At 46.8% G+C, this 71333-nt stretch overlaps 2 protein-coding genes across 3 annotated transcripts; both read right to left on the reverse strand.

Moving 5' to 3' along the window:
• Positions 1 to 3434: 3434 nt before the first annotated feature.
• Rab7b (RAB7B, member RAS oncogene family) lies at positions 3435 to 23924 on the reverse strand. 2 transcript variants are annotated; one of them, XM_040738510.1, is made up of 7 exons: positions 23782 to 23918; positions 16681 to 16771; positions 16309 to 16376; positions 15521 to 15647; positions 14720 to 14935; positions 7961 to 8086; positions 3435 to 5138 (listed from the first exon to the last, which is right to left on the reverse strand). In XM_040738510.1, the coding sequence occupies exons 3-7, from the start codon at positions 16359 to 16361 to the stop codon at positions 5061 to 5063; spliced, it is 600 nt and encodes a 199-aa protein (XP_040594444.1). In that variant the 5' UTR covers positions 16362 to 16376; positions 16681 to 16771; positions 23782 to 23918; the 3' UTR covers positions 3435 to 5060. The 2 variants fall into 2 exon arrangements, with proteins under 2 accessions (XP_040594444.1, XP_040594445.1); XM_040738511.1 differs by lacking the exon at positions 16681 to 16771 and having other exon boundaries at positions 23782 to 23924.
• A 6957-nt stretch (positions 23925 to 30881) lies between these two features.
• On the reverse strand, positions 30882 to 48120 carry Ctse (cathepsin E). Its single transcript, XM_040738619.1, has 9 exons — positions 47952 to 48120; positions 46871 to 47027; positions 46156 to 46273; positions 45115 to 45233; positions 36723 to 36922; positions 35271 to 35387; positions 33990 to 34131; positions 33794 to 33892; positions 30882 to 31551 (listed from the first exon to the last, which is right to left on the reverse strand). Exons 1-9 carry the CDS (start codon positions 48017 to 48019, stop codon positions 31387 to 31389), a joined length of 1185 nt encoding a protein of 394 aa, XP_040594553.1. The 5' UTR covers positions 48020 to 48120; the 3' UTR covers positions 30882 to 31386.
• Positions 48121 to 71333: the final 23213 nt, after the last annotated feature.

Genomic DNA, 71333 nt, shown 5'->3' on the forward strand with positions numbered 1-71333 from the left:
GAGAAACTTGACTTCTGCTTCGACATAGGAGAACCAAGAAAGACTGAGGTGACTTTGCTCAGCCGGTAGCTTGGCGTTGCGCCCCGGCATGTGGACTTGGAGAAGTTTATTCTTGTGCCCTTCTTTCTAATTAGAATTCAGTTCGTCGGCCTTGGCATCAAGGCCATGGCTAAGTCAGATGGATCCCGATCTCTCCTCTCTCGTTCTTTTCCCTCCGCTCTCCCACCAATAGTTATTTTTCCTTCCTTTTAATTTATGGTTGAGTAATACATTCAAAGAATTGGAAATTCAAAACGAAGGCCTGTACTTTGGAAAGACTCGATCCTACTTGCCCAGACTCTCCTATGGAAGGTAACCCACTTTTATTGATTTCTCACCTATCCTCCTAGAATTCTCTTTATGTAAAAGCTATTACGCAGAGTTTCTATGACAGAATAATAAGGAGTTACATACTTGATTCTGACACAGAATTTTCAGGTATCAACACACCATGGGTTAAGATTAGCTATGTAAACAGTTGTGATTGCATGCTCAAGACCGAGCCAGCCAACATCCCCTCGAGAATGGGGCGGGGCGGGGCGGGGCTCCTAAAACCCCATCACTGTTGGCAGTTGGTGACTGCTGAGGGGCGGGGTGGGGATGCAGCTCTTGGGAGGCTGCCTGTGCTCCAGGGGATGCTTCCACAGGGCAGCACAGACTCAGAGGGTTTTAAAAAGAAAGCACGTCAAGTTCTAAGGAGGGAGTGGAAAGGGAGGGAGTGGAGAGTGGGTTTGATCACAACACATTATGTGAGTGCATGAAATTCTCAAACCAAAAAAAAAAGAAACCCAAAAAACAAAAAACAAAAAACAAAAAAACAAAACAACCCAGAAACGGTGGGAAGAAAAAGAGTAATGAGTTTTTGGTCTTAATCAAAATTATTTATGCATTCAATTAAGAAATAGCTATGTAATAGTCCATTGTCTTTCACTAATCTAACATTCAATTATCCCCTACTGTCCACCTATCTATAAAAATGAGTACTAAGGGGAGAATTTAAAATGAGGCATCAAAACACCCCTTCCCTATGGTCTGGGAGCCTGAGGTAGAAAATATCAAGTTCAAAGCTATGTATCAATAACAACAACAAAAGACAAAACTCACCCTCCTCCAACAACAAAAATACCACCCCCACACAAGAACAAAAGCAGGCTCTGCCCTCAAGAGACTCCCGAGGAGGCATAGCAATAGATAGCAATAGTAGCAGGTGCTGTTCACGCCAGAGCTACTTATGGGGTGCCAATGGCTCCCCCACATTGCTCTGGGAGATGAGCCATGAAAGTCCCCTTTGGGGCTCTTCTGTCCTAGTGGAGCTGACATTGGTCACCGCAGTGAGACAGTATAGGGAGGCTGCTATGGCCTCTTCCAGACTTGGGCTATAAACAAGGCTGCCCTGTGGGGGCTAGAGACAGGTGTCTGACGGCAGGTGGAGCCTGAGAACTTGCTGGTGGCCCAGGGATAGAGAGGCCACCAACTAGGCAGAGCTCTGTATGTGGGAGCAAACGGCAGGAAAAATGGGCATCTTCCCAAGTCCTATTGGGCAGTCTGGGGCCTAGCGTCCAAGCCTCGTTTGTTTGATGATAAGATTTGGCTTTGTTTCTTCCCAAGCCCCAAGGGTATATGGCACAGGAGTCCTGGCCCGGCCTCTCACCCTTCAGCAGCTGCCCAGCGGTGCTCTGCTGAGCAAGGCTGTGGTGAACAGGGTCAATAGGATCAATAGGAAAAAGACTCAGGTCTTTTCCTTGAAGGGATGGTTATGCAGAGGGCCAGGGCCTCCAGTGGGTGCCACTGTGGTAGGCCAAAGTCCCTATGCCTGCTGATATGGGTACTAAGGGGCCAGGCTCAAACTCGAGTCATGGTGGGCTGCAGAGGCTCACAGGGAGCCCTCGCTTGGATCTGCTCCTCAGCTCAGTTCACTCTGCCCTGAGGATCAGGGTCAGTACATCTCCCGGATGTAATAGGATAGATGTGAGTCTCTAGGCCCACAGGTTCCCCACTCCAATTTGGATTCTGAAGAGATTCTAAAAAGCACGCCAAAGGCTCTGTGCTGCTGTCATAGACTCTTCCCAGTGTGTTCAGCAGGGCCAGGCTGAAGCTCTGTCATTCCAGCTGAGAGTTCATCGAGTCCTCAGGACTATTTCATGGTGGGGTGACCTGTCCATAGGAGAGCTCACACTGATGGTGGTGCTGTTGTTGCTGTACTGAAATTCTTAATTTTTGAATAAGCTCATTTCATTACAGGGCCATGAAAATGATGTAGTTTTTATTTTACTGCCTATACTTATCATGATACCTTTTTTCTTTCTTAATCTTTATTTATTTATTTTTTTTGAAACAGTGCTTCTCTGTAACTCTGGCTGTCCTGGAATTCACTCTGGGCCATGAACTCAGAAATCCACCTGAGTCTTCCTCCCACATGCTGGGATTAAAGGCTTGGGCCACCATGGCCAACTCTTTTTTTTTTTTTAAATTAAAAACATGAACACTATAGTTTCTCCTTATCCAAGGAAGTACTCCTGTGACCCACCACAGATGCTTAAAGTCACAACCCACACACGCCTATGATCAAGTTTAATGAATAAATTAGGTACAGCAAGAGATGAGCAATAATTGATAACGAAATAAATGTTTACGAGACTGTACAGTAATAAAAATGATATAGGCATATGTTTCAAAAATATTGTACTATTCTCAACCTTATAACGTGAGGTGAGTGGCAGGCATTGTGACGTAACTTTAGGCTACTATTAGCAGAGGCATTGGGAATGACAGTTGCTATGGCAGCGTAGACAGCTACAAAGTGACTGGTGGGTGGAGGCACACACACTGTAGATACACTAAACAGGGGGATGGCTGCCCGGGGAGGGTGGCACAGATGTTCACCACAGGGCATGCGACTTGAAAGTTGTAAGTTACTGTTTCTGAAATTCACGATTTAACATTCCTAGTCCCCAGTTCACCGAGACTGCCACCACAGACCGAAAAGGACTATTGCTCCACAAAGGATAAAAACAAAGGACCTGCTTATTAGTTACGGTCCGTATGCTCACTGTGATGCTAATGCGGATGCACACCCTCACACACACCACACATTCCTTCACAGTCTGACTCCCAGGATAGTCTCGTGTGTGTGTGTGTGTGTGTGTGTGTGTGGTGTGTGTGGTGTGTGCGCGTGTGTGTGTGTATGTATGTGTGTGTGTGTCTGTGTGTGTGTGGTGTGTGTGTGTCTGTGTGTGGTGTGTGTGTATGTGTGTGTGTCTGTGTGTGTGTGTGTGTGGTGTGTGTGTGTGTGTGGTGTGTGTGTGTGTATGTGGTGTGTGTGTCTGTGTGTGTGGTGTGTGTGTGTCTGTGTGTGGTGTGTGTGTATGTGTGTGTGTCTGTGTGTGTGTGTGTGGTGTGTGTGTGTGTGGTGTGTGTCTGTGTGTCTGTGTGTGTGTGGTGTGTGTGGTGTGTCTGTGTGTGTGGTGTGTGTGTGAGGGAGAGATGGGGGATAACGTTCATCTCTGGAGGATACACATGGTGGTGTGCTTGGGGTGCACTCTGCTCCTGTGACTGCTGCCCATGGTGGTCTGCTTTCTACTCCAGAGCTAGGCAGGCGCAGACTGGGCCCTTGAGTCCCCTGGTTAGTGTCACCTGCCTCTCAGTGAGTCTTTGGAGTCAAGCAGTTCTTCCTACAGTTTCAGACTGACACCTCAGACCTGCCTAGGACTCAGGAGACAGGAAATGTCTGTGGTAGGCATAAGTCATGAACTGACCATGGAAGACCCTGAAAGCTCATCCTGTCCACCTCCTTCAGACTGGGCCACCCTATCTGTGCTGTGTGACATCAGAAGAAAAGGCAGGTCATAGCCTTGAAAAGTACGGGACACAGAATCCATGTGTTCTTCAGGTACCTCAGTCTGGGGTTTGTCTCTGATTTTGATTTGTTGCCTAAATCAAGGATCCTGAAGTTTTTACCCAGGAAATTTGAAGTCTTACCCAACAAACCCAGGTTTGACTCTCCCAGAACCTGGGAGTGAGCATCAACAGTCCACTTGACAGAAACAACCATCTTTACAAGTGACCTCAGAGCAAACGCAGCAGCCTGGAGGCAGAGGACACTTCTGCCCCCTGGTGGCCAGTCACTAAACAATCACGGTGCCCTCCCGGGACCGGATTTCCCAGGCCTTTCCCATAGGACAGCAGCTTTGAGGCCTCAGGTAAAGAGCTTTCATGTGGGACATAGCATGCTGTCCATCGCCTCAGGCCTGGCCTCGCTGCCCCCTCTCCTGACACGATCTTCTGTAGCTCATAATGTAGCTGTCAGTCGAATTGTCACCTCCACAGGAAAGCCCTCAGGGACCCTTTGTCTAAAACAGCACCTCATTGCTGTGTCTGTCTCTTTCTCCAGATGTGCCATTGGGAGATCAGGACTCCTGTCTGTTGGTGTGTTACCAGTCCTCAGTGCAATGTACGTAGAAGGCATCAAAAATACTCGCTGAAGGCGTAAACGTGTGTGCCCACAGCAGTAGCAAGTGTGACTTAAACGGATCTTCTGGTCCTCAGACCTCAGTGGGACTGCTCATCTGCCAGGCGGGCACACTGAGCCTGGTCAGTTATGGGAGCTGTTCGAGAACCCAGGAGGCAGGAGCAACAACTTTTGTCTTGTGTCCTCAGTTCTTCCTGGAAGAAGCCGAGGGAAATCTCAGGCCCGTTGGCTTCTGCCTGTCAGGAGTAGTTCACGTCCTGGCTCCTCAGCCTGGCCACTGAGGGAGGCAGAGCTGCACCGCCTCCAAAGCTATAGGCCCACAGGGCTCACAGGAGCAGCCTGTCTGCAGAGGTGAGCAGGACTGTGTCAGGGGAGAGGAGGCAGAAGAGCTGGAGCCGTGGAGACCCCCGTGCTTTCTCTCGGGCCAGGATTTGCCTCTGGCATGCTCTCCTGCTGCAGCCTCCTAGCTCGGCAGGGGCATGCAGGGGTCTGGTGGGGTTGAGTTTGGAATGAGCGGCCTGCACAGCTGCCGGCGAGGGTCAGAGTCCAGGAGTCAGCAGCATCTGCTCTTTGGCTGTCCAGGTGAGAGCTTGATGGATTCCACAAGGTGATTCTCCACGGTGCCTTGGTACTGGGGAGGAAAGGGAAGTCAGTATTCACAGCCTGAGGTCTAAAGAGCCCCGGTACTCGGCTCCTCAGTGGGCCCCGGGAGTTGGTCATTCTGTCTTCTCTCTGTGATATTGTTGGGAAACCGAGGACCGGAGGGGAAGCCTGTGCCTTCCTCCCTTCTCCCTCCCCCTCTTTGTCCTGCCTCTTCCCAGGAGTCCAGAGTATTTCACGGAAGGATTACAGGAGCTCAGGCTCCTGACTCCAACCAGGTGTCATAACTCTCCATTTCCCAGAAGGGACAACTGAGGTGACATTTGGGCTTAGGCAGAGACGGACAGCTAACCCCTCATCTCTGATGAGTACTCATCCCCACATTTCAATACCCCCAATATCCTCCGCACCCAGGATTCTTCCTGTCTCTCCTGGACATCTGGGTGAGCCCAGCTGGCCCTCAGGCCCCATCCCAGGTGCAGGGAGACTGTCCTACCACTCAGTGTCTCCACACCCCCTTTCTTCCTCTCTGCCAACTATCCAAACTCCTGTCCCAACAAACACCCAGAGAAGGCCCCTGTCCACCTAACAAGTCCCTCGGTGCCCACCCGGCTCCCTTTCTAAGAACCTCCATCCCTTGGTTCCTTTTTTCAAGACAGGGTCTCCTTATGGTTGGAATCTCAACCCTACTGGGTGTTAGGGTTACAGGCTCCAAGGCCACGGGTCACACACACAGAAAAGGGAGCTGTTGCTGCTTCTGCATCTATTTTTATTTTTAATTATGTGTATCAGCGTGAGTCTACAAGTGGGTATGTACTCTTGAGTGATGGATCTCAAAGGGGGCAGAGGCCAGGTGTCAGATCCACGGGAGCGAGAGCTGTAGATGCTTGTGGTCCACCTGCCATGGGTACTAGGAATAAACTTGGGTTTGCTGGACAAGCAGAGAGTGCTGTTGACCACTCCTGGTTCACTCTGTTTCCCTCGGGAGTCACACTTCTCAGCCTGAGTGCCGTGAAGCCCCATCGTGAACCCTCGAGTGACAGCTCAGGAAATGTTTACGGGATAGGACACATTTTATACGCGGGGAAACAGGCTCAGATCAGTCATATGCTTTGACAGGCATGCATGTGAAGTTCCTAGGACAGGACTCTATCCAGGTCGGTCTGACTGCAGACACCACGCCTATGATCTCCAGGCCCCGGCTCAATCTCCTGCATAAATGTCAGGAACTGTGGAGAGTTGCCGAGCTCTTCTTTAGCAAGGAAACAAGTAGAAGAAGCACTGCGAATTGTCTCATGTGGTGGAAGTGACATCATAGGAAGGATAAACTTTAGCTCCAACTTAATGGGAAGGGAAGGACACTCTCTCCCCTGAAAGGACAGATGATGGCCACATATATACAGTAGCAGTGGGCTGGGGAAGATTCCTTGTGACCCGAGTGCTTGGCAATAATCGCACCCCATAACCCTGATAAATTGTGATGAGCTGTCCTGGCTAATGGTACAGGCATGTCACTGGCATATTAGCAGCCTGCTTTTCTGTCTATGGCAAAGCTACACTTACAGACCACGCACTATGATGGGCTGGAGGCTGACCTGAGCCTCTGGGCCATGTGCACAGAGAAAGCTCTTAACTTTCTTTGTGCAGCTGCTGGAGGCAAATGATGCCTGTCCCTACCAACAGGCTCTTAAGGACTTCTCTTCAGGACAACATGGGTCATGCAAGTCAGTCAGTCACTCATGAGTAAGTCTGGATGATGCCAGCCACCTCCACGGGGGGGGGGGGGGGGGGGGCTGCCTCCCAAGCTCCTAACCACTCCTTGATCATTCCGGCCATTTAAAATCATTGCTCTGACAATGATTACCTTTTGTTTGTTTGAGACAGAGTCTCTCTATGTAGCCTGGCTCCCCTGGAACTCACCATGTAGACCAGGCTGGACTCAAACTCACAAAGATCTGACTGCTTCTGCTTCCCAAGTACCAATATTAAGGGTATGTGACACTATGCCTGTCCCCTTCTCTTAAGAAACCTCTCTTAATTCAAGGTGGCAGAACAAGGTGACCAGATGAGCCCCAAGTGTGCCAAATGTTCAAACTCCACATTGTAACATTAAAGTTCTGCCGTTAGCTGGACATGGTGGCTTACACTTGTAACCCCAGCACTGTAGAGGTGGAGGCAGGAGGACTGTGAATCAGAGCTTAGTCTGGGCTGCAGACCTTGTCTCAAAAAAAATCAAAACACACAAAGAAAAACCCACAATTGCTTCTAGGCAGCCTTCAGCGACCACCCTCATCACATGGACTGTCACTATGCCCCTTGCCTAGACTCCTTCACCAAAGTGCTCTGCCATGCAAAAGTATTGCAATCACTCATGTTCTCTGTCTCCCTCTTGAGTCTGATGATCCCCTGCTGCCTGCACAGTGTCCGGCACACATGTCACACTCAACACATGCTGTTTAAGCCATCACATCAAAGCATCTGGGCCTATTTATCTTTCTGATTGGAAGCTGTCAGCAGCTCCTATAGGCTGGAAATTCCACTTGACTGAATACAAGCTTGGCTCCATGAGACTTCTACCCCACAATGAGGATTGGTCTAGAGACCACTTCTCAAATTCTCCCTGAATTAGGATGCCCAGGCTCCATGTACAGGACTGACATTTTGAACACTCCACAAGGGATTGTGGTAGCTGTCCAGACTGCGAGACCAACTCCTTACACCCTGGTACTTTATGCCTCTGGCATCCATGGCACAAGAATTGAGAAGTCCATTCAATACTAAATAATTAAAAAGATGAATGCTCCAATCCCCTCTGAGGATCCTGAGGACCCCTGCCTAACTGGTTTCACTCACCCTCAACAGAGCCCGGCTGGCCAGAACCTCAAAGGCCTGTACCACATTGATGTCATTCTTGGCACTAACTTCAAAGTAAGGCATGTCCTTCTCTTTACACCATCCACGGACCACCTCCTGGGGGACCTGAGGGAGAGAAATGATCACTGATTCTGTGTTGCTGTTGCCACAGCCACCGCCACTGTTGCTTCTGTGGCTTCAGTGTGGCTTGTTCCCTCCAGAACCCATGTTGGAATTGATTCCCAACTATGACGATGCTGAGAACAAAGGAGGTGAGACCTCAAAGGGAGATTAGGTCATTATGAAGACCTAATATGGCAGTAGGAAGATGGCATTCCCTGCCCAAGAATGAGGACCTGAGTTAAAATCCCTGGTAACCCCATAAATCTGGATATGATCGTAGATGTCTGAAACCCCAGTACTGTGGGTCAGAGACAGGGGGATCCTGAGAGGTCACTGTCCGGTCAGCCTCAGAACCATGGCAAGCTTCTGGTGCAGTGAGAGAATCTGTAGGAAATAAGGAGGTTCATGACACAGAAAGACAGCCGATGGCCTCCTTGGCCTCTGGCCGTCCATGGGCATATACTCCTTCCTCAACAGACACACATGCACAAATGTACTCATGCCTGCCCCTATACATGCATATAAATTTTAAGTGGGCTTCATAGGCAGGAGCAGAGGCTCGGGGCTGTTTAGACTCACAAAGCTCAGGGGAGGGAGGCACAGCATGGTTGCAGGCCCAGTCAGCGTCCCTGGCATCTGAATCGCCTCTGCGGACTCTTCGAAAGAACCTTGCTTTTCTTCACTGCTGCCCCACGAGACTCAGGTCCCCTCAGTGCAGGCTCAGCACCTTTCTATTCTCAGCCCACATGTGTGACCCCGCTGAGGCAGGACATGGCTTCTAAGTGCAAGCAGCTAGACGCAGTTGGGGACCCCACACGCCCCATTCTGAATTACGTGGAGGGGAAATTGCCATATATCTTACACTTGCTGTGGCTGGTACTTTAACATTATTTACGTTTACTTAAGGGAATCAAGCTATTTGTTCCAGAGAAAGGACCATTTGTGCCTTTTCCTAGAACACAGGGAAGGCGGGGTGATGAAAGCCCCACCCATCACACTGTCTCCCATCGCTTGCAGGTTCTGGGAACTCCTCTCTTTCTGCGATTATGAGGTACCATTGTTGTCCACTGTCCTCTGGTTCTTGCCCTCCTGGTCTCAGGACTGGCAAGAATGGCCAGTGGACATGTCTTCTTTACACCGTGCCTCTGCTGACCACCAGCATGGCTCTGGCATTGTGAGGTTTGCAACTTAAGACTGTGGTCAGCTAAGCAAGAACGTCCAGGCCTCAGTCTTGGCCTCTGATGCCTAAGCTTTTCCCACTTTGGGAAAAGGGGAGGAATGCTCCCTCCCGTGGGACAGATGGCCAAGATCCTGTAAGCCGCCAAGACTCCTCCTAGACTGCAGTAAATCCTAGACGGTTAGAGGAAGACTTGGGATGTCTGTACAAGTAACATGCAGGTAAATAATCACTGGATATTAACACCTTAAGTCTGGATGGCATCTTAAAATAGATAGTAACACCTTATACACTGGTGGCATCCTGCATACTTGAAGTGTTTTGGATCTTTCAAAGTCTTTGAGGGCCAAGACTAGACTTACACTTCTCTATGCCCCGCCCCCTCCAACTCCCATCTCCCCAGATGCTGAGTGCTTAACTGCAACCATTAGCTGGTGCTCAGGAGCGAAGTGGGAGCAATGGGACTGTGTCCCTAAGCTGTGGTCACAGGGGACACTGTTTTATATCAATGCATAACAAGCAGGAGCCTAGGGCTGTGTCCAGGCTGATCACTCACTGACATCACTGTGTCATGGCTTGGGAGACAGCTGCAGTGACAGTCAGCTCTGCTGTCCCTTCCCTTGAAGCAGCGGAGAGTGATGTCGATGTCTGCAGGTAAGATCCGCGTCATTGTATCTGATGGGTCTGGAAAACGACTGAGCAGAATTTCCAGGGCATCAGTTGAGACTATGCTACAGCTGCTTCTTTCTGGGTCTCCAGTCCCTCCCACTGCAGAGAGCTGACCTGGGAAGAAGCCATCAGACAGCACTTACAGCTTTCTCCAATTCCAGCTATGATTTCATGACTTTGAAGATCATCTTGTCTTTTGTTTATGAAGCATAGTAATTTTTTTAGAACTTAAGCTCAGAGGACTCTAAAAGTAAATCCAAGACGTGGTCCTGAAGACTACTGTCACTTTCACAGGTTTTCCTTTTGCTTACAATGGGATGTTAACATATTGGTTCTGCCCATTCATTGGGAACCAGTGTCTGATAAAAACTAGACCAGCTTGCAGAAAAATTATTACTATTACTTATTTTACAGTATGTATATGTATGTGTGTGTGTGTGTGTGTGTGTGTGCATGTTAAACACATGTGTGGACATCAGAGACAAGTTGTAGGAGTCAGTTCTCTCCTTCCATTATGTCTGTCCCAGGCATCAAATTCAGATCATCAGGCTCTTTACTGCTGAGCTGCCATGTTGGCTCCAGTTTGTATAATTTTGGTTTTGATGCTTTCTCATCATTTATATACTGAAAATGATTGCCATATAAATTTAAAATTAGCATGTTTGGGGCCTGGAGAGGTGGTTCAGCAGTTAAGAATCTTTGCTGCTCTAACAGAGGACCTGGGCGTGGTCCCCAGCACCATATGGCAGCTCAGTTACTGACTATAATTCCAGTTCCAGGGGATCTGATGCCACATTTCCGGCCTCTGCAGATACTGCATGTGTGTGGTACACATACATGCATGTAAGCAACATACTCATATTAGTTAGTAAATCTCCAAGAATAACTATTGTAGACTATTGTAGGACACACCATCCCAGATCCATTGGTGGTAGGTCAGAAATTATGCTGGGACATGGAATAGAGTATTAGAACTCTTGTGAATGAATTCCCTGTAGCTCAGACATTAGAGCCCCTTTCTCATGAACCAAGGTTTTCTCGCTGTTGTCTTCAGTGGAAGGGTTTTTAATAAAGATAAGCCAGTAGTTTCTTTCCAATCATTCTGGCTGTATGCATATTTGCACATATATGGGTGTATTTATTGTAGTAAGATATACCCCACATACTGATCAAGACCCCCTGAATGTGGGTGTCAGTAAGGAGGCCTAGGTAATTTATTGAGCCTTGGGCAGTAGATCAGTATTCATCCCGAGTATACACACGGACTTTGGACTCCCATCCAACAATGTGAGATGCACTCTCACCCTGAACTCTTGGGGGGAAGGGTCTAGGCCCTGCCCTGGATGAAATGACAGACTATGGACACCCCCATGGAGGGCCTCACCCTCCCTGGGGAAATTGAGGGGACAATGGGGGGGGGTTGGGGGAAGGGCACGGGAGGAGGGGAGGGAAAGGGAGAAGGACCTGGAACTGACTTGTGAAGCAACCTTGTTTCTAATCTAAATTTAAACTTAAAACTCTGCAAGTTTGAGGCCAGCCTGGTCTACAGAGTAAGTTCCAGGGCAGTCAGGACTATACAGAGAAACCCTGTCTCAAAAAGCAACAACCACAACAAAAAGTGGGAAAAACTACGTTTCAAGACCTGTCCCTAAGGAGGATACAATTACAACATTTCCCTTAACCGTCAAATAATGTAGGGAAGTCCATCTTCTGGTTTTCATGGCAGAGAAGAGGTCGGAGTGGACCCAGGGCAAACAGGGAGCATGGCAGACCACTAAGAGATGGTGCCTACCCCCTCAGCCTTGTGCCAGTGAGCGCAAGCCTCCCTCGCTGTAGTCACTTGGCTAGTTGCCATTTTCCTCATCCCAAACAGGCGCTGATAAACTCTTTGCTAAGTCAGCATCAGAGATGTGAGGACTGGAGCTGCTCCTCCTTAGTTCTTGGTCCCAACACTATGGGGTCTTTGTGGAAAATCTCTCTGCTTTCTCTTCCCACTTCCCCTCCCTGCTTCCCTGAACTCATTTCCTTGTTGTTCAGTACCTCTTAGCTCTGGTTCCCACTCGGCCACCTCCCCCCAGACCCCTTCTCTGGGCCACCTTGCTGACAGACAAACTGCCTTCGTCTTCCCCAAATCATCCTTTATCCACCGCAGTTGGCTGGCCCTGGCTCCTCCTCGGGTCTCCCTCCCTCCCTGTCACTGTCTCCACTGAGGTCATTCCCGTATCTGCCTTTCCATAGATGATGGGGGGTTCGGCCTGCCTGGTGCCTTGTTGCTTCTGTCACCCCCTTCTTCTCTAAAGCAAAGCCCCCCTGCTGGGCTCAGACCATTTGTCTCATGAGCCATCACCTGCCCTTCACCCAGCCAAGCACCCCGTTCATTGGACAGTTCATTGCAATCTGCTTCCTTTCTCCATCGACACAAGGCTACCACTACTCAAAGTAGCCAGAATTCCTTTTCCACCAACAATCTCTGCACATCTCCATCTTCTTCACAGAATCAGAGCCAAAGACAAAACTAGCCTTCCTTTCTGTGACCACAGCTTGCTCTCTTTTCAAGTTCTGAACACCCATCCTATCCTCTTCTCTAATATCTGATGCTCCAGCTACCCGGCCGCCTTCCTCCAGGTCTCCTCGGAGCCCTCCAAACCCCACCCGCTGATTCTCTTGCTTGGAGAAGTTGCAGTCTCAGGTCCTCTGTTCCTAGCATTTGCTCTAGCAGGGCTGTTGAACACACTCACTGATGCTGCTTGAAGCTCACAGCCTCCTCCTTTAGCTGAGCCCTACGTCCTTGTCCTTCCTCCATCAGCTTTAATGAAGTAATCAGAATCCTGTATTAATTAATAAACTGTATTAATTTGGAGTCTATGGAGTTTAGAGCGATTCTAAATGGCCAGCCTTTACCGTGACTGTTAAGCCTCCTTTTTGGCTTCCTTCCTCACTGGAGGGTGATACCTCTTACTTCAATGAGAAAGCTCTGGCCTCCTTTTCCTGAACTCCCTCAACTTGACCTTTGGATGTGTGAACGATGTTCAAGTGGATGTTTGGATGTCAGCATTGTAATGGGATAGACTCCAGTGTGCAGTGGGATGGACTTGGGACCATGCATGTCTCCAAGAGTTTATGATGAAGAATCTCTTAGATGATACTAATACCCGCCACATGGACAAACAAGGCTTGGAAGGAAGGATTGGATAGTGTTCCTTTAGAGTAAATAAAGTTACTCCTGCCTCCCATAGGAGTCAGAAGCCGACCTTGAAGTTGGTTGTAACATATGGCCTCTGACGCCTGGCAGCAGTGATAGACTGGGGTCTAGCATGTACCTGAAGGTTACAAGGTGAAAGGTCATGAGTGGGGAGAAAACTGGCTCCTTCCTTAGGACATGGCCAGAATGCCTGAGTACGCATAGGTGTGGGTTCCATAGAGGGACAGCCAGGTTGGAGCTACTAAGAAGTCTGATTGAAGCAGAGAGTAGGGGCAGGAGATTGCATGACACTTGTTTCTCTCAGGCACCATGGAATGTCACCCACTCAGGGGGTCAGAAGGACCCGAAGGAATGATTCATAGAAGAGGGCCTTACCACACCTGCCAGCCAGAGCACACAAAGCCACACCACAAGACAAGACTTGTTCTGCTCCATGACCACTTCTCATTCTTCCTGCTTCACTCCAGACAGGACTAGACCCCAGAGCTCCTATCTGACTTAAGTGGGTGGGGCCTGCGGGCTTGTAGAGCTGATGGAGAAGTTCCTGATGCGATGCAGCTAGCCCCGCGTGGGAAGACAGGGATGACTGTCTGAGACAGGATGTCTGACTGACACTGAGTTTCCGACCTGAAGTGGGCACACGGAGCTGGAGACTCAGTTCCAGCTCACGCTTCTCCCCTGAAGTTTTGTTCTTAGGTATCCCAAAGCTTGCCAGTTCCGCAGCTGCTTCTCAGATTCTGGTCACCCAGATCAAATGTCTTCCTCTCTGGACAGGAGCCTTCCTCTGTGCAGGTGGGTGCAGCTGGAAGCGCCCCTGCTGCCTCTCTCCCTCCTCCTGCCCACCCTTTGTGGTACTAAGTTTTGGTTCATTTCTCCTGCGGTTTTCTGTTTGAACCATTGTGAAAACCGAGTTCCAGCACAATGACTCAGTTCCCCATCAACACTTTTCCATTAGAAATACCGAGAGAACATGGTTTTAACTAACAGCTCCTTTGGGTGTTATTTGGGCTTCAGTTGGCACAAAATACCTTTGTCTCAGTTTTTACAAATTAAGACAGCCTTTTGTTGGTAGAACTTTCCATTCAATAGCCCTGTGACAGCTACTACCCATATCGGTGGGGCCACTGCAGTCATGGGGTAGACCAGTTGTCAACTATTCTGGAAAATCTACAGATCCATAAACTGGTACCTTCAGATCCCTCTGTAACTCTAGGCAGAGATACTGTCCTAAGATTGAATTGGATCCCACCGAGACCTGACTCTTGACTCCTCTGAGGCTCTAACTCTCCTACTCCTGTTACTCGTGTCTCAGTTCCCATAATCCTGTTTTTTTAGTTTAGGACCCACTTCCTCTGAGAAGCTAGCACCCTATTCTGGATTAGACATCCTTTGTTCTCATCTCCAAATCTTCAAAGTGTCTAACTATAGTTGCTTTTGCCACATTGTACCATAATTTTCACTATTAGACTGTGAATCCTTGAAGGGAGGACTCTGTCAGCACCATGTGTGAGACCTAACACAGCATCTAGTATGCAGTTGTTATATACTGTTTGTTGAATGAATGAATGAATGAATGAATGAACAGTACCTTCCTGTCTTCCAGATCGATTTTGTTCCCAAGCACCACCATGGGATACGACTGCTCCATGGGGATGATCTTTGCCAGGACGTCATCCCTCCAGATACCCAGGGCTTCAAAGGACTCTGGATCCGTGACATCGAATGCCAGGATACAGCCATCAGAACCTTTGTAGAATGTTGACACCATGGAGCGGAACCGCTCTTGGCCGCCTGTGTCCCAGATCTGGAGAGGAAGAGCAATGCCCCACAGGCTCTGATGAGTGAGTAGCTGAAGGGAAACCCAGGACGGCTAGATCACGCCAAAAGCTTCACTACTGGATGGGGAAAGCCCGAGTGCAAGTGTGCATGGCACACCCAGGGAGCAGCCTCCCATGCATGGCACTCCCACACCCAGGGAGCAGCCTCCCATGCATGGCACTCCCACACTCACGGTGCAGCCTCCCACCCACCCACACCACCACAGCTCTGACTTTTTCTCTAGGTTACCAGGGCAGTGGTTGTTACCCCAGCCTCCAACAGTATGTGTCTTCTGGCTTTGTAGGTCACCTGTCTCTGCCACATTATTCACCTCTGCTGCAGTAGGTAAACAGGTGTGTGTGTGTGTGTGTCTGTGTGTGTGTGTCTGTGTGTGTGTGTGTCTGTGTGTGTGTGTCTGTGTGTGTGTGTGCCCCAGCGAAGAGGCTGGAGTTAGCCCATGATTTGTACTACACTGATCTCACACCAGGTCCTCCAAGCTCCCAGTACACTGTGCTGTGTAAGCGGGTGACTTTCAGGTGTGTGTATTACAGAAGTGGAGGGGACTGCTCACCTGGAGCTTCAAAGTGGTGTCGTCCAGGATGATAATTTTGGAGAGGATGCTGGCCCCCAGTGTGGTCTGGTATTCTTCAAAAAATGTTTTGTGTACATATTGATGAAGGAGAGAGGTCTTCCCCACACTGAGGGAAAAATTCCACAAATGTGTAAATGTACACCTATAAACACACACACACACAGAGCTATGCCATTCTCAGGACATTACTATGCCCTTTGCACTGCAGTCCTTCCTTGAGTCTTTGAATTAATTTCTTTTTCTTTTTTTTTCTGAACCAAAGTTGGATTTAAGAACAGGTTTTGATATATGAGTGACTTTCTGTGGGGGAGCCACAGAAAGACAATAGTCACACCCTAGGATGGGCTCAAGTGTCTCGAGAGGGTTACTGGGATTCTTAATTTCCAGTAGCAATGCCCTAGAGACTAGCCTTTGGGAGCAAAGCACTGGGAATAGTTTCTAGAAGCAGAAATCAATCCAGATGAGCACTTTTGGATAAGGTTGGGTGTCCCACACGGTGCTCAGACTTGTGTTGGGTGTGGCAGGTCACCGGAGGACCCAGAGATACTGAATGGCTGCATAGGCCGTTACATAGATCTTTGCCCAAGGCAAGAACTTCTTGCTAGCTTCTTTCTCACAGCTAAGCTCCCAGACTTGAAGTGGGATGCACTTCGCTGCCACTCTGACTCAGAAAGGGTCCCCTGGAGGTGGGAGCACAGCCTGGAGGTGTTGCTGCTCCCAGCTAAAGCTGTTTCCTAGCAAACACACAGCAGCAGGGCTTGGCTTACCCGAGTGCGCCAACGATGATAAGTTTCAAGTCCACTTTCTTCCGGGGATTCATGAGTGGCTTCAGAGTCTGTGGGCAAACAGAGGTCACGTTCACACTAGAGTGTGGCCATGGTCACTGGGGCCGACCGTCCCACACCCAGTCACTGCTGTCCTCCCACGTGTCCTCCACTACACCTTCCAAGTAGTGTTTAGCATCCTGTGACTCCTTTCACGTCTGAGCTCTGTTTTCCTCCGGGCTATCAGGATCTCTGTCCTTGGCTAAGGACTGCAGTGAGGGCCATCCTCCCGAAGGACGCACATGACTCAGCACCTTGTACATACCCTCCCCTAACTTTGCTTTGCCAAAGTTACAAGACTGACAGCTCACTCACCCTTCAGCTCTTCAGAGTCGGGCTCTGAGAGGTAGCCCGGAGTGCCAAACAGCAAGACGGATCTGCACAGAGACCTCGCACACAGCACAGCCTAGAGCCGGGAATGGAGACCAGTGTGGGAAGAGGGGATGGGGTGGGCAGGACAAGGGGTCCATTGTCAGGACTGCCTGGAGGCTTTGGATGGATGAGCCCCTCCCCCAGCCAAAGTGCGCTGCCCTTGCAGAATCACAAGGCTCTTTGCAGAAGCTGGAAAGGGTGAAATGGGCACATGTTTCTGGAAAGCTACTTGGCAGCACGTGTGGCAAACTTCAAAATAGTTCGGACCTCTACTTCTAGGAATTTTTCTTACAGAGATCACCAGAAACTCCAGCAAAGACTTCAAGACCATCCTTCCAGTGTTACTTATAAACACTCAACAGTAAAGAAGTAGTTAGGCCAGGACACATGACAAATTGCTTAGTAGTCATCAGAATGGAGTATTTGAAATATTTTATTATATGTGGGAAAATATCCATGCTGTATAATGTAAGTGTAAGTTATGTGTGCAATATCAACTGATATAACAATTCCATTAATTTTTTTCAGTGTTGGGGATTGAAGCCAAGGCTTTGTGAATGCTGGGTAAGCAGTGCATACACAGCTCCCATGAAATACAGAATATATACATTCAAAAGTAGTTAAGTGCAATTAATACATGCACTACTGAATATAAACAGATGTACCCCTTCCTTTCCTGTGAAGAGAACACATGCAAGCCCTGAACTAGGATGAAACACTAGGACCTGCTCCAGGAAGCATCAGGGAAGAAAGAACAGGGATTGAGGGACACTAGAAACTGCTTCCCAGACACAGAAAAGGGATGGTGCTGACAGCATGCTGGGCCTAAAGCAGTGAGGCATATGGTGTGTGTGGAGAAGAGAATGAAATAAGAAAATTCTGGGGATGGAGAATAGAAAAGGTGATTGATTTGCCTCAGGGGAGCAAGATTGAGGTTGACAATCCCCATCCATCTATCCATCCATCCATCCATCCATCCATCCACCCATCCATCCACCCATCCATCCATCCATCCACCCACCCACCCATCCATCCATCCATCCATCCATCCATCCATCCATCCACCCATCCATCCACCCATCCATCCACCCATCCATCCATCCATCCACCCATCCATCCATCCATCCACCCATCCATCCATCCATCCATCCACCCATCCATCCACCCATCCATCCATCCATCCATCCACCCATCCATCCACCCATCCATCCATCCATCCACCCATCCATCCACCCACCCACCCATCCATCCACCCACCCACCCATCCATCCATCCATCCATCCATCCACCCATCCATCCATCCATCCATCCATCCACCCATCCATCCACCCATCCATCCATCCATCCATATTATTCTAGTTAGCTTAGCAAAAATTCCCCATCTCCTAGGGATGTAGATGTAGAGGCAGGGAACTAACGACACTAACCAGGGCTGACATACAGCAACAATGTTGCTGCTTGCAAAGGTGAGCCACAGAGACGAAGCTGAGAAGTCTTTGGAAGGGGGGGCCGGGTGACTCTGAACACCAGTTATCTCTTTTCAAGGGGTCCGAGAACAACGAAGTGCTCTTTCCTAACACGTCAGCACAGTGTGTTAACTTATCTTAAAAGACCAACACAATATCTTAAAAGGACTTAAGAGTTTCAAAACGGAGGCAGAAAATGGAAAAGCTCCAGCAACTGCTGAGCACCTACAGTGGTACCCACCCTTCGTGCAGCTGGCTCTCCTCACCGTAGCCTTCAGGTGAGTGCAAACAGGGCTCAAAGAAGGGTCACTCCACTGGGGATATGGCTCAGTGCTACTACATTGCTGGCTTAACTTGAACAAGGCTTCCATCCCTAACATGCGAGGTGTATGTATGATGGGGGAAGGGGCAAGTCACTCATGACTCACATAACCCCACTGTAGCAAGTGGATGAGCCAGTGCTTGGATAGAAGGCCACAGAAAGCTCTTCTGTGCCATGGAGGCTCCAGATCACCAGAATTCAAAGCCTTGGATCTGTGTGCCTGAACATATGGGGCGCTGGGCTCAGATCTGTTGTGCTCAACAAAACCCTGGGAGTAGTAGGAAAAGGCAGCCAGAGGGGTGAAGAGGCTCCATCAGAGCAAGGGACCTGGGGTTGCTGAACAGGACTGTGTGTAAGTGCACACGCATCATGTGGAGGTTGGGGGAACGGCCCGAGCACTTTGCCACAGTAGGTCACAATCTGTGTGTGCTGAGGACCTTGAAAATACACAAATAAGTAACAGCACATTACGTGGGTTAAATGAATTAGTGTGTTATTGTGTTTGATGTGTTGTGATACATTTACTGGCACAAATTGAGGTTTTTTAAAGAGTGTTAAGATCTTAAAGTGTTAGCTATTTTAATGCACACAAAAGATCTGTGGGGTTGGCACTATTATTATCTCTGTTTTACTGAGAACTAGATGTTTCCAGAAGCTGATTTAGGAGTTTCTCACAAAACACACCCTGTAGTGGGGGAACCCAGTGTGGAGCTGAGATTTGGATCCAGGCCCAGCTCTAGAGACTGCCTGAAAAGGTTGATGTGGATCACCAGTTTGGGAGGATCCAGCATCACCTGGGAAACACACTTCTTGGCACATCTGTGAGAGAGTTTCTAGACAGAGTTAATTGAGGTGTGAAAATAAACCCTAAATATAGATGCACAATTCCATGGTTTAGGATCCCAGAATAAATTAGTATGCATAGTGAATACACACACACACACACACACACACACACACACTCACACGGACTTTCACCTCTCTGCTTCCTGGCTGCAGATGCAGTGAGCAGCTGCCCCGTGCTCCTGCTGTCATGCCTTCCCTAGCCAAGATGGATTGCTCTCTCAAGCTTGTAAGCCTAAATAAGCCCTGATTTCCTCATATTGATTTATTTTAGGCATTTTGTCACAACATGAGATGTACAATGAATGAATCTGGGGTACCAATACACTAGACTTTTATTTATTTTTTAATAATAGAGAAAGTACTGGAGCCTGCTAGCAAATACTCTGGTGTAGAGTCCCACTCTCACACTTTTTCAAAGTGGAGTCTCATGTCATTGCCCAGATTGCCCTAAACCAGCAATCTCCTGCCTCAGACCTCCAAGTATCTAGGATTGTAAAAGTGTACTACCTGTGTCAGGAGACTTTCCCTTAAGTGGAGATGAATGAGACTAACACAGTTTGGCCTTAAAGACCCTGTCAGAGCACATATTTACTTGTTTTCCACCAACGATATGCTTTCTTCTTTAAAAATTAAACTAATTTAAAAACTTCATATGTGTGTACTGTATTTACACCATTTCTGCCTACCCTGCGCCTTCCTTCCAACCCTTCCCATGCTTCCAACCCTGTCTCATTCCCTCTCAAATTCATGGCTTCTTTTTTTTTTCTTTAAAGATTTATTTATTATGTATACAGTGTTCTGTCTGCAGGCCAGAAGAGGGCACCAGATCTCATTATAGATGGCTGTGAGCCACCATGTGGTTACTGGGAATTGAACTCAGGACCTCTGGAAGAGCAGTCAATACTCTTAACCACTGAGCCATCTCTCCAGCCCCTCATGGCTTCTTTTAATAGATTTTCTACACAAATACCAATTCATATATATTTCAAAAAATAAGGTCATTTTAAAAAGGATGAAAAGGATGAAGTGATGATGCGCAAACACACACACATATACACACACGCATACACACACTCACTCATACACACATACACACTCACACACATACACACTTACACACACACATATATATATATGTACACACACACACACATACACGATAATTTAAGTAAAAAAGAAAAGGAAATCTGAACGTTTGACGAGTGTGATTGACCCGGATGGTCAGGAATAAGCCCCAGAGTGTCTCTGTGTTTAGTCTTACACATGTGTGTCCCGGAAACACACGGATAGAAACGTGCCATCTAGGGAGAGATGGGAAAGAAGGCAGAAGAGCTATCAGTTTCCATTCTTTCTTAAGAGTCCATATTTTTAACAATTATTCTGCAGTCTTGGTTTCTGTAATTTAAAAATATCAGAAAAAGACTTAACCTCTCCTTTTTCCCCAATCCCACTCTGACTTAACCTCTCTTTATACAGCATATGTGACAGGGTGACTGCGCACAGTCATCTGAGTGTGATTTCCTATTTGGATGACTCACTACGACTGGGGGGGGTAAGGGGAGGCTGCCTCACACCAGGCAATGACTGTGACTTTTGGGGTCAGAGAGCCCTCTCTCTTCCCTAATCTATCCATCTGTGACCTTGAACCTTGAACATTGCTAACCTAGGAGTCTCTATTCCTTCCTGGACAAAGTGAACAATGACTTATGGCTGTGACTTCTTCTGCAGATAGCATGAGTGTGTCATGTTACGATTGCGTAAGAGGATCCCAAAGTTAGGGAAGATCCAGATAACAGTTTACACCTTTGTGGGGTGGGGGTCGGGAGAGGAGGTCCTGAGATCTAATGTGCAGCAGTTGCATTTTTGATAATGTAAACATGTCCACTGTGACTGCTTTCAAACTATAAGTATGGAGCATCTATAGTACTAGAAGAACCTCAGTGATCTGGTACTGGGCAGTGCTAGGCTCATGGGAAATAGCCAGACAGACCCTGAGTGCTCGTTCCTCTCACCAACCGTGGGTTTCTTCACCCATAAAATGCTCAGTTTCTCTGCAATGCCAGGAGCTGGCAGGGGTGGTGTTACGAGGGTTGACGTCTTTGGGTCTCACTCGCCTCTTCTGATCCTTGTAACTTCTCCACCCCTTCCACAGTCCCGATCCTCTTCCTAGATGTGCCCTGGAACTATGCTGCCACCAGACTCCTGTACCCTGGTCCCACAAAAGGTGAACATTTTATGAGTCTGACTTCTAAAAATAGCCTTGGCCTTTGGCTCAGAGAGTGGCCCAGTCTGGCCCAGTGTTGTGGTTGGAGGAGTTGGTTTGAGGGCAGGGGGCAGCGGGGGTCTTTTGACTACTTCCAGGTTTCAGATGGTAGCTGAGGTCCCTTCCCATGTCCTTTACCCCCGGCTGGACTGTAGCCACGATGTCCTCTTCAGCCTCTTTCCACTCCCAGGGGGACTGAGAGCATCAAAGAGGGAAGCAGGGCATCTCCCTAGCAGCACGAGGATGAGTCATCTTCACTGCTACTTCACAGTGAGTAGCAGGCTTGGAATGCGGGACCAGCCCAGCCAGCTCAGCCCACACAGAGCAGGACTCCAGAGGGCCCACCTCTTCCCCAGAGCTTGCCCTGCAGCACATCCCAGCCAAAGCTGGGCCCTGCCCATTTGCCAAAGTTTCTCTGCACAGCCTGGAAGACTTCAGTTGCTGTGGAGCACTTGGACCTGAGACTAGTCTGCAAGGACTCTCGAGGGTTTCAGTCTTCACCTTTCCACGTCCTTTCCCTCCCTATCCCGCTGCTCCAGCGGGGACCCAGCACAGTCTCTTGCTTTACTTGTCCTGGGTGAGGCCCCGTACAAGTTGTCAGGGAGACCAGAGAGCAGGGGCAGCTGAGAATTCTGTAGCAAGCCCAATTCCCTGCCCAGTATACAATCTTCCCCTGCTTCTTGTTTTACCCCATAGCTTTTCTTTTCCCTCTGGCACCCCGTACTATGATCAGTCTAAAAACAAACAAACAAACAAAAACAGTGGGACTCACAAGTTGAGTGTAAAGGCTTCTGTTTAGTGAGATTTCTGCAGAGCAGGAAGCCTTGTTGCCTGCCAGGATCACCTGAGTCTGCCTCACCCACCCAAATCCTTGCAGGTCTAAACCTGCTTCCTCCACAAAGTAACACCCACAGTGCTGGTTTAGAAGGCTCAACATTCTCTTTCTTTAAGTTCTTTGGGGAGGTGTTTGTCCTGACTCCCCAAGTAGACTGCCTATACCGTAGACAGCACCTTGTATCTCTGTGTATCCCTGTCCCCAGTGTGGTGACTGAAGCTGGGAATATAGAAACTTCTGAATAATGATGCACCCATCCATGTATTATCCATCCATGCATGCATTAATTCATCCATACATGCATCTGTCCACCCACACACCCGTGTAGTACATGCCTGCTATGCAATAGCACACTGTGTGTCTAAGAATACTCAGAAACTAGTGTCTCTGTAGGTTCTTTGTAGTGATGGATTTACCAATAAGCCCAAAGCAATCATTTTTATCAATACACAATGCCTAGAAATTATAGAACACTTGCCTTTTACAAAAACGTTATTTTAGCTCAGTGGATTAAAAAATGAGTTGGTAGCTGTCAAGATGGCTCAGCAGGTAAAGGTACTTGTCATGCAAGCTTGATGACCTGAGTTTTATCTTCAGAATCCATTTAAAGGTGCAAGGAGGGAACCCACTCCACAAAGTTGTCCTCTGACTTCCACACATATGCTGTGGTTAAACAGGCACACCCATCATGTATACAAAACACACACACACACACACACACACACACAACAACAACAACAACAACAACAACAACAAACTAGACTAGCAGCCAGCTTAGAGTAGAACCCAGTCCGCCCTACTCAGTTCATTGACTCATGCATTACAGCTCTTTGCCAGAAGAAATGCTTAAGGGATAGAACAAGGGGGATGTTCTCCTACTTTCTCTGATCGTCCCCACATCAACATCCCAGAAGGCACTCTGTTCATGTGCCAAGGAGAGGCCAGATGCTGCGGGACCCAGCCCCCTTGGAAGGCTCCCGTTTCTGGCAAGCCCTGCAGGTCTAGGGGCATAGTGCCATCCTCCTGAGACTGAGCTACTGGGTCCTGTCTGGCACTGCCACAGATCCCCGAGCAGGGCCCCAGCTCCCTGTGACTGGGAGGGAAGGGCTTTCTCCACCACTCCCAGGAACTTTCTGAGGGCAGGGGTCTTTGGACTGCATTTAAACCCTGCACCTGCCCCATTCTTAACCTCATCCCTGCACCGTTGTTTCCAGTCCTCTTCACCAACACCCAGACAGTTCAGGAGCTGCGGGGCACGTGGAAGGACAGACAGGCTGCCAGGACACTCACAGCCAGGCTGCGCGGCACTTACCTCACACAGGAGGGAGTTCTGGGCCTGGGCGCCTCTTCCCCGGAGTGGCAGTTTCACGCTGGCCAGTACTGAGAACGTAAAAGGGTTTGGTAAGAGGCCACTTCCCTCTGAGTTTTCCTCCTTTCTCTGCACAGACTTGGGAAAGTTGCAAAAGAGGCTGGGCCTGGGTGACCTCAGCTGTGTGGGTGGAGGAGGTGGAGTGGACTGGAAGAGCCAGGCTTCAGAGCTGCCTGGATTTAGGGCACCAGGAATATTACTTCCAAAGGGTTCTGGTCTCAGGACGTGGAAGGCTTGAGTTGAGGGACTTTTGGACAGAGGGCCTGCAAGGCGACATGTTCAATTTAAGGGCTTGTAGGAACAGCTGCCTCTGCTCATGGGAGTCCCAGTAAAGAAGCCCTTGGTTTGCTGTCTTCAGGGAGCAGAATTGGTCCAGCCACCAGAGCACGAGTAAGATCGGAAGAAATTCTGATCTTAGTTAGGCCTTGCTCTCACCCTGCACGCTCTGCACACACACAGACATGCCATGCAGAATATCCACATTTCCCACACCTTGCCACACTACTCATGCATAACACACACACACACACACACATTTTGTATACACCCCCACATCCCTTGTGCCACACTCCTTATATACACACTACACACACCCCATTCCCCATCACACACAACCCTGTACAACCCACACGCCCCACTCCACTCACATAGAGTAAACTCGCCACATACATCCCACACTGCATCAGAGGTAAGGCATGTCCTGGCACCCCAAAACCTCACCTACGGTCCCTCCACTTAGGCTGTGTGGCCCAACCTGAAGCACCTAGAAGGCGACAGTAAATTAAAATGCTGCTAGCACACAGTAAATTTTGGCATCTCGTTTCACTGTTATGTAACATGCCTTGGATAAGCCTACTTGGCAGATTAAAGGCAGATGGAGTGAGTGTAGACATGACCTTCCAGATCTCCAGGGGTCCCCTTAAGAGTGTATTGATGCACTCCACATTCCTCACACGTTAGGACTCCGTCTCCTTGTAGACCCATTCCTTTGTTTGATTACTATCCTGTCACAAAGGTCTTCCTGGTTCCAGTTGCCCCCTTTGACGGGGCTTTCCAGCCACCACCGTGTGTCTAAACCAGCCATAGAATTTTGCATTTGGAAAGAACAGCGAGTAGTCTTGGATCCCACACTTGGCCAATGGGGCCGCCACTATGGACCCTATGAAGGAGTTTTTGGTGGAACAAAAATTGAAGCAAAGACTCTTGGAAGTAGGGACCTAATGATTTCCACTCTGGAAGTAGAGGGAGATTCTAAAGGCTGTTTGCACAAGTGAAGGATTTTGGTTGCTCAGGAAGCCAAGGCTGAGTGCCGAGAGCCGCTGGTTTGTGCAGGCTGCTGGGCTCTTGGATTGTCGTCCTTTGGAAGCTCCCGGAGTCTATACCTCCCTGAATGCATCCAATCTCATAAACTACGCAGAGTTGGCCTGGTTAGAGCGTAGATGGGAGAAGCTTCTCCAATGTTATTCTACTTTTTTTTCCCGAGACTAGCTTTTAAATGAAACGTTCGCCTGTGTAGTTGTGTGTATGTGTGTTGTGTGACCGTTACTGGAGAGACATGAACAAAAGTGTCTCCTCAGACAGGGAACCAAGCACGGATACCAACTTACTTGGTGACCCACTGAGTTTTATCAGGGATGCTTACTGGAGTGTGGGTGAGGGGTCACTTACACGAGCAGAAATGACTCGAAGACAGCTGCATCACCAAAGCTCTCCCAGCATGGGTGACAGCTCAAGAAAGCTGGGCACACTGCACAAAATGCAAATGACTCAGCAGGCTGGAAGGCGACTCTTCCAGGCAGCTCAGGTGGCCTCACCTCATCGACGCAGCTTGGTTGGTCGCTACGGGCAGTGCAGCAGTCCTCACTACTTATTTATGCTTGAGGAGGAAGGGGTCAGGTATACCTGGTCAGTTTCAGGAACTTCCTGTGTAGGGAAAACGGTCCAGTCAAAGAAACACACCCTGAGCGGAGCCAAAGAAACACTTTGGCCCTGCAACCAGAACTAAAGAAATGTACCCTGACCCTGAAATCAGTGCCAAAAGAATACACTTTGTCCCTGGAATCAAAGTCAGTGAAAGAAATGCACCCTGGCCCTAAAATTGGAGCCAAAAGGCTAAAAAGGACCAGAGAAAGAAACACACATCCTGTGCAGAAAACTAACCAATCCCTGAGCAGAGCTCTAGCCAATCTGAGCTCAGCACTAAAATCTGACCAATCCCCACCCTGAAAGCCCTATATAAACCCTGTGTCTGTTCAGCTTGTGGCTTTTCATGCTACCACGCTGTCCTCTGCCACTCTGGCAGAGGGCAGCCACTCTCCTGGATTCTTCCCTCCCAATAAACCCCTTCAATGAGCTTTGGGTGAAGATCGACGGAGCAGAGGCGACCCTGGGCAGAGCAGGGCTGTAACACTTGCCCGGGGAAACCTTCTCTTGGCCGCTCCCGGCTCTCCAGAAGCAGAGCTGAGCTGTAGCAACTTCGCCCAAGAAACCTCCTGCCAAGCAAAACTGCTACACTGGGCGAGCATCCCCAGCTGGAAGACCCTGTTCTGCCGGAGCAGAGCAGATACACTGGGGAAGCCTTTCCATGAGGCTGGGCTGTAAGCAGCTAAGTTTACTGCAACCTGTGGTGGTCCTTGGCTCCCGAGCTCCAGGATACCTTTCCATCTGAGCTGTGTAACACTCAGTATTCTGTGACTCCCAAGTGCCAGAATACCTGACCCACTCCTGTCCCATCCCCATCCAGCCGGAAATGCCTACATCCTGAAGCCTCTGGGTTGTTTATTTCCTGAGCTCAAAGAAAGCATCCCTGAAGAACGGAATGTCTCACCTCCCTCTGTTTCTCTCTAAGGCAGAATTAGGTCAGAAGAAATGACTACGCAGAAATGAGATGGCTGTGGGACTTTTACTCTAGTGATGCAGTGGCACGTGGACTTGCAGATGTCACAAGGTCTACTCTGCTGGGGACCCTTGGGGGTATGGGAAGTGCCCTGTCTGCAGATGGATCTCACAGCTTCTGAAATTGCTTCTTCTAGGCGCTGTTTGCAGAACTGTTTCCAGTGTTTTTTGGAAACTAAGACACCAGCTACCAGGCTCCAGCGCCCACTTCCTCCATCCACGTGAACCAGAAGTCAGTAGGTTCCCTTTCCCTTTCTGCCATGCCGCACTGGAGAAGACTGCTCAGTTTGCACCCCGCCACACCCTCTGCGTTCATTCAGTAGTCTGAGCAGGTCAGAGCCTCCAGGGAGACACAAACGGATCCTGGAGTTTAACAGTGGAAATATGGCAGAGACTAAGTAGAAGCATAAGGGCTCAGGGGAGGAAGACGGTGGACCTAGATAAGGTGTTCCGAGGGGGAAGAAGGAATTTGGGCTGGAGTTGGAAGGACTGGCAGGCTGAGTGAAAGAGGCGAGCAGGCTCAGTGTGAGGGAAGTGACGTGGGAGCAGGCAGAGGAGCCGCTGACCTTCTGATAGCAGAAGAGAGCTGGCACTGGGAAGGCACCCAGCCCAGGGCAACGCCTTGGCTGTGCGTAGTCTGTGCGGGGAAAGTTCCCTCTCAGTTTCGCTTGTTTGTTTAGAGATGGGTGAGGGGTGGCTGCAATGGTGTGTTACTATGTATCCGACACTGGCCTTGCACCTCCTGCCTCTCTACCTTTTGAGTCCTGGGATTGCAGGTGTGGGACATCTCTTCTGTGGCCCTTCAGGACCAGGTCACTCTGCAGAGTAACCGGCTCCCCTGGTGGAAAGGTTGGAAGGGCCCCGAGAGCAGAATGTGCAAGTGAGGACCTGGGGAATGTTCCACGTGCTTCAGTGGCTCATATTCATGGAGGAGGGGGTTAAACAGAGGCATGGTCCCGGGCAGTCCTGGAAATCCTCCCTGCTTGGGTGTCTTTTGGTACCCGGGGGGATGACAGGGAAGTGGGAACAAGAGAAGGATGGGATTCTCATGACTTTCAGAAATATTCACCAGTCGGGCAGTGGTGTGATGTGAGCACAGTGGTGTGATGTGGACACAGGCAGTGGTGTGATGTGAGCACAGTGGTGTGATGTGAGCACAGTGGTGTGATGTGGACACAGTGGTGTGATGTGGACACAGTGGTGTGATGTGGACACAGTGATATGATGTGAGCACAGTGGTGTGATCTGGACACAGTGGTGTGATGTGGACACAGTGGTGTGATGTGAACACAGTGGTGTGATGTGAGCACAGTGGTGTGATGTCAGCACAGGCAGTGGTGTGATGTGGACACAGTAGGATGTTTCTGAAATGCCCTTAGTGATCAGAAGGATGGGACAAAGGCCAGTTGGGGGCAGCACTTTTGTGACAGAGCTAGAGGGACTGCTGTGAAGACAGAGTCACCATGTCATTTGGTCATTTGTCAGAGGCAATGTGTGGCTATGCATCATGTCCACCCTCAGGACTTCTGTTCCTCTCAGCCTGCTGGACATGCAGCCCCAGGGTCATCGCATTCTAGGGAACTCTTGGGCTGAAATGACCCCAAGGAGAGCACCTGCAGGGATGCGGTTCCCAAGCTGGTCCCCACATGGCTCTTGGGGTGTTTTGACTCAGAGAGTAAGTTATGAAGTCTTGTGTCTCAAGGACCTCTGCTTTTTTTTGAGAGTCTCCCTGATGGGTGAAGGCCTGTACCCTAAGGACCAAGGCCTGCAAGCTAGCTGTTTCTATGTGCCAAAGGGCACTGTCTTAGTTACCCTTCTTTTGCTGTGACAAAATCCCATGACCAAGGAACTTAAGGAAGAAAGAGTTTATTGGGGGCTTTCAGTTTCAGAGAGTTAGAGTCCATGACTGTCATGATGAGGAGCTTACCTCTGATCTATAAGCATATGAGAGAGAGAGAGAGAGAGAGAGAGACAGAGAGACAGAGAGAGAGACAGAGAGAGAGAGAGAGAGACTCAGCTCAGTGGTCAACCTCCTCCAACAAGGCCACACCTTTCAATCCTTCCCAAACAGTTTCATCAAAAGGGGACCAAAATATTCAATTATGTGCGTCTATGGGGGCCATTCTCATTCAAACCTCCACAGGCACGGTGTCCTCGCATGACCTCATGAAGCACTTCCTATTGCCATGACCATTACACAGATGAGCAGACAGGTGTGGGGGTGTGGTAGTGGGAATCCAGTCTCGGCTTATCCAGCTAAGAACTCACATATTAACCTGCCTACTCTCACGCTTTGGTAGTTTGTTTAGAACAACAAGCTGTTCTGAGTAAACTGCAAAGGCAGTAAGCTAATAAAACAAGTGAATAAAATCTGTAAAGCAAAACAAAAAGCGTGTGCACAACCATGAAGAAGGGTGGAATGCAAGCGTGAATCCAGGTTAACTACCTTCAGCGTGGAGTGTGTTCCTTGTCTCCTCCTGCCTATAAATGACAGAGTGGGCCCGTCCTAGTGACTTGCAGGTCTTAAAGTACCATGTTGTGTGGCTGACATATACCAAGCATCTATTGTTTTGGGTTGATTCAAACTCCAGAGAACCAAATGAGCAGGAGAGAAGATGGGATAAATAGGCAACAGTAGATGTTAGAATAGTGAATTATCCGCAGTGTAAGAACCCCCACACTTTCTTTTAAGCAATGTCTGGATGTGTAGTGCATCCTGGCCTTGAACTCACTGGCTTCCTGCCCGAGCTTCTGTGTTTTGAAAGGAAAGTGGCAATTTAGAGAATATGTGGGCCATGATTTCTTTTGGGTAGAAAGAAAAACATTGCATACCAGTAACTCTCCATGTTAATACAGCTAGAGGAAAAATTATTTATTGATCTATCTATCTATCTATCTATCGTGTGTGTGTGTGTGTGTGTGTGTGTGCGTGTGCAGGCACAGGGCAAGAATATGAATGTAAGAGGACAACTCAAAGGAGCAGTGTCTCCTTCTACCATGTGGGTTCCTGGAATTGAACTGGGGTCATCAGACTTGGGAGTGAGCATCTTTGTCCACTGAACCATTTTGCTGGCACTTTCTTGGTTAAAAAGGGTTCTTACCAACACCTTGCATGCATCTTATAATAAGAACGAGACTGAAGATTCCATTTTAAAAGGAGCAAGAAGGAAAGGGAGGAGGAGGAAAACAAGTGCCCCCTCCCAGAATGAAGATGGGTTCAGTCCAGTTTCCCCCTGGGAAATCCCTCAGGCAGACTTTGGGAGTGTCCTTACCCCTCTTCTGTTTGGCAGCCTACCACATTTTCATTTACCGTAAACTCATAGGCACGCTCGAGGAACTCTTTGGGACAATGATTGGGGCTGCCTGATAGGGTGGAGGTGTGTAAGATGGGCTGGGGAAATTTACAGGAAGTAACTTAAAGGGTCGTTGAAAGTTGAATATTGAAAGTAAATGTAGTATGTTAGAACGGGTAGATTTAAATCCATTACCCTCTGCTATAGCATCCTCTCTTTATTTTGACAACTGGTAGGTGACGTGGGGAGGGGAAGCCTCAGGCAGTGTGGTCTTCTTTTGTATGGGAGGTGTACTTCACAGCGAGCAGAAAGGAATGCTGGAAGGTGATGTTTATGGGAAAAAAATAGAATTGGGGAAACCCTGACCATCATGAGAGGTTCAATGATGACCATCGGTGCCCGCTGAAAGACAGGGTTTGTATTAGATGATGTAGGCTGACAGCCATAAATTCACTCATTCTACTTAACATGACTAGTTAAAAGACACCCAGCATTATCTGCCTCCTGATGAGATGTACCCAGTGCTTTCTGTGTAACAGTTCTGCCATGAATCAAGGCCTCCACATCTAACTGCCATCTCATAGGCAGGGTGGGCACAGAGACCCATGTCAAACAATGCCTCAGATTCTAACTAGTCAACATCTTTTTCTTGGTCTTTTTATGAGACCAAGTCTTGTCATATGGTCCTGGCTGGCCTGAAACTTGCTATGTAGCCCAGGATGCCTTGAACTTGAAGTGATCCCCTTACCTCAGCGTCCAGAGAGCTGAGTTATAGGCACATACCACCATACCTGGTTGCAGTTAGCAAAATTCTGAACATGGAAAATTCTATAAAGAAAAGAGACTTGAGAGATATTTCAAACTAATGCAATTTATGTTTTTTCCCCAGTTAGGGATGTGGTTTGAATCCTGATACAAATAAACCAACTGTAAAAAAAAAGTTACACATTCATGACTTTTAAGGATATTAGACATTAGATAAAATAATATATGGTGCTTAGAATTTGCTTCTGAATTTAGATGTGTGGAGCCAGATGGAGAGAGGACAGAGGGGCCTGACCACATGTGGATGGGTTGTGAATTGGGTTAGAGGTGCACAGAGATTTATCTTGCCATCACATCTACTTGCATATGTGTTTGGAGAGTTCAATAATAGAAAGCCGACACAAAACATTTAAGACTATAGAAAGAACCTCATTCTTCCATCATGATGGTGGTGGAGTGGTGTGTGTGTGATCTTATGTTTACTCTGAATACTCTGGGATGGCTGCATCCTATGAGAAATGACTTTTGGATAGGTATAAAGAGATCTAACAGGCTAAAGGATATCAGGAATCCATACATAGACATACATCCCTATTTAGGGGACTGCAGGGGCCAGTCCCACTTGGTTGTTTCCACGATCAAAGACTGAGTAAAACTGTCGGATGAAGACATCCCCCAGGATCCAGAGGGGCCCAGATGGTGGCTGAATGTCAAGTCCTTGAAAGCCGCTACCGCAGAACTGCATGCCGTCCACTAAGTCCTAGGGTACGAAGGTAGCAATTAGTAGCAGACAGGGGAAGATGGGCAGAGCCCTGGGAGCTACATGAGTGGTGGTGCTGGCTGGCACCAAGTGGCCTGGGATGGCTGGTGAGTGCCACTGCTATGGCTGCTGGATTTTTTTCACTTCATGCGCGTATTCCAGCCGGATCAGTACAGTGCATATTTGCTCGGTCCACTCATCTGTGTCCTACAGTTCTGAGAACTTTATGTTTTTACAGTCATACCCTGACATCAGTTTACAACTGATAATAACAACTCTGTAAGTGTAATAACCTTATTGCAAAAGCTTTGACATTAGAACACATCGGTTTAAATCCAATTTTCTTTGGTTTCAAGTAGAGCTCAACTTATGTTTCAGAAGGGAGAGAAACTGCTATGTGAATGACTAGCCGTCACTGTCACCACTTCCTTCTTGATATCTGAAGAAGCCTTAGAGTGGGCTCCCTTAGACACAAGGCAGGCGCGCATCCATTGTTCTGCGAGGGGAGCCTAATCTCCCCCAGTCTTCCTTTTCTTTCAGACACTATGTAACCCACGTTGTCCAGAACTCACTATTCCCCCTCTCCCTCCTGAGTGCTGGGGTTGTAGGCGCGCACCACCACGCCTGTCCCCCAATTTTATTTTTCATTTTAGAAAAGGTTTGGCTTCTACCAGGTACGTGAGGTTTCCCTACAACCATCTGAAACTCAAAGTTGCTGGTGAGGAGGTGAGGGAAGTCACAGCTCTGTGAGAGGACAAGGATAAACTTTGAAGCTAGTCCAGCATCCTCGATGTACTGAGATGGCCCTGATTGAAATCCGGCAGAAAAGGACCCCAGTACCATGTTGGGTACCAGGCAAGGAACGGGTACAAGCAGAGCCTCTTTCTGCATAAAAGTAGGAGAGGGTAGGTGTTAGACATCTCCCAGGATCCAGAGGGGCCCAGCCGGAGGATTTATATCAAGTGTTTGAAAGCCACGGCCACAGAACTGCATTCCATACACTAAGACTAGGAAAGCCACGGCCACAGAACTGCATTCCATACACTAAGACTAGGAAAGACACGGCCACAGACTGCATTCTATACACTAAGACTAGGAAAGCCACGGCCACAGAACTGCATTCCATACACTAAGACTAGGAAAGCCACGGCCACAGAACTGCATTCCATACACTAAGACTAGGAAAGCCATAGCCACAGAACTGCATTCCATACACTAAATCCTAGGGTCCAAAAGAAGCACTTAGTAAGGTGGTGATGGAAATGGAACCTGGTGAGCAGGGCTCAGTCTCCCCATGTGGCATGCTGTCTGAAGAGGGTTTCCAAGAGTTCTCCAAGAGCTCAGGGGTTTTGCCACTAAGCAATGCTTTAGAGCATACAGTGAAGGTCATTCTGCCTTAGCGCCTTTATGCTGACACAGTCATTGATGGCGTGAGTGATTCTGGTTAAAGGTCAACACGCTACAGTGTGTTCCCAAAAAGTGCAACATCAAAGACCAGGCCTAGGGGATGTGAAGTGACTGTAGGTTTTCAAAAATGCCCAGCTTTTTGTCTCTACCTCACCCTCAGAACTTGGGAATCATTGCAATAAAATACACATCTTAGCTTGAGGAGGAAAGTTCATTTGAATGTTGCACCCTTCCCCAAAGCAGCTCATATCTTCTTTTTTAAAGTCACTACACACACACACACACACACACACACACACACACACACACACACACACGATCAGAAGAGGGCATTGGATTTCTCAGAGCTGGAGTTACATGTGGCTTGCGAGCCACACAAAGTGTGTGTAAGGAACCTAACTATGGTTCTCGGAGGAGCAGTCAGTGCTCTTAACTGATGAACCGTCTCTCCAGCCTCAGCAGTCATATCTGAGCCATTTATTTAACTCTGAGAACCTCGCCATCTTCCCCTATTAATCAGGATAATAACATTGCCAGTTGCACATGGGCAGTGTGGAGGGTTAATGTGTTTGTTGATAAATTCCTCTTGGCAATATCAGAAATCCCCCCTAAATGTCTTGCACCTAAACAGCTGCTGCTTCACGACAGAACTGGAAACTAGAAGCAAGTCCAGGAGTTTCTACCACAGGCAGCTTCGTCTCACTCAGAAAGAGTGCCACATCAGGACTGGTGGGAGGGAGCTCCGAGGAGCCTTGTGTAGATGACTTTGAAGGGGGAAGTGGCAGGCACGTGGGGGAGAGTTCTGTGACTCACAGAATAAGGAAACAGCCCTTACCGGCAGGATGTAGGCAGTTGGGCTGAGGGTATATGAAACCCCGTTGAGGAGGAAGGCGACATTTGGCATCGTGTTGAGGTTGGCACAATCCACAGCATACTAAGACAGAGAAGGATGGACTCAGAGACAGCTCTCTCCCCAGAGACGGTCAGGCTCTCCTGCTCCTGCACCACCCTTGCCCCGGGTAGACACTTACTTCTCCATCCATGGGTGTGGCCCCAATGGCCTCCTGAAGCTGCTTGATCTTGTGGGAGGGGCCAGTGATGAGGGAGGTCCCTGTGTCCACAATGGCCTGGCAGCCCTCGGAGCAGAACATCACCGTGTCTCCCACCTGGATTCTGAAGACAAGGGACCCATGGTTTCATGGTTAGCACCTGATCCTTGGTCATTCCTGCTCCCTATGGGACCCTTTCACCATACCAGAACACGATAGTAGCATTACATTTGGTCTCTTCTGCCACAGAAGTGTTTTACAACTGGCATGTTTGTTTGTATGAGACAGGGTCTCTGCATAGCCTTGGATGATTTGAAACTTACTAAGTAGACCAGGTTGGCCTTGAATTCAAAGAGATCTACCTGCCTCTGCCTCCCAGGTACCAGAATTAAAGGCCTGTGCCACAATGCCTAGCCACCTTGCTTCTTTTTAAAGACAGGGTTTCACTCTGTCCAGACTAGTCCCAAGCTCATAGCAATTCTCCTGCCTCAGCCTCATGAGTGCTGGGATTATAGGCATGATCCATTATACCTGACTGGACTTACTTTTTTGACTGAGATTCACAGTAAGGAATACATTTACTTCTTGACCAAGCACACACACACACACACACACACACACACATACACATGCTGAAATACATGCTTGTATTTTCTATTGTATTCTGTTTTCTTTCAGAAATGTAGCTCAGGAGCTGGGCATGGTGGGGGAACACCTGTAAGTAACTCCAGCATGCAGGAGGCCGAGGTGACAAGATCCTGAACATTCCAGTTTGGGACCACATCTCATCTTCCATGCAAGCTTCAAGAAAGCAAAAACCAGAGTACAAAACACCCTTGCATTCCATAGTGTATTAATTAAGACTGTGTGGCCAGGCAGTGGTGGTGCACGCCTTTAATCCCAGCACTCAGGAGGCAGAGGCAGGCGGATCTCTGAGTTCAAGACCAGCCTGGTCTACAAGAGCTAGTTCCAGGACAGACTCCAAAGCCACAGAGAAACTCTGTCTCACAAAACCAAAAAATAAAAAAAAGGACTGTGTGAACACAGGGTAGGTAGCTGCATGAGTTAGAAGGAGGTCTGCTAATGTATACAGAAGGAAACCTTTCTCTAGTTCTCCCTGTGTGTTTCCACACCTCCAGTCCAGATGTCAGGTTCCCAGCATCTGCTCCAGTGCCTGACAGTGTCACTCACTTAATTCAGTTTGAGTCGTGGCTGTTGGGAGTGCTTCTGTTCAACCATAGCTACTATGTGGAGGATACTCACCCGTCCAGTGCAATCTGCCAGTAGCCTTGCTTGGTGACTGGAATCCAATTGAGGCTCCCAGAGAAATGAGAGGGGTCATAGCCTCCAAAAGTCAGCTCACTGCCACCTTGTGGGGCGCTACATAGACAGAAAGGCAAATTGTTAAAGAAGGGCCAATGGGCTCTTTGCTACATGTCTGAGCACTCTCATCTGGTACCCAGTTAGACAGAAACTATCCAGGTAGCCTGAGCCTTTGGGAACCAAAGAGAAGAATGACTCTGTCTAATTCTCTGTGGATATTTCCTGCTTCTTGGATAAAATGTTAGGAGGTAGGTAGCATCAGATCTGTAGATCCAAGATCAGGACCATCCTGGGTGTGCAAACACTGAGGATGCCCCCCAAATACCCTTTCTCAGAGTATCTTCCCTGCTATGAATGCTGTGGTGTCCGGAGTTCCCACAATGTTCACTCCTGTTTGTTAATGCGGGGAGGATAGTTAGGATTCGGGGATGAGGGGCATTTCCAGGAGGAAAAGGAGCAGAAAGACACAAAGTCTGAGGTGGGCAGGACAGGCTTGTAGTGGGGAAGGAGCATATATCTGTAGGGATTTTAGCTCCTGAACATTTTCATCATATATAACTGAGACTTATTGAAAAATGATCCCTTCCCCATCCCCTCTTGGCAGTCATCACTGTATTTTCTGCCTTTAAAGTCAATTCTAGGGAGTAGAATCGGATCTGTTCTTTTGGTGACTGGCTTACTAAGTCTTGAAGCTTAATCCATGTTCTAGTACATGTCAGAAAATTTTTGTGAGGCATCGGAGATTGAACTCAGGGCCTCCTGTAAACTAGGTAAGTCCCCTAGTGCCAGACTGCATCCCTCGCCATCTTTCCTTTCAAAGACCAAGGAACATTCCTCTGTTTGGTTGTACCACATTTTCCCTTCCTATCCACTAAAGTGCAACTGATTTTTAGTACCATCTTATTGGCTAATATTCCCCCTGTCTCCCAACCATAGACGTTGTCCTTGGTACATTGTGTTTTGGTATCTGCCATCTCAGGTGGCATGTAATGGGACCTTCTTGTTTTTTGAGACAGGGTATCTCTGTAACAGCCCTGATTGTAGACCAGGCTGGCCTCCACTCACAAAGATCCACCTGCCTCTGCCTCCTGAGTTCTGGGATTAAAGGTATGCACCACCAAGCACAGTTTGGATATTTATTGACTATATAAATCACCAGCCAATCTCAAGGGTCCATAGATTCAACTGCCAGTGGGAGTTTACCAACTGCTTGTCACAACTCCTTTATGAGGCAAATCGTATTTCCTCAAAATACAGAGAGCCTAAGTGTTTTGCTCAAGATCATATGTCATAGGTCAAGCCAGAGTTTCAAGAGATTCACTGGTCATAGGCCCATAAAGCCTCTGCCTGTAGTCATCACTGACCTGACCCATGGGACTTGACAGGCCTCACCTGCTCATGTAGACAGAAAACATAGGCAGATCCACAAGGTTCTGGGCCATCATGTTGTCAAACACTGGGGTCACCCCTCCAACAGCCAGTGAGGGGTATCCCAGGCCCAGAATCCCATCAAACTCTGCATTCACAAAAGTCTGGCCCGGCTCCTTGACACTCTCTCCAAACTGCTGGCCTTCCACAGTCAACCCTTCCACCTAAAGGGAGAATTGCACAAAGGTTCGTTGGTCCCCATTCTGATGAAAGCTAATACTTCCTTTTTCAGCTGTCCTTGGTAAACAGGCACAAAAATGTTAACTAAAATCTCACTAATACAATTTCTTCGCGTGACTTTAAAAACTGAAATATAATGAAATGCAGAAAATGTGTCTACTTTAATAACAGTCCACACACTATATACATGCCCATGTAACTCTCCTGGAACATGACAGAACATTCCCAAGCCCCAGTACATCCCTTTCCTGTACCTACCAATCATTGTGTCCCTGCTCCAGAGCGACTGGTCTGCCAGCAACATTGGTTTGTCTATGACTTTAATTTTTCATGAATGAATTGTTCACTAGGATGCTGCTACTTAGCTTCTGTTCCTTAGCACTGTGCTCGCTACATACTCTTAGAATGTTTTTATTCTCATTAGTATTCCAAGGCATGACTATGTTACATGGTTGATCCCTTATGCCATCCATGGGTAGGATTCTGGGCTGTTTCCTGTGTTTGATTATCACTACTGCTGCTCTGTGTGTACTTCCTTTGGTGAACATGGTACATATTTCCATTGGAGCAAATCTCTAAATGGCAGGGTTTGTAAGTATTCTCTCTGATCAAAGGTCCTGGAATCTTGCAAAATTGTGGTACCAAAGTTTCCATTAGTGGTATTCTGAGAGTTCCAATTCTGAGAGTTCCATGGCGGGTACAGGACAATTGCCTGTACCCGCCATGGAAACTTTGTGACCTGTATCTTCCATGTTGGTTTTATAGCAGATACACAGAGGGTTATATTGAGATTTTAATTGCATTTCACAATTAATTGGCTATTTGGATATCCTTTTTTAGGAATGAATGCCTGCATTTGTGGTTGTTGTTGGTATATTTTGGAACCAAGTCCTTTGCTGGCAACTACAAGTTTTTCCCCCTAACTGCCAGTGATGTCTTTTGCTGTTTTTGATGAAAAGTATATGATTTTTAATGTAGTTCATTTTATTTATTAAGTTTTGTTTCATTATTACTGTTTTTTTTAATAACATGCTTTGGAGTTTTCTTTTTAACCATCACGGAGACATTTTCCCAAGTTTTTTTCTACATGCTTTATTCTTTCACATTTTTGCATTTAGGTCTATAATCTGCCTAAAGTCTGACAGCATATGACAAAACTTTCTTCTGCACAGATATCTAAGTGGCCTACCATTTTTTTTAATAGCAGCGTTATCTTCTACATGCTGCAGTAAAATGTTCAATATGAGTGAGGTGACTGGTGGGAGATTTCTGGGTTTTTCATACATCCTAGTATTTGTCTCTTTCCTTTTTTCCTTAGTCTGTACCAATATGGCAATCCAAATTATGGCTTTATAATACCTTGGCAGTGTTTTTATTAATCAAGATGATTGATGATGATGATGACGATTATTATTATTATTATTTTGGTTTTTTCAAGGCAAGGTTTCCCTGTGTGGCTTTGGGGGCTGTCCTGGAACTAGCTCTTGTGGACCAGGCTTGTCTCAAATTCACAGAGATCTGCCTGCCTCTGCCTCCCAAGTCCTGGGACTAAAGACATGTGTCACCACCGCCCAACTCAATCGAGATTATTTTTGTATATTATATTACATTCATCTACATGTTAGAACCAACCTATCAATTTCTAACACAAATCATTATTGTTTGATTAGGGCATTTGATTGGAGATTTGACTTCTTTTTTTTTTTTTTTTTTTTGGTTTTTCAAGACAGGGTTTCTCTGTATTGTTTTTTAAGCTGTCCTGGAACTTGCTCTGTAGAGCAGGATGGCCTCAAACTCACAGAGATCCGCCTGCCTCTGCCTCCCAAGTGGTGAGATTAAAGGCGTGCGCCACCAACACCCGGCTGAAATTTGACTTCTTTATCAAAGTGAGTCTTTCTACAGGCATGGTTCATCTTTCAATTCATATAGTCTTTTAATTTCATATAGTAATGATTTATGGTCTTTAAGGGTAGAGCATATTTGTTAAAGGTAAGCTGTTCTTGATGGGGTTTTTTTTTGTTTGTTTTTTTGGTTTTTATGAGACAGGGTTTCTCTGTATTGTTTTGGAGGCTATCGGTCCAGCCCAGCCTCGAACTCACAGAGATCTGCCTGCCTCTGCCTCCCGAGTGTTGGGATTAAAGGCGTGCACCACCACCTGGCTTTTGATGGTTTTTAAAACCTATTTTTCATTTGTCTTTGCTGTGACATAGAAATCCACATGATTTTTGTATGTTTACCTCTTCTAGAAATGTTGATAGATTTTCTTATTACTCTTAATATGCTGAAGATATTTTTAGCTATCCTACATGTAGATTTTTTTCTTGTGGTTATTTGTGTTGGCACACACCTTTAATCCCAGCACTCAGGAGGCAGACACTGGTGGATCTCCGTGAGTCTGAGGCCAGTCTGGTCTACACAGAGAGTTCCAGAACAGCCAGGGCTACACAGTAAAACCCTGTCTCAAAACAAAACTTAAAAAAAACAAGAGGGAAATCTTGCCTGGTCCTGGAAGCCTAGCCAACTACCCAGGGCTAGGGAAGTAACGGATCTTAGAAGAGAACCTACAACCACCACTTTACTAAAGCAACATAAACCCTAACTACACTCTACATATTTGTCTTTATACTCACTGATAAACATAACCCTCAGCTCTCATCGAAGAAGCTTCTCTTTGCAACCGACAGAGATGTCACAACCAATCAAAACTCAGAGATGTGGAACCCAGTCCCGGTGGATATTTCAAAAAAACAAATCCCACACATAAGGCCCAGGGGTCATTCTGAAGAGGGGCCAGAAAGACTGTGAGAGCCAGAGGCAGGGAGAGTTTGCTGTGAGACTGTGTCTCTTAGGAGAGTTAGAAGCTACACCCATAAAGCCTCACCAATATAACTGTGCAAGCATAAACTGAACAAGGGTGACACCAATAAACATGCTAACATGGATGGGAGAAAGCCCATGATCCTCAGCCCTAGGCAAAGGGCTACAGGCAACCAAGGAATGCTGAGAATGGAAGAAACAATATTTCCTAGGAAAGAGCATATCCATTTGGTTATTCAATATCGATGGTCATCCCTGAAAACATGTGCGTACAAGTAATATTATACAAACAGAGCAGGTTGTTAGTGTGTTTCTAGGAATACATACGTACATATGTATATAGCAACAATTAGTGAAAAAAGAGATCATGAATTTGAAAGAGCACTAGGAGGGGCTTATGGGAGGGTTTGGAGAAAGGAAAAGGAAGAAGGAAATTATGTAATTATAATGTCAAAAATAAAAAATTAAAAACAAACAAGAGAGTTTTTTTATGTGCTGGTATGACAGTGTTACTTAGCTTCTTTTTCTTTTCTTGTCTATACTGCGTTAGCAGTGATCTTCAGCACAGGGCTGAACAGACAGGATGATATGACTACTGCTGTCTCATTCCTAATCTCAGGGAGAATTTCGAAATCTCTCAAGAATTCACTATTGACTGTAAGCTCTGCTGTGGGCTTCTGAGGAGCATAAATTAACTTCAGACTCGCCAGCTTCCTCCACCACCTCCCACAGGCATCCCGAAAGTTGGCTTGTATAGTCCTGGTCCTCTGAGAGTTTATTTTTAAGTTATGAAGACATCTTGAATTTTATCCATCCAGATGGTTTTTTTTTGGTTTTTATTGTCCCAGAATACAAATTTCTAGAAAGAAATGATTCTCGGTTGGGTCTTATGATCCTCACGAGATTTAATTTGCTCCTCGCGAGATTTAATTTGCTCCTTTTTTTGTTTAGAACTTTGGCATCTGTTTGGGCATGGTGGCACTTGCCTGAAGTCTCCACACTCAACAGGTAACAACTCAGCACTCAGTAAGAGGATGGCAAGTAGGTACGCACATGCTACACAAACATACATGCAGGCAAAAAATCCATATACATACATCTTTTTTTAATTATAAAGAAAACAAATGATAGTGACTGAAGCTATGGTAAAGAAGGAATCCTTATCCACTGTTGGTAGGAGCACAAACTGGTACAGCCACTTTGGAAATCTTACGACAAAGACAAAACAATAACAACAACAAAAAACACAACCTAAGACTAGACCATTATGTAACCCAGCTGTGCCACTTCTGGGCATATTGCTGAAGGATTCAACCACAGGGGGGTGGGGGAGAGGATGGCAAGCTCCAAGTTAAACTTGTCTCACAGTGAAAGCTGTCTTAGACCTGCCCTCCCCACAGAACACAAAAGTTTTGATGTCTATGGAGAAAGGGTGTAACTCTAATCCATTTTGTTTTGTTGGTTCTCATACAGCCCAGGCTAGTACAGGATTTACTAGGATCCCATATAGCCCAGGCTAGCACAGGATTTACTAGGATCTCATATAACCCAGGCTAACACAGGGTTTACTAGGATCTTATACAGCCCAGGCTAGCACAGGGCTTGCTATGTAACAAAGGAAACTTTAAACTTCTGATCCTCTGGCTCCTGAGTGCTGGAATTACATGTGTGTGCCACCTTGTCTAGTTTTTGTGGTCCTAGGGATCAAATTCTGGGCTTTGTGTATGCCAGGCAAGCACTCTGCAAACTGACCTGTATCTCCAACCTTTTAGTTCCAGTTATTAGACTGACTGGCTGGCTGGCTGACTGACTGACTGACTGACTGACTGACTGACTGACTGACTGACTGACTGACTGGCTGGCTGGCTGGCTGGCTGGCTGGCTGGCTGGCTGGCTGGCTGACTGACTGGCTGGCTGGCTGGCTGGCTGGCTGGCTGGCTGGCTGACTGACTGGCTGGCTGGCTGGCTGGCTGGCTGACTGGCTGGCTGACTGACTGACTGGCTGGCTGGCTGGCTGACTGACTGGCTGACTGACTGACTGACTGACTGACTGGCTGGCTGGCTGGCTGGCTGACTGACTGGCTGGCTGGCTGGCTGGCTGGCTGGCTGACTGACTGGCTGGCTGGCTGGCTGGCTGGCTGACTGGCTGGCTGACTGACTGGCTGGCTGGCTGGCTGGCTGACTGACTGGCTGACTGACTGGCTGACTGACTGACTGACTGACTGACTGACTGACTGACTGACTGGCTGGCTGGCTGACTGACTGGCTGACTGACTGACTGACTGACTGACTGACTGGCTGGCTGGCTGGCTGGCTGACTGACTGACTGACTGACTGACTGACTGACTGACTGACTGACTGACTGACTGACTGACTGACTGACTGACTGACTGACTGGCTGGCTGGCTGGCTGACTGACTGGCTGACTGACTGACTGACTGACTGACTGGCTGGCTGGCTGGCTGACTGACTGACTGACTGACTGACTGACTGACTGACTGACTGGCTGGCTGGCTGACTGACTGGCTGACTGACTGGCTGACTGGCTGGCTGGCTGACTGACTGACTGACTGACTGACTGACTGACTGGCTGGCTGACTGACTGACTGACTGACTGACTGACTGACTGACTGACTGGCTGACTGACTGGCTGACTGACTGGCTGACTGACTGACTGACTGACTGACTGGCTGGCTGGCTGGCTGACTGACTGACTGACTGACTGACTGACTGACTGACTGACTGGCTGGCTGGCTGACTGACTGGCTGACTGACTGGCTGACTGGCTGGCTGACTGACTGACTGGCTGGCTGACTGACTGGCTGACTGACTGACTGACTGGCTGACTGACTGGCTGACTGACTGACTGGCTGACTGACTGACTGACTGACTATTGAGACAGGATCTCACTATATAGCTTTGGTTATCCTATAACTAACTCTCTATGTAGACCAGGCTGGGCTGACACACACAGAGATTGAGTGCAGGGATTAAGGACGTGTTCTAGTGCCTTTTAAAGTATTATTATTAAAGTTGTATGGGTTATGAAGTAACTATCAATTCTTTGGAAGATGGACCTAGAGTTTTCCTTGTGGGGAGGTTTTTTTTGTTTGTTTGTTTGGTTGGTTTTTTTGTTGTTTTTTTTTTTTGTTTTGTTTTAGGAGACTCGTTTTACTAGCGTGGGAAATTACGCCAAGGACAAAGTCAACATAAAGAAACAGACAACAAAACCCACAAGAGCAGGTACATGCAGCCCAGAGGCCAGAAGGCTCTCGAGGTCCCTTGTCCCGATGCCCCTGACCTCATGGATCCATGCAGCCTCAGTCCACCTACCCTCTATAGGGTAGGTCAAATTCATCAGGTAACTGCTCTGAACAGAAAATGGGCAAGTAAGTAGGTCTCCTAAGGGAGTGCCAACCAAACACAGGCAGGAAAGACTAGAGAAAATCATCCCCTGGGCTGAAAACAAACCACAGAAACAGAATGACGTTCTTTCCCCCAAATGAATCTCAAATTTCCAGAGTAGAAATGGAGTGATATGAAATGTCAAATACCCCATTATTTAGTAAAGAAAGGGCATCTCCAAGTACTCTAATTCCACATGTGGACAACAAAATACTGTCTTGTCTCTCAGTCGCAGCCAGCAGGTCCTATGAGGGCAGCAGGTGGCTGTAGCTCTGTTTTAATAGCAGAGTAAGCATTTAAAATAGATACCAGATTATTAATATTTTTCTATTTTATTGCATCAGGTTTGATAGTTCATATTTCTTGAAATACTCATCAATTTAGGATTATTGTAAAGCTTATCAATGCAAGACAACTTTGATATCTTGTTTTGAGGCTGACGAGATCTTTAACAGTGTGCCTTTTCATTCTAAGGCTGTTCGGTTTCTTTCATTTTTCTGGGTTAGACATGTTAGAGGCTGCCAGTTTGGTTGCCCTTTGCAGTTAATTTGTGCCATTGTTGTTCTTATTTCCAGTGTGGATTTCCTACTTCACTGACGTCCTGTCCTTCTCTCTATAATTTCTTTCCTTCCCTTTTCTTTGGGTTTAGTTTGCTCCTGGCTTGTTCTTCTCAGTGCTTGTGACTCAAAACAACAGCTTAGGCCATTGGTTTTTCTCATATAATGCACTTCAGGCTGTACTTGTCCCTTTAAGAAGGACATTAACTTCATTAATCTGTGTACTTATATATTACATACGTATATGTTTTGGATAATTGTTTTCACACAGTTGCAGATGCCAGTTAGAGAGTACACTAAAGATGTGGTTTCTAATCTAGGGTTGCAGCCTGAGGTCTACAGATGTGGCATCAGAGACAAGATATGTGTCAAGTAGGAGAGATACCAGTTGAAACCTGTCTGTGTAGGGGTGTTGGGCCCCCTGGAACTGGAGTTACAGACAGTTTTGAGCTGTCACGTGAGTACTGGGAATTGAACCCAGGTCTTCTGGAAAAACCACTGAGTCATTTCTCCAGCCCTCTTAAACATATTTTAAGGAGACTTAGTATTTTAAAGAAAATAATTAAGGCTATCGATGCATTCATTTTGCTTTATATTAGCTGATGACCAGTTCAGTGGAGTACCCAAACCCCACACAATTCATAATAGTTCAGGAAGATTTGCACCCAGTTTAATGGGGTGGGGAAGCAGAGAAAAAAAGTCTTCTGCTAGTTTTTTTTTTCACTTTTCCCAGTTAATTCTGTGTCCCATGCTCAAATTGTTGAAGGGATGTTGATGAAGACTAGGCTCCATCAACCTTGGGATCTGGAGTGATGGCCATGGGGGTGGACCAGTCTCTAGTTCTCCCACATACTTGCAGAAAGTATCCAGACAGGGCTAGGACTCCCCTGGTTCTCTGATTCCCACAGCAGGAACTGGTAGGACTTTTGGTAAGGGGTGGTGGTGGTAGTTACGGTGTTCAAGGAGCAGCTACTGGACCTTGGGACTTTGACACCTGCATTCTTCTCTGTGGTTGGATGTTGTCTGCCTCACAGCTTCCTGTTTCACGGATGGAGCCCCAGCTTGCTCACTGGCTTGCACTTCTTTTTTTCTTTCAAGATGACAGCCTTCTCTCATCCCCCTAGTGTCAGGGATTAGCGATCCAGCCCTGACACTAGGCACTGTGCCCTGGCCCTTCTTTCCTGAAGGCAGTCCCATGCCACTGTCTAGGGCTCAGTGTGCTGAAAAATGACCACTGTCCTATCTTGGGTGGGAAGGATTGCTCCCTTGTCCTAGAAGCCAGCCTTGTCTATCTCCTCCTGAGGCAGATCTGAAATTGTGTCCCTGAGACCTCTGAACCTGATACCCCTGAACCTGGTTCCTGGGCAAGAGAGCAAAGATGGAGGAATCGCACTCACAGAGACTTGGTCAGCTCCGATGATTCCTGTCAGGCTCCCGGTACCATACTGGATGGAGAAATGATTCCCTACCTCCTCGTATGTGCTGGATTGGGATGGGTGGAACACTGGGTGTGTCTCTGGAAAACAAGAGAGCTGCTCACTGCTTCCAGCCCCGCCCCAGAGAGGCAGAATGGCTTCCCTAGGCTACCCACAAAAAACGGATGATGGGGGTTCTTGACAAGGCCTGTCGGTGAGCTAGCCTAACCAGGTGTGTCCCAACCAGGGATCAAATATTTGTCCCTGGGCAAATCTGGTTTCTCACAGTGACCTCATAGACACAAGATAAGCACCATTTACCTGGCGCCAGCAGCAGTCTCAGTCATTGGTGTGGGGCAGAGCCTGGCCCTCGGAGGAAGCTCTAGGTAAACAATTGCCACTCTAGGAAATTACCCCCCAACTCTTCACCCAACTTTGCAGATGTCTAGTTTCGGGTTTCAAAGAGCTTCTACCCTTGGGATGTGTTTCACACAGAAAGAGCCTTCTCTGTTCAGGACTTCTGTTTCCAATCTCTCCCTAACCCTACATTACCTCTGGCCAAATGGACACACCCATGCCATTGTACCCCACCAGCCACACCTCCACGGGAGCCAGGCCATCAGGGCCTCCTTGAAGCAGGTTTACAGTTTTCCTTAGAACTCAACCGACCAACCTGTTCAGGTACAGACCAGAGGAACTTTCCCCCATGTTCCTTTGGGTGTGTTTCAAAGGAAGTGAGTCACTGAGTCAAAGATTTCTCTTTTTAGTAGCTAATTTTCTCCCCATTAATCCTGACTAATTTGAAAGTTGTTATCTCGACTAGCAGTCTCTTTTCATCTCCATCCCTAACCCAGCCACAGCAAACACACACACACACACACACACACACACACACACACACCCGGGGGGTTGGGGGGGGACACGGCGTGAGCTGGTATGGCAGGGAGGACCCAAAGTCTTCCCACTGCATAAAATACCACCTTAGCCTCTAAGACGTGATTCCCACCGTTGCTGCCCACTTACTGCATGCTGGGCTGCTGCAGTAAACAGAAGGGACCCAGAGGTTGGAGGAGCCAGTGTCAAAGATGACGGTGAAGTTCTGTGGTGGGGAGCCGATGGAGATAGTGCCGAAGTATTCCACCTACAGGGAATGGAGAGAAAGAGAGTGGGGGAGGACGGGAGGAGAAGGATTGCTTGCAACTAGAGCATGGACTACCATAGACTACAGTCTACAGAGCCTTGAAGAGGCAAGGCTGGAGACAAAGGCTGCCAGGAACAGAGCAGGGACCACCAGGGAGGACACTGAGAATACCCAAGAAACTCAGTTCCATTCTTCTGTCATTATCCTGATTCTCAAGATGCCATTGTGGACAAGGCAGGGAGACAGAAATGTCTCTGTTTTAGGGATCACGGAACTGGGAATGTGGGGAATCAAGTTCTTTCTTTGCCCAAGCACATAGTTAGTAAAATGCCCAGCCCAGCACACAGTAGGGTCTTTCCCCTTGGAGTACATTTCATCCTTATCTCTTTCTTCTTGAAGGAAGTCCCTGCACACTGGGCCTTACTGGGTCCTGCTTTACAGAGTTCACAGAGACTAGGGGATTAGCCATCTTAGCCATCCAAGCAAAGAGACCCATGGTGAACACCTGAAGTCACGGATGTAGCTCTTGTCCTTGCTGGAGGCCCAGCCATCCTCCCTACACCCTGTGTCCCCAGGCTTCAACCCAAGAAATCTTACATCCAGATAGTTGATGAGCGGCTCATTGGTACTCTGGTCCATTTTACAGGACTCACTGAACTGGATCATGTCCAAGTTCTGGGACTTCCAGAAATCTGAGAGCTGGCCTCGGGCCCGCAGCTTCTTCCGGATGGATTGATGCCTTCTCAGGGGTACCCTGGAGAAAAATCGAGGTGTGAGGGGGCAGTTCTGCTTCTGTCCCCTATATCCATGTATTGGTTCAGAATCTGACTACCACAAAACCCAAGAGAGGACCTTCAAGACCAGGGTACGGCCAGAAGGAGGCCTTCTCTGTCCTATGGACTCAGAATCTGAGTAGAAATAACTTTCTACTCCTGGGCACTGGCCCTTTGAGATTTTCTAGGGAATGGGAAGTAGGACACAGTCTGCAGTTTCTCTGCCCTCCATGAAAGGCTGACATAAAGGGATGGAAGGACTCTGTGAACAGTGTTACTTAATGCCTCTTGGGAATGTAGCACAAATAATAAAAACCCAGAGACAGATATTTGGGTTCAAGGCAGAAGATCAGAAAAGCAAAGCAGCCAATCACTTGAGAGTTCTCATTTTTACTGATGCTCAGACCTAGGGGGTGATCCACCAAACCTCAGATTACATCTCCAGACTGCACTGCTCCTCACCAAAGCTCCTTCTATTCTCTCTGGGATTAAAGGTGTGATTCTGTTCCTCCTCTAGACTGATTCACTGTCACGTAGCCCAAGGTGGCCTTGGACTCACAGAGAGATCCATCTGTCTCTGTCTCCCGAGTTCTGGAATTAAAGGTGCGTACCACCTCTGCTCAACTTCTATGCCTGTGGCTAGCTTTTAGATCGTAAACAATGTATCACCACATGAGAAAGTACTCAAGGCTTGGAGTTACAAACTGCAAGGAGCCCTTGAACTGAAGCAGGCACCTCCACTGGAAGGAGAGGCCTGGCATGACTGGGGAACATTGTCTAGGGGTTCCCACCATACCCCAGTTTCTTCTTTTCGTTTCCTCATTAGCTTTCCTCCCAAAAGGGCAGCTCTGAGCTGGGGCTGGGGGATGCCCAAGTTGAACTCAGTGCTGGGGGCAGGGCCTTACCTGTGTACAGCTCCATGGACCTGTCCCAGGTCCAGAAGAACCAGCAGTAGTGCAAGAAGGGATTTCATTGTGGTCCAGCCAGCAGCTTCTCTCACTCTGCTTTGATCTCTCTTCCCCTTCTTTTCTTCTTGAGCACGGGGCAGGGTCACCAGCCCTTCCTGGTGCCCAGACCTGCCCTGCCCAGTCTGAGGACCCAATGATAAAGTCTGGAGTCAATAGCCATGCCCAGAGTAAACAGTATGTAATAGGACGTCCCTTGGCTGCCTCTTTTTGCTTGGGGAGATAAGGGCAAAATGTGTGTATGTGTGCCCACACATGTGTATACCCTCTGAAATGAGAGGTAATCCTGTCTCAGCTTCTCCAGGGGAAATCCCATTTTTGTTGTCTAAGGGAGCAAAAGTTCCCTGAATGAGGGTCCCATTGCTACTACAAGTGTTCAGGTTGAAGACTCCAGAAGGGCAGAAGTTGAAATGCTACATGTATAGCAGGATTGTAGCTCAAATTTTTAGCCAGGCTATTGTCCATATATTTCTTATTCTCTCTTCATTCCTTTAGAGGCTCCCAAAGCAATTTGTCCTACTCCCTCAAAGGCCCCAAAGCAGGATCATTTGACTGTGGATTTGTGGGGCAAGCTTTCTTGACTTCAAACACTTGATGAGTCTTGGGCTGGGGTCCCTCCGTGTGACTGTCAGTTGAGTTCCTGTTGCCTCCAAGACTAGCACTCTTAGCTCCGGCACCATGTCTGCCCACACACCACCGTGCTCCCTGTCCTGATGGTAATGGACTGAACCTCTGAGACAGTAAGCCAGCCATCCCAACTAAATATTTTCTTTGTAGAGTTGCCATGGTCGTGGTGTCTCTTCCCAGCAACAGTAACCCTCACTGAGACAGGGGCCTTGAAAAGAGGGCTCTTCAGGAATGTGGGGAGGAGGCTGGCTGGATGCAGAGGCTTGACACTTCCCAGAACATGGGAAAGCTGTTGGTGATGACACCCCTAATTAGCTTCTTTTTCTACAGCTTCAGATTGCAGGAGATAACATAATGACAGGCGCAGCTGTACGGGGCTACGCGGAAGTTAGCTGCTCCAAACACAAGGCGCACTACTAGTTGGGATAAGAGCTGGCCCCTGATGGCAGGGAGCTACCCTGCAGGATGAGCTGTCCCTGGCTCTGGCAATAGCATCCGCTCAAAATGGCCCTGACAACTAGTTGGGAAAAATGTCCCAACCTTTTTCTGCTCAGAGTCGAGGAATAAAGAAAAATCCACTGTGCCACATGTGACCAGGAAAGGAGAGTCAGGCAATGATGCCTGCATCCACTTAGTTTTGCCCTAACTGCTCATCTCATCTTAGAAGTCATTTCTCTCAAATTTCTATGAAATGAAGAAGTTGGGATGAATGATGATAGAAGGGACACTGGAGAGGGCACAGCTGTGTCTCGGTCACTGTGTTAAAGGATTTAGGAGTATGTCTTCAGTCCTGGGCGGATATTTAAAGCCACAGGGTAGCTTCTATGGGGCACTGTAACTATGATTCAGACCCAGGTTTGCCTGACTTTAAAGCTGAGGTTCCTAACTATAACACTGTACTGAATGATCTATGGGGTCTTGTGCTCCAGAACTTCTTCCTGAAAGAGGGAGATGGAGAGGCTTAAGAGAGCGAGACTCGTTTCTGCCACGGCAGACGATTTGTAGGCTTGGAAGAATAAAAGGCATGTATAGGGCGTGGTGTGGCGAAAAATGTACTCAGTGCATATTCCTAGAATTTGTTTGTTCTTTGAGACTGGGCCTCAAAGAACAATATACCTGAGGCTCCTGTCTCTACCTCCTTGTTGCATGTTTTTCTATGTATTTTTCTATCTTGTCGTCATTGAGCCGCTCAGGAAGGATCACTTCTGTATTGCTGACAGGCGCAAAACTTACACCTGCACCCCTTTCTGATTGAGTGATGAGAAAAAACAAAAAAAGAAAAAAACCTTCTGTTTCTTTAAAACATCTGTTTAATGCAGAGAGGACTTTGAAGCAAACACTTTTCTTTCCCACACAGCTTTGTTTTCTTTGTTTTTCCAGCCTCCTATTTTCATGCAACTGGAAATCAGAAGACTCTGATATCCCCAGTCTTTCACCATGTCAGGAACTCAGTCAATTTGAGCTGTTTTTTCAACCCACCACCAGTTGTATTCTGGGAAATTGGCTTTTAGACCAGAAATTGCACAGCATTGCCAGCAGAGGGTGCAGGCGCCATGGAGGTTTCCTGTCCAGATGTGGCCTCTGTTAGCCGGAGCTAGTCATGCTTCTTGCATAGTGACTGTCACCAGCTTACACGCTTGAATGTAGACCAAGCAGGGTTTGAGTCCTAACACATGACTTGTGATACCATGGATGTGTTTTGAGTTTCAGATTCTTCAACTATAAAAGACGAAGTATGTCGGGGGCATGGTGGGACACACCTGTATAATATTAACACAGGAGGTCCACCTCAAGTTTGAGACCAGCCTGGTCTACATAGGCTCCAGACCAACCAGATCAAACAGGAAGGGAAGGAGGGCAGTGCATAGGAGAAAATCAGATACAAAAAAGCAGTTAAGATTATGTCTATTCCGCCGGGCGGTGATGGCGCACACCTTTAATCCCAGCACTCGGGAGGCAGAGGCCTGTGAGTTCGAGGCCGGGCTGGACAGACAGCCTCCAAAACAATACAGAGAAACCCTGTCTCATAAAAAAAAAAAGATTATGTCTATTCCAAGACTCTGAAACATGTATCTGATAACAGTCAACAAACTCCCCTGTGGAAAAGCCTGCAAATGGGGGTCTTGGAAGGCTTCAGTTATTTATTCACAAATTGGGGTGCACAGTCTCAGTGATCTAATTTCAGAAAGAGGAGCACTGCGGCCCCAAGAGATCTCTCTGTCAGTAGGCATAATTCAGGTGTAGGAACCTCAGGGTTTGTCTGACTAAACTTAGACACTGTGGTGGTTTGAAGGAGAATGGGCTCCCGCAGGCTCATGTATTTAAATGTCTGGTGCCCAGCTGGTGGAACCGTTTAGGAAGGATTAGGTGTAGCTTAGTTTAGAGGAGGTGTGTCACTGGTGGTGGGCTGTGACTTTTCCCTAAAAAGTCAAATCGGTCATGTGCAATAAGGCACCCTGCCCTTGGAATGAACTTTTACAGAATGAACTTTTAGGGAAAAGTCAATAGCCTACACCAGGCCCAGTCTTGTTTTTTCTGTCTGAGGCTTGTGGATCATGACGTAAGGTCTCAGCCACCGCTCCAGCACCATGCCTGCCTACCACCATACTTCCCGTCACGACAGTCACGGACTCACCCTCTGTAACTGCAAGCCAGGCCCCAATTAAATGATTTTCTTTTATAAGTTGACTTGTTCATGGTGTCTCTTCACAGCAATAAAATAACTACCAAGACAAATTTCGGCCATGCCAAATGTAATGTAAAAGATGACAGTATCTTGGGACAGAGTGCACATGGTAGGCCGGGACAGAAGCAGTATTCAGGGGATTGTTTTGTAACTAGAGCCCATTGGATGTACTATGGATTAGATAGGATGAAGGAGACTAGGGTCAGAGCGCACGCACACACACACACACACACACACACACACACACACACACGGGCCCTGAGGCAGGAAAAGCATAGGGAATAGCTTAACAACTTGGAACTCCATTTGGCTTGGGTTATATGCACGTTCCTCTTCTAACACTGCTCCTTAGGATCCCCTGCCTGCATTAAACTGCACCCCACTCAGAACAATGGAGTAAGTTTGTTTCCATTCAAATGCATTCCAGAACATATCTCGGTATGTGAATGGTGAATGACAGAGACTGATCTTGTCTGAGCTGATTTTGGGTTCATGTGCAGGAAGGCAAATTGCACCCTCTGAGTGAACTTTTGGGGAAACATTGTTTACCTTCTTATGCTTATGCATAATTGGACATGCATTTGACTGAAAATCAGGTGCATTATGGGAAGAGACATGCACAACGAGCAAAGACTTTCTGTGATTGAGGTTGTCAATCAGAATTATCTATGGAATGCTCCTTAGTAACCAGACCCCTCCTCCTAGACCTCCAGAAAGGAAGGCCCCAAAAGGAACCTGGAGTATCTACTTGTTTACCTATATAGCGTGTCTTTTTCTTTTTCTTTTTCTTTTTTTTTGTTTTTGTTTTTGTTTTTGTTTTCTGGAGACTGTCCTGGAACTCACTTTGTAGACCAGGCTGGCCTCGAACTCACAGAGATCCTCCTGCCTCTGCCTCCCAAGTGCTGGGATGAAAGGTGTGCACCACCAATGCCCGGCACTGTTATCCTTTTCAATTAATTAACGTGTGGGTGTGTATATGTCATAGCATGCCGCTAACGGTTTGAGGACAACTTGAGGGAGTTGGTTTTCTCCTTTGGCTATGTGGGTACCAAAGATCAAACTCAAGTCATCAATCAGGCGTGGCAGCATGTGCCTTTATATTCTAAGCTGTCTTGCTAGTCCCTGTATTTTCAGTATTTTTTGTGGGGGGTTATCTTGATAGAATGTCTAGGCTACCTGGTATGCCTGTGTGAAGTTATAATAGTTACATATATTTTCATGGTATCCCTGTACAGTAGACATTGTTGCCTCTACTTTCCCAAATGAAGAAATTGAGGTTCAGAAAGCCCCAATAGCCATACCGCTTTGTTAGCGGTACAAGGTTCAAACTCAATGTAATTTTTTCCATTTTTGCATTTGAGTCTGCATTGCCCACTCCATATCCCCCATTGGTACATCCTACTGTGCCCGCAGCCGGAATGGGAAGGAGACCCTCATAATATTGCAGACTTTGAAACTGTGTGGGAAGCATCCAGTTAGGGGATCACCTTCTTGGCCTGGTATCACCCCTAACTTACTAAGCAGCCTGGGACAAGGAACTTCCTGCTTCTGAAAGGCAAAGAAATCCTTTACAATTCGTGGTCCTACTATTAGGGGAAAATCACATTTGGTTATTTTGGAAGCTTAGTCCTTAATTCTTTACCCTAGAGTTAGAAGAAGTTTTTCTAAATAAGAATTTGTTAAACAATAACATGATCAGTGTGGTAAGGCCTATGAGATAGCTGAATATATACAAATAATCGCTGCCCAGTCTGAGGACCTGAGTTCGATTCCCGGGTCCCACATAGCATAAGGAGAGAACTGGCTCCCTCAAATTACCCTCTGACCTCCACACCGACACTGCGGCATGAGTGTGCACTGCCCCCACCACACACACGATAAATACATTTTATAAACAGTAACAACCTGGTGTTTCCAGCTGGTGACCCAACTGCTTGAGGGGCCGAGACAGGAATATGAAAAGATCAAGGCCTGCTGGTGATTTAATTGGACCCTGTATCCAAACAAAAAGTGGGGAAGAGGCCCAGGAATGCAGCTCAGTGGTTGAGGGTTTACCAAGCATGCACAAAAGCCCTACGCACGATCCCTAGTACTGAGAAAGAGAACTGGAAACCCAAGCCTGAAAACCTACATTTTCCTCAAGTCCCTGATTTCAGAGAATGTGCTGGACAGTGCTTTCTAGACAGCCTGGTCTGGGTTGCATGGTGGGCAGAAAACCTCAAGTTCACTTTCAAGGTCAGGGCTCCTGCTCACTCAGGAGGTGGCTTCCAGGGTGGATGCTTGCTGGGCTGTCCTTGAAAACTGTGATCTGGTATCTGACAACTGGATACCAGCTCTAACAGAGAGCCTTGATATCTACTGAGAAGATTGGCGCCGTCTGCTGTCCCTCAGCAGCCAGCCCGCTTACTGAGCCTGCCTGGAAGCTGCTCCATGAAAGCTGGGCAGCCCGGCCCTCACCACTCTGAACAACTCTTTATGTCTCTGACAGTCGGTTACTTCTTCAAAGCACACCAAGCCTGCAGGGTATTTCTCAGCCCATGCTGACTCAAAGGCAGCTAAGTCCCTACACCTACTCCCCAGTGCGGGCCATACCCGTATTTCTTTGTTAAGTGTCTGCTGGAGGCTACTATGAAAGCACATGAAGATAAATTTCCCAAATGCATTAGAATTTCTTGTTCCAGATCTCTGGAGGGTAAATTTAAATGCCCCAAAGTCATTTTTTCTTCTCAATGAGTTTTATGTCAAGTAAAAATGATTTTGGTCAACTAAGCTAAGACACAAATTAATTCACTACTGATCCTTTGGGCTTGGGGATATAAAAAAAAAATGAACCTGGTCTGTGTATGAGTTCCAGGACAGCCAGGGCTATGTAGATATACCTTGTGTCAAAAATACGTAATAAATAACAAAAATAAGACCAGATCAGGAAACACATGCTGTACATACCTCCCTTTGACATTTGGGTCTGGCACTCTGAAGTGGGGCAGGAAAAGGTATAGAATCACCGTTTAAAAGGCTCTGAAAACCTGTTAGTTAGTGCATCTATTAGTAGCCGGTGCCTGTCTGCCATTCATTGCCTCCCAAAACTCAGTCAAGAGCCTTGTCTAGACTGCATGGTTGAAAATAACAGAGGAAATCATTTTATGAGGACAAAGCCCCGGGACTGAAGAGGGAACTCAGTCGCTGAGAGCATGGAGGACGGAGGACTTGAGTTCAGCTCCCAGAACCCATGTATGGCAGCTTACAACTGCCTGGAACTCCAGTTCCAAGGGCCAGTGCCCTCTTCTGACCTTCACAGGCACCAGGCAGGCATGTGGTACATACATACATGCATACACACACACACACACACACACACACACACACACACACACACACGTACACACACAAATCTAAATTTAAAAAATCATGTGAGGGGCCTAACCTCAAAGGTAATAGTTTGAGTAAATACAAGGCAAAGATATTTTTTTTACTCAAACTTGTTATTGGTAACTCCCAACTTCCAAGGCACTACAAGCTATAGGAGCCTCGCCTGTGAAAACAAACACAAAAATCTTAAGATGGGTGCCAAAATAGTCCCAGGAACGCTGTGGCATTTTTGGGAATTGCTGAAGGAAGTTTACGTCAATCTCTATCAAGACCTGGAGTCTTTCAAAGCAGGGAGCATACAGTAAGCACTCAATAAATGCTGCCTAGCCAGGATGTGCTGAGGAGCCAGCTTTTTGCTGACTTCTCTCGGGGCTTCTCGGTGGCTCCCGAAGCTGCAATCTGCCTTCCTGACAGCACAGGAGAAAGTTGTGCGTCCCTCTCCTGCTCTGCTGTCCCGCAGTCACAAGAATGAAAACGTACTCCCCTCCTATAGGCAAAGCAGGATCTGACTGAGACCCTCGCAGAGCAGGCATGACAAGGGTGCCCAGGTGTGCAGGGTCTGCGATGGAGACAGTGGGGGGCTGAAAATGGCCCACAGTTGCTGGGAGAGGAAGGTGTGGGAGGCTTGGTTGGGAGGTGGAGCATAGATGCTCGCCCAGCTTTCTCCTGGTGATCCAGGGAGCTCTTCATAACAGTTGACACTGCTATGCTCAGATCGAGGGGTTCCCCAAAATCAACAAGGAGGCCGAGTCCTGAATGTAAAAGCAAAGAGCTCAAGCTTGGGCTCTGTCTAACACAGCGGGGAAAGCAGAGAGTGCCCAGCCCAGGTCATAGGAGAGGTTGGGAGTAAGGGGATTTCCAGGGTGCAAGCTCCTGATTAGCTGACATTTGTCTAGGGGTGTCTTGGTGAAAGGGGAATAGGTGTGTTCTGGGCCCAAGGACATCTGATCTTATCTAATCTCTTCTAATGATTGGGATGTTTGGAATGTTCAGGTACTTCCCCTCAGATGCTGGCCCTCCCTGTGTGGTATAAGCTTATGACTTTTCCTGGAACCTGCTGTTGCCTGCCAGGGCCTACTTTTTAGCTGGTTTTTATTGAGCATGGCACAGCAACAGTGCCCAAGCTGTTCTGGGCCCCACAGACACAAGTAGAAAACGATAAAGAAAAAATGGACTCAAATATCTGTTGGGCGGTGCAGAGGTAGGTCAGACTTTGGGTGAAGGACTGGAGTGGAGGCCTGGAGGACCTGGTACTTGGAGCTGTTCTCGTTTGACATTATATAGAGATCTGGGAAAGTAGAGATGGTCTAACCCTTGCTCATCATTTATCAGAGGAGTTTTTCTGTTTTGTTTTTTTGTTTTGCTAAGCCACTTTAACAATCTACAAGACAGCAGACCTTACTAGAAAGGTCAGAGCTGCAAGACAAATGAGCTTTGTAGCGACAAAAGGGATTTAGGGCTGTATTTTATGTCAGGAGAATTCTTTTACAGGCACAGTTCAAGCAGTTTCCGAGTTCTCAGCTATTCCTCTGCCCCTGCCCTCCTCAGTCAACGTCTCAATTTTGTTCCAGGGTCATTTCCCTCAAAGTTAGCCTCTGAGAAGCCTGGCAACCCTGCGGGGTGGGCGTGGGAGCTCCCTCTGCAGCTTCCGGCCCCTTCTCTTTCTGCCCCTCCTCTTTTGTCTCCCTTTTAGTTCAAGATTTCAAGATATATTCGTTACAGAAATCATCCCCCACCCCACCCCCACCCTGAAAAGAAAGATATTCTGAGTGAGGTGGTGGGTGCCTGTAAACCTAGCACTCTGGAGGTTACTGCAGAACGGGAAGTTTGAGGCTAGCCTGAGCTACCTAGTGAGGCTCTGTTTCAAACAAAACAAGTAAAATAGAAAAATAAAGAGTATGCACATCACCACTCACAGATAATTATTCACATTCGATGTTAACCCCCGCCCCATCACTGGCTGCCATGGACAAGGAAGGCGGTCAGAATGGACTGCTCAGTGGAAGGGGAGGAGGAACACAGACACACACATGTAGCTTCAGTGCAGCACATTTGCATCCTGCCCTGTGTAAATGCAAGTTGATTCCATGTGAATTATATGTGAAACAACTGAACCCCGAATAGCAGAAAATGTGTGTCTCCGGGTATAAGCCAGCTTCAGTCATAAGAATATTTCTCGGGGGGGAAAGGAGGTTTTCTGAGGCAGCTTTGATGCTTGCTTTTTCCGGCGTCTTATTTCTGTGGAAACTGCTGCTGGCATCACAGACAGGCAGCTTTTGAATTTCCATTGTCAGAAGTACATTTCTCACTGCTAACTCATGCTACCCTGGCCAGTAACACGCTGGCAGCAACCGTAGCTGTAGTGCCGAGCCCAGTGTGCTGTCCCGTAGACAGCTGCGGCACCGTGCGGGCCAATTAGACTCAAGAAGTGGCTGACACACTTTAGTGCCTCTTTAATGTGCTTGTGTGTGTGTATGGGGTGGGGTATGTGTGCATTCGCACATGCTGGCGTGTTTGTGTGTAGAGGCTGGAGGTAGACCTCGGCTGTCTTCCTTCCCATGCTCCATGTATCACACTTATCTACTTCTTTTTGGTGTATGTGGTGTTTGTGCACGTGTGCAGGTGCCCAAGTACGCACGTGGAGGTTGCAAGAGTATGTGTCCTGCTCCACCACTCTCTGGCGGATTCCCTTGAGATGCGGTCTCTTACTGAAGCTGGAGCTAGACAGGCTGGCCACCAATCCCCTAGCATCCCCCCTTCCCAGAATCTGCCTATCTCCAGTGCAAGTGTTGGGTTAGAAATATGACTCATCACGCTCAGTTTTAGGTGAGCGCTGGGGCTCCACTCAGGACCTCACCCTTGTGCAGAAAGCATTTTAGGGGCTGAGTCATCTCCTCAGCCCAGACCTTGGTCCCTGCACTAATGTCTCAATATCACATTTCTTGCCTCATACCTCAGTGTCAGTCATGTGTTTTTAAAGGTTACAGAAGTTTGTGTTTACCACACCTTTTCAAATTATGTGTACAATCCCGAATAGTAAGGCCATAATTTTCTTGATATCACAAACCTATTTTTTTAAAGGGATAGTGTTGCCTCCAATATGGGGGGAAATCTGATATTGACTTTTAGAGCACATATGACTCAACTAAAATTAGTTTTCTTTTTCTAGTACTGTCTATCCTGGAGAAGTTGCTAGCATGCCAAAAGTCTAGCATTTGTTCTGCACGAGCAATATATATTTCAGGAACAACACTTTTATAAACTTTTATCTTTTCTTATTCTTGATATTTTTCTGGGCATTCTCTATGCCAACATTTAAGTTCTGCTTATGGTAAAATTTATGTAGTAGGGATATGGCTCAGGAGTAGAATACTTGCATGCAGAAGGACCTCATTCAATCCCTAATACAGAACAAAACAAAACAAAAATCCACTGACAATAGCCAAACCACAAAAGCCATGATGTTTATGTTGTCACAGATTTTACTTTAAATATCATGACAAATTAGAGCAGAGACAATATATTTATAGGTATACATTTCAGTAGAATAGCCTTGGCTTATGCTCAAGAATCTATGTACTAAATAATGTTGAAGCTTTCTAGAATGTTCCCATTGCCACTGACTTTTAAAGTCACAATGTTTTCAAATAGAGCTTCAATTGTTTATTTGGCTGCTCTGTTTTCAAGGGTTAACTGAAGTCAGGCCATTCCAGGTGACTTGATAGAATTCACTAATGTCGCCAGAACTTCTTGATATATTATTCTGTACAGCCTAGGACCTTTTGAGAACTTATGTTGAAATATAATATGATTGTAATAATTTTCTTCAGCTTTGTGCTCCTATTTTCTCAAATGCTTATAGCCTAGGTTTGTTGATAATCTAGTAAAAATCTGTATAATCTTTCTCCAGCTATGTATTTTACTACAGAAACAATTTTTGCTTGTTCAGTTTTTTGTTGTTGTTTTGTTTTGTGTTTTGAGACAGGGTCTTATTGTGTAACCCTGGCTGTCCTGGAACTCACTCTGTAGACCGGGCTGGCCTCGAACTCAGAGATCTGCCTGCCTCTACCTTCAATTTCTGGGATTAAAGGCATGTGTCACCATGCTTAGATAATTTTTAATGTTTATAAACAGACAGATTTGTGTTCTGAAGATATAGCTAAGGAAATTAACTGTTCCTCTGGCATAGGCGACAAGCCTCAGGGGCATTTAGCATTCTTTTAGTATTAAAAGTGATTTGTGATTTCAGTCAACAAACTTGGTATATGCTGTTGACTTTTTTTTTCAACCAAAATGTGTGGGTTGCTTAGTGTTTGTATTTATTTTCTGGGTTAATGTTCTGCTATAATGCTATGAATCTTCTATAATGTCCATAAATGAAGAAAATTTCTGTTAATTTTTCCTTCCTCCCCCTCTTTCTATTTTCTTTTTGGCTAACTCTCTACTCAAAAGCTATATCCTCAGTCCCACTTTGCTCATTTTGAGACAGGACCTCTCCAAGTTGCTCAAACTGTCCTTCAATTCATTCTATGAACTAAGGTTGCCTTGGACTTGACATCCTCCTGCCTCAGCCTCCTTAGTAGCTGGAACTACAGACTTGTGCCGGAAACCCTGGTTCCAGAGCTTTCCTGAGATACTCTTTGAAATGACAGATATTATCTCGTCAACAACAGATTTGTATTGATGTGTTCAACAACAGCATGCCCATTTTCCTTATCTTAGTAAATAGATATTTCCAAGACAGATTTGAAATTTGAAAGTGTTGATATTTTGTTTCAGCTTCTTCATGTTTATTGTGGGGGAGGTGCTGAACTCTCCTTATCTTTGCAGTCTTTGTAGTATTCCAGTTGATCTATTTTCCATTGTTATTGTTACCAAAGAACTTTGAAGATTCATACAGTAAGACACAGGTTTTATGTGAAAAATTATTTGATTATTCTATTTCTCAAGACTTTTAGCCTGAATTATTATCCATAAAGTAAAAACTTCTTCCTTGAAGGAAAATTCTCACAGAGGGCATGTGCATGATCTGTATTTCTGCAATGTGACTGCAGATTTGGCCTCTTTGCCTTCCTAAGTCTAGCTTTTATTAAAATTCTCAGTGATGGTTGAAGATGGGACCCAAAGGTGACACCACATTCGCTCCTGCTTCTAGGACTCATCCGTGTGGGCTGTAAATTATTAGTCAATAATTCAAATAGTTTTATTTCACTTTTTTTTCCCTAGACAGGTTTTCATTTTTTCCTTTTCAATACCTTGAAAGAAACACCATATTAACACACACACACACACACATATATATAATAGTTTATATTAGAATTTGTAATAAAAACAAGTAATAACCTATGAAATTTTACCAGTAGGTTTTTTTGTTTGTTTTTGAGGTAGTACCTCACTGTGTGTCCTGACTGGCCTGCAACTCGGTATGTAGACCAGGCTGGCCTTGAACTCACAGAGATCACCTGCCTCTGCCTCCCAAGTGCTGGAATTAATGGAACGTAGCGGCATACCTGGCTCCAAAGTTTTGTCCTGAAGAAATTTCTTTCAGTAATTCATTAATAACAGCTGTGAATCAATTAACAGTTCATATACAATGCCCTTTAATTTAGGAATGAAGTACAGATATATAACGGTACACAAACATTTATTACAATAAATGTGAGTTGTGCCATAATAGTGTTATAGACTCAGTTAAATTGGGAACCTAGAGGTACCATTCAGACTAAATGACTTACATTGCTAAACTTCAAATTTCATCAGTACACAAATACTAATAGGGGATTAAACAACATTTAAATAAACATAGCAGGGCATGATGATATATGCCTTCAATCCCTGCACTAGGTAAGAGTACTGAAGGGAGCTCAAGGCTAGCTTGACCTACAGAGCGAGACCATGTATCAGAAAAAGCAAGCAAGCACAAACAAACAAACAAAAACTTCAAAATCCTCGACAAAGCACCTCTGTGGAAGCCCCAGCAGGATCTTAACAAACTCATTCCACTATAACTTGAGAAACAAGCAAATGATAGTTTTCTTAGAAAATGTCTTTATTCCCCCGCCAGAAAATGATCATAATAAATGGATTTTGTTGAATAAAGCATTGCATTGTCACTCATCAGAAAATTTTGTAATAAGTTTATAAACCACTTACCTTTGAAGTTACCAGAGAATAATGTCAAGAATACAGTTTTCTTGTAGGAAGTGGATGGTTAGAAGGCGGACTGATATCTGTGTGGAAACACCAGTTTTGTTGTTTGCTAACTACGACCTTAAGCAACACTTATCTCTTGGTCACCTCAGCTGCAAATGGAGATAACTGCACTGATCCTTCTAACCTCTTCTCGAGTCACATGAGGCACCTCTGGCTCTGAGGACAAATGAGGCAGTGAGATGGGCATACAGGTTTTTGTTTGTTTGTTTGTTTGTTTTGGCACTTACAGGAAACGTACCTGCTTTCTGAAATAAACGAGGAGCAGGCTTGAAAGTCCACTAAAGGAGGATGGGCATGGTGGTGCATGTCTGTAATGTTGGCATGTGAGTGGTGGACACAGACATATCAGGAATTCAAGGCCAGCCTTAGCTACATACTGACTTGAGGCTAACCTGGCATACATGAGACCTTGTTTCCATAAAAATTTAAATAATCAAATGAAGAATATGTTCAGAGGGCATTATTTCTATAAACACAAGGTCTGTCCCTGTTGAACCAGCTGCAGCCTAGGTGCTGGTCTTACATGGTCACTGGTGGACTTTTGCAGGAGCCCACAGGGCTGATATCCAGATGTTCTTAGAACATCAAATGGTAAGACAAATGCAAATAAGCTACCATGCAAATTGAAAATCTCAAAGTGATCCATCCTTAAGGCAACTTCTGGCAAAAAAAAAAAAATGGACTCTGTGATAAACCTCCAGGTGACACAGAAAATCTATCTGGAGAAGCGAATTTTGAGGTAACAACCAGAAAGATGTTCAAGTCCCAGAAATGGTGAGGATATTTACTTACACCTCCGCCTTGCTTAGGTATAGCAGCACATCTGCCACCAGTCCGAGGAAAGAAAGGTGTCAGTGTCCCATCCTTCATTCATTCATCAAGCATTTATGGAGGACTGCTATGTCCCAGGCGTTGGCCTAGGTGATGGGGAGGTGAGTTTAAACTGGACATGGGGCGCTTGAAATCTACTTCGTGAATTATCCTTGTCACACTCTTGTCTTTCCAGGTTCTGTCCCTTTTTTTCTTATGATCCCAGGTGACAGTGGCCTCTTCATGCTCAGGCACCCCAAGACTCATCTCTTACCAGTGATTTCAGATGCTCACTGGAGCAGGAAGGACTCCAAGGCCTGTTAGCATGCCTTTGTGCCTGCTGCCCTCTTACCTGGAACACACAAAGGTAGATTTGTGCTTCGACACAAAGGCAGCTTTCTCCTCTTGTCATCCAAGAAACAACTGCCCCAGCACTTGGAAGACAGAAGAAGGAGGGTTGTGAGTTCAAGGCCAGCCTGGGCTTTGTACCAAACCCTGGTGAGAAGAGATGCCATGCCCCTGAACTTCCTTTGGAGCACATCTTTTTAACACTGACTTTTAATATTTTGCCGTCTCTGCTACAGTCCAGTAGAGACGCCCCCATGAGACCAGGGGAGGATGGGTATGGAACAGTTGTAGGTGTCATGTCCACTTCTTACTTATGCAATCTGTCTCACACTGCCGGAGATATAGCACACACTAAAACAAGTTTTGCCGTATTGGCTCTTTTTTTTTTCTTTGATTTTAGAATTATATTTGGTAATTTCCTTGGTTGTTTACACTCAGCCATCAAAGATGCAGACCCTTCTCCGCTCAGTTCTCGTGGTCTAGTTTTGAGCATCTTTTTGGTTTCCTTGCTCTTTATCCCTGCTGTAGACCTTTAATCTAGCTTCCAAATGTTATTTGCACCTTTGTATGTCTAAATGATTCTTGACGTTATTTGTATGGAATTTCGTTTTTGGCTAATAGAATTTTGTCTTAGTTAGGGTTTACTATTGCTGTGAAGAGACACCATGACCATGCTAACTCTTTTTTTTTTTTTTTTTTTTTTTTTGGTTTTTTGAGACAGGGTTTCTCTGTGGCTTTGGAGGCTATCCTGGAATTCGTACTCTTGTAGACCAGGCTGGTCTCGAACTCACAGAGATCCACCTGCCTCTGCCTCCCAAGTGCTGGGATTAAAGGCATGCGCCACCACCGCCCGGCTCATGCTAACTCTTTTAAAGAAAACATTTCATTGAGGGTGACTTGCTTACAGTTTCTGAGGTACAGTCCATTCTGGTAACGAAGGGGAGCGTGGCAGCCTGCAGGCAGACATGGTGCTGGAGCTGAGTGCTATATCTTGCAGGCAACAGGAATTCAACTGACTCTCTGAGTGGTATCCTGAGTATATGATACCTCAAAGCCCGCCCCTACAGTGGCACACTTCCTCCAACAAGGCCGAATCCTCTGCAACAAATCCTGACCTCCTAATAATGCCACTCCCTATGATATTATGGGATTATGGAGCCAATTACACTCAAACAACCACAATTTTCCTCATTGATTCTTTTTTTTTCTTTCTGTGACCAACAGCTTCAGGGAAGATGGATTTATCTTGGCCCATGGTTTCAGAGGTCAGTTCATATGGCAGGGAGGGCATGGGGGAGCAGAGTTGCTCATATCACGGCAGCCGGGAAGCAGAGAGAGAATGTCTGTACTCCTAGGCTTTCTCCTTTGACTCCAGGAAGACTCCCAGCTTATGAAAGGAGGCCATCCATTTCCACGGGGAGGAGGAATTCCTCCCCCCTTAGTCTTCTTTGGAGATGCTCTCACAGACATACATACTCTGAGGCATGCAGTACCAATCTCCTAGGTGCTTTTCAATCGAATCAAGTTGACAAGATTAATCATCACAAAACATTCCCATTGGTATTTCAGGTGCCAGCATTGAACCAGGAAGAATTTTGGGTCCCGATCCTCAATCCTGGCAGGTAGTAGTGAGCAGCTCAGGCCAGCAAATAATTTAAGCTCCTCCACCCCAGGTCAGTGAGCTGCAGGGACCCCTGGGCACTGGGAAAGGAGAAAGACTACCCCCACCCCCAGCCCTCAGGACTAACGAGGGGTTAGGGGAAGTCAGTCAAAGACTTAATAATCCAGACTGCTCTCCACCATTGAGTGTAAGAGGCCAGCCTTCCTGTGGACCAGCACATAGGAGTACCCCTCCCCAGCCCTCTTCTGCCAGCACTGGGCACCTGCCATGCCAACCCCCTCAACTCGCTCTGGTCATGGGGCCAGCTAGGGAAAAAGAGAGGCTGCAGTAAGGATGTAGGAAGCAGAGACCCAGCTGTCAGTGTTAGGACTTCTTGGTGGCCTGCTCCATTTCAGTCAAGGACCCAGCCTCCTAGGTGGGGGAAAATAGGGAAATGAACCACTTAGAATCACATTCCTCTGCACAGGAGGCCAGGAAGATAGCTATCTGGATGTGTTCAGCACCACTGGTCCTTGCAGAGATTTCTGAAGATTCCCATTGACTCAGCACCTGAGTCTGTGAGTCAGTAGCCTAAGCAGCATTTCCCAAAGTACAGGCTATGTACATGTAAAGGTCAATGATATCACAGGCCACAGACAGCACAGGCCACAAACATTCACAGATCACAGCACAGGCCATTGATGTCACAGGCCATGGGTGGCACAGGCCACGGGTGTCACAGGCCACAGACAGCACAGGCCACAAACATTCATAGATCACAGCACAGGCCATGGGTGGCACAGGTCACACACAGCACAGGCCATGGGTGACAAGGCCGTGAATGGTATAGATCGTGGCTGGTACAGGCTATGGGCAGTATAGGCCATGGGGCAGTGGATACCTCAGCTGTGTCCCTCTGCATGTTACTATTGCTCTCACCTGTCTGAACAACACATTATCCCCATTTGTAGGACTTTCTTTGGCGGTGACTCCTGGTCCCCCTCTACCTGACACCATCCCAGCCTGTCTCAGCGGTAAAGCAACAAGTTTCTCTTCCTATAGCATTCTCTGAGACATGTTCTACTCATAAGAGTTCTTAACGGGCAGAGAGAATAAATTAGGTCTATCACCAAATAATGCTGGGAAGTAACCAGTAGATGAAGAATAGCATAGAAAACCTCTTACTTAAATCCAATGCCCAGCTGGGTGTGGCGCTGCATGTTTGCAATTCCTGCACACAGACTGAGGCTGCTCAATCCTGAATTTAGCTACTCCAGCAACAAAATCAGTGAGGAAGGCCATTGTCCTGTCTTCTGAGGAGGCTTGTTGGGGCTCACAGTGCTTGCTGATTCCATTCCACATACAGGTTAGAGAGGGGAGGACACAGGAAGCAGCTACATCCAAGCCTCCATGCCCTTCCTGTGTTGAAAACTGTCAAGTTTGACACAGTCAGCTCCAGGCCTCATCAGGGTGGAAGACAAGTCATGCGATCTAGTTGGCTTCCCATCATCCCCGCAGAGTTATTAGGCCACTGTCACTCTTGAATGCCTTCGTTTGGATGATACATTGTGTGATTCTTGCTAACCATGCTTTGGAAATGGAAAAGTAGGTTTAAGGTCTCAGAGAGTGCACTGGAGTGCCCAAAGAACCTACACCGTAGAGGATCGAGCCAGTTGCTTTCAAATCTTACTGAACAGCGTGATCTCAGCAAAAGTCTGTGTTGTGAAATGGAAACAGGATTTCCTTATTGCAAGATGCTTGTTTGTATCTTTGCAGTACTCCTGTGATTTCCTTGTTTCCCTACCCCATGCCTATGGGCATCTTGTAGGGTCAGAAGTGGTTTTTGTACCCACAGGAAAAGGTAGCTCTAAGAGGTAACTACTTACCTCTTAGACCAGACTGAATCTAAGAAGTGTACAGAGTGGCCATTGGTTTGCCCGTGGGTGAGCAAGATTGCTGTATCTTACCTGAGGCCAGCATGTATTTTCTTGTTTTGAGACAGGATCTCTCTATGTAGCTCTGTTTGTCCTGGAACTTGGGACTTGTTATGGAGGCCAGGCTGACCTCAAACTCCTAGAGATCCGAATCCCTCTGTCTCCTGAATGCTAGGAATAAAGGTGTGGGCTACCACACTTGGTTTCAGGATGTCTATTGACCTGCCTTGATTTGTGTATTGTAGTCTTAGATGACCAGAGACAGCAGATCTCAACCAGGATTGTTTTCACAACCATTGTCCCTCACCCCAGCTGACACTTGCATTGCCTGGAGACTCTTGGCTGTCATATCTGGGTGGAGCCAAGCTACTGTCATTGAATGAGTGATAAGCAGAGATACTTAGAGCCAGCCTGGGGCAGAAGGGGAAATGTATTGTCCACAGTTCTGCAGCTGAGACCTGTTGTGAGGTCTTCCAAGCTCTTGGGGAAGGCTTCCTCTGTGCTGGCTCTGTAGATAATTAGAGGTCCTGGTCCTCAACCTCCCTAATGCTGTGATTCTTCAGTACAGTTCCTCGTGTCATGGTGACCCCCAACCATAAAATTACTTTGTTGCTACTGCATAGCTGTCATTTTGTTACTTTTATGAATCTTAATGTAAATATCCGATATGCAGGATGTCTTGTATTTGACTCAAAGGGGGTCTCGTCCCACATGTTGAGAGCAGTTGTTCTAGGTGATGGTAGCAATGGGTGGTACTTAATAATGGTTGGAAAGTCTGAGCAACTAGACAGATGACCATTTCTACTGATGTGCCTGGGATTGTCCCAGTTTCAGCACTGAAGTTCCAGGACTCTACAACATAGAATTTATCTTTCTGATTTTAAAGCAAGCAACTTCCCTTTTCAGGATGGGAGAATTCTGGATGTTTCTAACTAGAGCCTAGAGGACAAGGGTGTGACAAGCTCCTCAAATTAACAGTAACTTCTGTCATCTGGTCCTCAGGGTCCACACCCCCCCCACCTATCAAGGGAGGGGTCTGAGTCTCCCTGACTTCACTGGCAACGGTGACTCTCAGAGCAGAAATTCAGTACATTTTGCTGAGTGACTGGGGGCAGTTTCTTTTAGGAGTTTCTTGGAATATTCTGTTCAGGCTGAGGGCATGTGGCAGGAGCTATTTCCCTTAGGAAAGCATAATTCTACAAGACTCTGGGTATCCCCAGGGGTAAATTTGATGTCTTAGCCAGGACAGAGACTTAGAATGTAAGATGATTTGCAAAATCCTAAGAGAAATCTCTGAGTGTCCAGAAATGAGACCACCTTGTCCTTTTAGTGTTTCATGTGTGTATGTTCCTGTATAGGTGTGCAGTGCTACGTACGCTCTATTGTTCTCCACCTAGTTTGTGGGGACAGATTCTCTCACTGAGCCCAGTGCTTACTGATTGGTTAGACAGGCTAACCAATGATTGCCAAGCATCTGACTGTTTCCATACCCTGTCCCCATCCAGCAATGGCACATTGCCATATCTGACTGACTTTTTATGTGGGTTGGGGGTGGAGTTTAGCAGTAGAGTGTTGCCTAGCATTCTTGGGGGGTGTCTGTTTGTCTGTCTGTCTGTCTGTCTGTGTCTGTGTCTGTGTCTCTGTGTCTGTGTCTGTCTCTGTCTCTGTCTCTCTCTCTCTCTCTCTCTCTCTCTCTGTCCTATTAGAGAATATAAAAGGCCCGCTTTTTGTGTTCAGTGGAGATAACTACTTTATCACTTACACCCTCTATAATAGCATGTATGTGGTGATCATAAAAAGTAGACTAGTGCTGGCCAGTCTGTAATCCCAGCCCCTGTAATCCCAGCCATTGGAAGGCTAACACCAGAAGAGGATCAGTAGTTCACAGCCAATATGGCCACACACAGAGGCCCTGTTTTGGTTGTTTTGTTTTTTTAAAAATCAAAAAGCAACAAAAAGCAGAGGGCCTATATTTGGTTAAGTGTTTTCCTCTACAATGTACTCCTTTAATGCCTGGGAGGAAAGCTAGGTCCTCCAATCCTTGGCTCACCATGGTCCTCCCAGCCGTCAGTGTTGGGCCCTCACTTTCTATGCACAATCCCTGGCACTTTCTTACCTGTAAAGGGGCAATGTGAAGGCTAGCTGACAGGTAGGTACTAGCTGACAGGTAGCTACTATCTAATGGTGTTATTCAAAAATACTCTAGGAACTATGGAAGGCTGTGAAAATGTAAGGAATCATGAAAACTGATTGCATGACAGACAGGTATGATGTAATGGGTTATTTATTCCTCATTGGTCAGTTGATGGGCTAAATGTGGAGGACTATTTTACCAACAGTAGGTAGAAGAAACCATTGTTAGTTATACATATTTTGTGTTTATTTATTTGAAAACTGTTCAGCAATAACCTTAAAATTTTAATTTATTTTATTTTGTGTATGATTGTTTTGCCTACATGTGTGTTTTCTTTGTGTGTGTGTGTGTGGTTGTGTGTGTGTGTGTGTGTGTACCATGTGCCTGCCTGTTGCCCAAAGATGTCAGAGGAGTCATTGTTTCCTCTGGAACTGGAGTTGCAGACAGTTGTGAGCTAAAAAGAGGGTCTTACGAATTGAACATGGGTATTCCGCAAGAACAAGCACTGTTAACCACTGAGCATTCTCTCCAGCCCAACTCCATGGCTTTCAGCTCACACACAGGATGGCACAACAATTGCTTCTAGAACATATCCATGAGGCCGCATCACTGTAGTCACTTTGTGTTTGTCACTATGCTTACTCATGTATCTTGTGGTGCTGGGGACCAAGTCCAGGGCCTGGCACTTGCTGGGTGAGTGGTCTACCACCAAGCTTCAGCCCCAGGCACCCTGGGTTCAAATGACCACTATCTTGGTGTGTTTTATTCACTAACAAATACTTTTACATGCTCGATCTCATTGTGCAGAGAAAAATGTTTTTTATCATATCTTCTATTTGTGAACATCCAAAAATAGTGCAGAAAAATCCCTACCAGAATGGGAGCAACTTCTAGCTCTGTTTTCAATCTATAAAGTACCTTTATGACCCTGAATGCTCTGTCTGGAGCATCTTTTCACCACATCTGTCTGTTTCGTTTTTTAATTAATTTTTTTCAGTTTTTCATGACAAAGTTTCTGTGTGTGGCCCTGGCTGTCCTGGAACTCTGTAAACCAGGCTGGCCTCAAACTCACAGAGATCCACCTTCCTCTGCCTCCCGATTGCTGGGATTAAAGGCCGCCCAGCATTGGTTCAATCTTTTTCAGGTCTCCTGCAGATAACCACAGTTGTGTCACCATGCGTTCATGAGTGCAAGGGACACGCCCAGAGGATGTCTTTGTGCTGCTCATCTCCCCCCCAACCCCCCCCCCCCGTCTGACTCTTGAGTTCTTTCACCTCCTCTCAGATGCCCTTCAACCTCTGAGGGTGTGATATAAGAAGCAGAACACTCCGTCATCACTTACTCTTGGCAATTTGGTCAGCTATGGGTTTCTGCATTAACCAATTCCTACTTAGAGAAACTTGTTTGATGAAGGGTAAAGATAGTCTCAAATGGCACCAGGAGTTAGGGCTGATATATGTGGGCTCCCCAGAAATTTTTGAGGTGAAAGTGCATGCTCTGAATTGTATAATTAAAATGCCCGTTTATTATAATGTAGATTTTTTTTAGAAATGTGAAGTGTAGACAAGAACTTATTACAGAGACTAAATAGTGAATGGTCCCACTTTTCAAAAATCCCTTGATTCTGTAAAACATACAAATACTCACCTTGGAATTGAAGATAGGAAAAATGGACCCTCCTGCAGTGGCTTTGTTGTCCACAAGTTTGGGGGACACTGTGCCTGCAGCTCGACACTGAGAAGAGGGGCTGCCGCCTTTTGAACCGAGTGCTGAGATGAGTGGAAAGGAGCAGGAAACTCCTCCCTGAGATGTAAACTATCAAATCTAGCTTCCTGTTGGGGTCACAGGATCCATGTCTTCCTTTATCTGTTTTGATCTCATTTCTAGTCTGAAACTAGAGCCTGTCAGTTTAAAGCACGATACTCACAGGCTAGACTGGGGGGTGCGGTGCCCCCAAAGACCCCAGTTACCTCCAGGCAGGAGCCAATTGCCTTCTCATCTTGGATTCAGTGTTTGCATGTAGGTAGGGAATTGAGAGATGTGTACACATGTCATGAATGTATAAGCAGGCACTTTAAATGTGTGTGTGTGTGTGTGAACTTGCCACAGTATGCTTGTAGAGATCAAAGGACAGCTTGCAGGAGCCCATTTTTCCCTACCATCATGTGAGTCCCATGGACTGAGCTCAGGTCCTCAGTCTTGGTAGATGCTGTCTCACCAACCTGGGTTCCTTGACTTTATTCACTTACACATGCATTTGTCATGAGCCTACTGGACAGGCTGAACTAACTACAGAGATGAATGAGACCCAGTGTTTCTCTTTGCATGAAATACATGATGGAACACAATACATCGTGTCAGCATGGAGGTTTCTACAAAACGAAGCCTGAGTCTTAGGTAAGAGGCCCAACTTGGGAGATGGGTTCCAACATGTGGGGTTCAGCCACATGACCCCAAAGAAAATAAGCAAAAGCAACGGGGAGAGGTAAGAATGGATTTTAATCAAAATGATTGTTTTGGGCAACTGGGAAGCAAACATTTTAGTTCATTTCCAGGGCCCTGACTGAGTGCTTCAGGTTTATCTAGAATTGGGTTGGGGTGAGAGGTCTGTATGCTTCACCAGCCCTGGTCAAAGGGTGGCCTGTTGGTTGTTATCTTAGAGCTGCTTTGCAAAGTGGCCTGCTAGAATCCTTACTGCTTCAGGGAACAAACTGGCTGCCACAAGATGATTGTTCCTCCTGTTTGGGGCCATCTGTCTCCCAGGCCTTACTTCTTTTTTTTTTTCTGGAATCCAGGGTAATTGCATTTGAGGGATCTTAAACAAGACATGCAGAAGCCCTGGGTGAGATGCCTGGGGTGAGGTGGGGTGAGATAGTTAATCATAGCCATTTTCTAGACATGGAAGTGATTCACGGCCTCCGTGCAGAACTCCGTGCAGAGTAACACCTGGCCCAAAGACTTAAACAAAGGGACAGATGTGAAAGAAAGCAGGAAGGAGGCCAGGCTCCTGTACTGCTTCCTCCAGGGCACCAGCAAAGCATCAAGGCTTTTTTAAAAATGATGCTGGAAATGATAGGATAAACATTTCTTATAGGGGTTGGAGGTTGGGGGGTACATGCTCGGTGGTAGAGCATGTGCCTATGATTGGGCAAGCATACATGGGTTAGGGATACAGCATGTTTGAGGCTGAAATTTGATCCCCTGTGCCAACCCCCCCCAAAAAAATTCCTTGCAATGTTCTGTGAAGAAGACACAGTCCAGAATGGACAAAGCCTCAGGTTTCAACCCGTTACTGAGGTTCAAGTCAAGGACAGTTCCTTCTAATCTCTGGGGCCCCAGGCAGATGACTGTACACTTCTTCAACACTGTTTGAGTGAAAGGATACCTGGAGGAGTGTCCATTGAGTGAGGAAGTCACTGCTCCTGGCGTGTGATCATGCCCATCTCAGTCCCCAGCCAAATGACCAGCTCTAACATCCCATGCAGAGGACGTGAAACACGTTCAAAGGCTCTCAACATTCAACACATGATACTGTGGGCCTGGAGCAGAAGCATGGAGAATTCTGGTGCTACAGTGGCCATAGAAGACTAGGAAAGTAGAA

This window comes from Mesocricetus auratus, unplaced genomic scaffold (genome assembly GCF_017639785.1).
Source record: "Mesocricetus auratus isolate SY011 unplaced genomic scaffold, BCM_Maur_2.0 Super-Scaffold_100676, whole genome shotgun sequence".
NCBI lineage: Eukaryota > Metazoa > Chordata > Mammalia > Rodentia > Cricetidae > Mesocricetus > Mesocricetus auratus.

Bases quoted from the DNA above. Each gene is read 5' to 3' on its own strand.
- Ctse (XM_040738619.1), bottom strand. From the start codon at position 48,019: ATGAAATCCCTTCTTGCACTACTGCTGGTTCTTCTGGACCTGGGACAG. The intron at 36,923-45,114 runs GTGAGTGCGATT...TTCTCCCTTTAG, and splicing joins TCGGAGCTGACCAAGTCTCT to GTGGAAGGGTTGACTGTGGA. The intron at 31,552-33,793 runs GTAAGGGCTGTT...TTCGTACCCTAG, and splicing joins CAACTGCCTACATCCTGCCG to GACTTAGTGGACGGCATGCA.
- Rab7b (XM_040738511.1), bottom strand. From the start codon at position 16,361: ATGAATCCCCGGAAGAAAGTGGACTTGAAACTTATCATCGTTGGCGCA. The intron at 15,648-16,308 runs GTAAGCCAAGCC...TTTTTCCCTCAG, and splicing joins ATCATCGTTGGCGCACTCGG to TGTGGGGAAGACCTCTCTCC. The intron at 14,936-15,520 runs GTGAGCAGTCCC...CTTCCTCTCCAG, and splicing joins ACACCACTTTGAAGCTCCAG to ATCTGGGACACAGGCGGCCA.